Source organism: Podarcis filfolensis (assembly GCF_964270895.1).
Source record: "Podarcis filfolensis genome assembly, chromosome: 2".
Classification (NCBI taxonomy): Eukaryota; Metazoa; Chordata; class Lepidosauria; order Squamata; family Lacertidae; genus Podarcis; species Podarcis filfolensis.
Window position 1 is genome coordinate 103,427,946 of NC_139605.1, and position 63,768 is coordinate 103,491,713.

Genomic DNA, 63,768 nt, shown 5'->3' on the forward strand with positions numbered 1-63,768 from the left:
TGCGCACCATTGTTGTGGGTTCTCCTCCCTCCTGCGTGTGGTGAGTGGGGACCCTGTTGCACCAGTTCCTTTAATAAAGATCAGGCTTACTAGCCGCTTTGCTTCTCAATATACTCTGGTAGGCCTGTTATTTTTCTCCTACCAATAAGGAACCCACTTGAGGACTCTATACAGACTCTGGAATAACCCATAAGAGAAAGGGAGCAGTTTTCTGGAAGCTTAAACCCACCTTTAATCCCAACCTGCACCATGGGGCCCAGTTTACAGAGAGGACTTGCGAAAGCATTTCTCTTTCTTTTTCTCTCTCTTAGAACAGGGAGGCATAAAATACAGCCCCACAAGTCCTCTGTTGGACTCCTACCGCCCATCAGCCAAAGCCAAGATGGCCGACAGTCAGGGATGATGGGAAGTGTGTAACATGAGGGGGCAAGGCCATGTTTCTCACCCGTCCAAAATAAGCCAATACAAAAAAGATCAGGGCTCCCACGCCAGTCACAAACAAGATGACCCCACCCTATGAGATATAACAGAGCCATTCTCCTCTTTTGCACTCGGGTGCTCCCAAAGCCCAGCCCCTATAGACAAAAAGAAAATGGGGCATGAGCAGTGTGTTGGTCTCAACCCACCAGCTAAAATACTAAGGCAGGGGTAGTCATTGTGGAGGCCTCCTGATGTTGTTGGACAACAACTCCCATCAGCCCCAAGCTGATTGACAATTGTCAATCAAGTCTATTGTCAGGGATGATGGGAGCTGACATCCAACAATTTCTCCATGCCAGTTTACAACAACAAGACAAGACTTTTAACTCCAGTACAGAACCATAGTGATAGGTATAGGTAAGATGTTTGCTCTCTTTTAAGGTGTTGTTGTTGTTGTTTTAAATACTAATTTGCAATGGGAGTAGCTAGCTACTTAGCTATAAAGATGCAGAAAAATCACCCTGCCTTATATAATCTGGATTGGCTGTTGTGTGTGACTCAAAACAGTCCTTGCTTTAACTCACTTGCGGTATGACAAACCACAAAATCCAGGGTGCTCATTTGCATGGCAAATGCCTCACCTCCCCATTAAATAATGACCCAATATTCAAATGAACAGGATTACAGAGGCTCAGAAAGGTAATCTGAGGCTCTCTCTATGAAACATTCATTGAGTAACATAAACAAATGCTCAGGAGACACAGCTAGCTGGAAAGTCTTCTCTCTACCGTGTCAGGACAGAAACCACCCTTTTTTTTCAGAGCCTCCCACAACACAAAATAAGGATCCAGAGAGAAGAGGGGAGATAAAAGAGGACTAGGCAATTTATTGCTTACATGGATACGAGCCCCATGGACAGTATAGTACTGAGATCAGACAGTCACTACATGAAGCAACAAAGGCAGGCAGGGGTCACAGGTCTCCATTTCGGTTGGGCCCCTCTGAAGCGGGGCCTGCAATGCCACAATATGTTCCTGCAACAAAATAATTCATTCTCACACAACCCTTCCCCTCCCAATCGAAGTCTGATCTGTGGTAAGGATGCAGGACTTTTGTGTGCGGCCTCCTATGTTCAGCTCCGGCTGTGAAATTTATGGAGATTATGGTTGCCACAATAACAAGAGCACAGCAGTCTGTCGTTCTTCAAAACTGCCCGCAAGGGGCACCCACGTGCCTTGAAGCAAACTTCTGCATTTTCTGCAAACATGGGGCATAGGCAGTTGTGGTCTTGCCCAGCACACATAGATACACACTGCAAAACAACGGTGCCACGAAGACAGGGAGGAAAAAGACACACACACACACACACACAGCAACTCCTACCATAAAACTCAAAAGACACAACTGTAAAATGGCCGCTCCCATCTGGGCCGGTAAATTTGATACCTCTCTACTTTCTGCCCTTTAGGCTCAAACTGGGTAATTGACATAGAGCTTCCACATTAATAGGGAATTAAAATAAGGGATTCAGCTTCCTCATAATTCCTATCCAGCACTGGGTACAGAGTCCTGACAAACTGGAGAACACAGCTTGGCATCCAAACACTAAGAGATGCCCAAATGATGCACTCATAGTAGAGGGGTTAGGGGGCTGTTTCCCATTGCACCATTCTTCCACATTAACCGTGTTCTAACATGCTTCTGCCATTCCCCAGATTTTTAAAAATATTAAATTTTTTTAATATTGAACAGATTCACCTTCCCAGCCACCCACCCAAATAGCAGGAGATCTTCCTACAAGCTGGGAGTATCTAGAGCAGAAGTAGTCAATGTGGTGTCCGTTCTCCAGCTGTTCTTGAACTCCAACTCCCATCAACCCCTGCCAGGGACATAGTTGAGTGGCACCTGAACGACACCACAATGGCTCCCCCTGATCTAAAGCAGCGTTTCCCAAACTTGGGTCTCCAGCTGTTTCAGACTACAGTTCCCATAATCCTTGACCACTGGTCCTGCTAGCTAGGGATGATGGGAGCCGTAGTCCAAAAAACAACTGGAGACCCAAGTTTGGGAAACACTGATAGAGTGTGGGGAGCAAAGCAAGTTATACAGGCCGTGCAGTTTGCCCTTGAAGGGGATTTGATTGCATGAAGCAAGACATGGGGGTCACAGGGCAAGAAAAGAGCTGCATCCGTGTTCTTGAGGTCCGTTCTTAATTTCAGAAAACGTCAAACTCTGCAACCGCCTCTCAATGGTCCAAGAGTCGGAAGGGTGGCCATTGTGGCAAGTTCTTGCTGGGCAAGGGCACTCTGTGGCCTGCTTCCCCTTACACAGTTTCCATTTTGGGGGGAAACGGAGCGGAAACTGATTAGATGTGTCCACCATTACTTTGAGTCGACACCCAGCGTTATGGACAAGGGAAGCTTACATGTTGTGGGGCAAATTTAAAGAACATGAAGAGCAAGCAAGCGCGCGCGCACACACACACACGCAATAGTCTCTCACAGAGATGGCTGCTGAACAGAAAGCCATGGATAAATGGCTCAATAGCGCCAGCTTATATTGCACTTGAGTGAGGTATGTAAACAATGGAACGGAGTTCGATCTACTACACAGAACTGGCTCAGAATTCCTAACTGGAAAGGTTTTCGGCCCTACGGTCTAGTGAGAGGCCAACATGGGCATGAGGTTTAAGACAATGTCAAATGTAAACAAAGAAGAGAGGGAGCTAGAGCAGGAATCTGCAGCACCCCTGCGGGGGCAAGGGACTTTCCCCCCGCAGCCTGTCTCTCCCGCATTGCTCCCTAACAATGCCCCAGGGCCAATTCTACATCAATCTCTCTCTAAGACAGTCCAAGGCCTCTTTCTTCACAACCTCTTCACACCGCCCCAGTTCCGAAGTCACAGTGTGAACTACTGAGATGTTCCCTCAGCTGATAGGAACGGGGACCTCAGAGCAGACAGCGAGGTCGCAAGAGTGGTTCGAGTCTATCGCCCTCCTCGGGCTTCTGGGAAACAGGGAGGCGAGGCTGAAAACGCCACCTTCCCTCCTTTCCAACAAGTCATTGGTCAAAATGAAGGCAGGGCAAAGGCAGCTGTCTGCCCCACCCTCGTCTGCTGCAGTCCGATGGCTCAGAAGACAAGCAACAATCACGACGTCAAGGTAAGGATGTCCCGGCTCACGGGCAAGGTGGGCGGCCTTGCCAGGCTTGGTTGAGGCACCAACACTGATCCTAGCTGAGCTTGCATGGCTGGTGGGATCGAGTCACAGGTAGAGGCAGTTTGTGGAGGCCTGGAGAGAAAGGAGGAGATTATGGATTAAAGGCCAAAGCCTGCAGTCTCTCATCCCGATACCCAGGCAGGAAGAAGACCAACTGAACAAGTTGTTCCATCGTTGCAATTTTATTACACTGGTACTTTGGTTTTCAAACGCCTTGGTTCCCCAAAACCAAAAACCCGGAAGTAAGTGATCCAGTTTTTGAACATTTTTCGGAAGCTGAACATCCAATGTGGCGGTCAGCTATTGTTTCCGGTGCTCCTGCACCAATCAGAAGCTGTGCCTTGGCTTTTGAACATTACGGAAGTCAAACGGACTTCCGGAACGGATTAAGTTTGGCGCTTTTGTTTTTGCTATTCATTTTGCATTTTTGTTTTTGAGGCTTTTTCGGTTCATTTGTTTTTGTGACTGTGTGGAACCCAGTTCAGCTACTGACTGATTGATTGTGCGACTGCAGAAATGGATAAAAGCCCCCCATCCAAACAATGACTATCGTCAGTGCAGGTAACAATTTTTTTTTTTATCATCTACATACTGTCTTCTTTATTTTATAGTACAGTACATTGATTATTGCTTTCATTTTATGGATCCATGGTCTCGTTAGATAGCAAAATTCATGTCAAATTGCTGTTTATGGGGTTGTTTTCAAAAGTCCGGAACGGATTAATCTGTTTTGCATTACTTTCCTTTTTAAAAAAATAACTTTTATGGAATTTTACATATTTTTATCATCGTGACATCACTCACATAACAGAAAACAAAAAGAATGTTTTGCATTACTTTCCATGGGAAAGCGCGCCTTGGTTTTGGAATGGACTTCTGGAACGGATTAAGTTTGAGAACCAAGGTACCACTGTATTGGTTGCAAGCCTTTCCCAGCGTGTGGCTGGAAAGGGGCTGATAAGAATAGTAAATAAAATGAACACGCACAATGAGCCTGACCAGACAGGAAATGAACTGGGGGTGGGGTGAGGTGGGGGTTTCCCCACATGCAAAACGGTTGTTCCATAGGAAGAAAAGTTTTCCGGGCTGTGAACCAACAACCCTAGGTAGGTTCGGAATGCTCCAAGAAACCCCCAGGGCCCACCACACTTCGGCCTGGTTGGTAAATTAGGTAAGCCAAATTACGGCCTAGCATCTTGGCCAAACCAAGGCTGGTAGTTTAGCTGCCCCAGATAAACCACAGGGGAAAACCTTGGTTCCAGCTCAGCTTGGAGAGAGCTGAACTTACCAAGCCGGCTACAGATGATGTGCTAAGCCAAGCCAAAGCACAGCAAAGCAGTATGACTGGACAAGAGCAAGTGGCTCTCCTCTTCTCAAGCCCATGCGTTTGCACCAAGCCATGGTTTAGCTTAGCATGACATGTAAACTAGGTCATAGTCAACCTCCACAGAAGGAAGCCGCAGCCCTAATGGGACCACATCTTATGCTCTTTCCCTTCTACCCAGGACATGGTGGTCCCTTTGTTGCTGATCAGACTACTTAACAGTTCTCTTTCCCAATATCGCTGTAACAAATAGACAGAGGAGAGCTTGAGGGGGGGAGGGGGAAACACCAGCACTTACCAAATGCCCTGATGAGTTCAGCTTGCACAGCCCAGGTGAATTTTTTCACCAGGCAAAGAGTCGTGAGGCCAGCAAAGAGCATGTTGTAGAGAAAGACAATGTAGAAGTTTCCTAGCCAGTTAAACCTCCCAAAGTCACCAAGCAGGTCAAACCTCGTGATTCCTGAGATGGAGAGAAAGAAATAATAATAATAATAATAAAAATGCTGGCCATGCCGCACACACTTGAGTCTTCAAGGTCATCTGCAATATTTTAAAGATCTGTGATTCATTGTACTATCTACTGGTTTATGCTCCTTGCAAGAGTTTTCTGAACATTATACAGAGGGTGACCATTTTGCACGGGGTTTCCATTCCTGGCCCTTGCACACGTCAGTAGATTGAGTATAAGCAGTTCTGCCCTCTTCTGGGTCCAAAAGGAAACACTGTTCTAGTCAATAATGATTCTGCAAATAAACATGAGGGGCAGTACACTACCCTCTTTGAAGCTACATAAACTTTGGAAGGGACAGGCCTTCGACACCCTAATACTTTTTGCCTCCACCCAGAGGATCAGTGGAAGCAAAATAATGCAAATAAAGCAAATGAATACACAAATACAGTGGTACCCTGGTTCTCAAACGCCTTGGAACCCAAACACTGCAAACCCAGAAGTAAGTGTTCCGCTTCCGATTTGAGTGCCACACTTCCATTTTGAGTGTTACGCGAGGTCTGTCTGTTTTTGCTATTTATTTTGCGTTCTTTGTTTTTTGTGGCTTTTTCGTTTCCTTTTTGTGACTGTGTGGAACTCATTTCAGCTACTGATTGGTTGATTGACTGTGTGACTGCAGTACATTGTTAATCGCTTTCATTTTATGGAACAATGGTCTCGTTAAACAGTAAAATTCACGCTAAATTCCCTTTTTAGGGGTTGTTTTTAAAAGTCTGGAATGGATTAATTCATTTTGCATTACTTTGTATGGGAAAGCGTGCCTTGGTTTTGGAACGCTTTGGTTTTGGAACAGACTTCCGGAATGGATGAAGTTTGAGAACCAAGGTACCACTGTATGTGTAGCCCGTATTACTATCAAACTCAAAAAAGAGGGGGGTTTGCTTGAGCTGGGTGTATTTGTTTTGAAAACATATAGCCCTGCCTACACGGGAGTTTTTCAACAGTGAGGCTGAATTTTACTGATGCACTCTGAAAAAGATGAGGAGGACAGAGTGAAGTAAGCAAAACTCACCCAAAGTCCGAGACAAAACTGGGAGGGCAGAGCTCAACACCAACAACGAGACACAGTTCCCGATTATCTGCAAGGAAAAGCATCTTGGAATAAACAAAGACAGAGCAGGCAGAGAGAAGTTCCCAGGTTCAAATCATGGCATCTCCTGGAACCCTGGAGAGCCGTCTGCCAATCGGAGTAGACAATCCTGAGCTCCCAGCATCCATTCCAATGACATAGAAACCCATATGACTTTTGACTGCAGACTAGCAAGGCGGTAGCATCACAGCCACAATTATTCCCCACCCCTCAAAGAGGAGGCTCTGTGCCTTAGCTCTTACGGGTGCGACCTGTAACTCACTCAGCACCCCCACTGCCTCTCTGCAGTTTGCAAGTCCTACTCGCAGTCAGATTAAATCAAATAAACAAGGAATATTCGGTGTTATGCTGGAGGGGATGCCAGGAAACAGGGAATTATGTTCACATGTGGTGGGGGTGTACATATGTACAATTTTCCTGGCAAAGGGTGTTTAAGGAGACAGCAGAAATCACTGGGTGAAAGCTGACCAAAAGTCCAGAGGTAGCGTTATTATCAATTTACAACGGGGTGGGAGGTTTGCAGGCTAAGAAGGACTTGCTCACAAATTTATTGACAGCTGCACGAATTACGATAGCTAGGAAGTGGAAGGGGCAAGCAGAATATAAAATAGAAGAATGGTATAAAGAGGTGTGGGATATAGCTATTAATGATAAATTAACATGTGCCATTAAGGTAAGACAGGGAATATGCAGGGAATATGATTTTGAGGGTGTTTGTAGAATTAGTACTGTTAAAATGGAAAGGGGTCAAACCATCGCAAGAGGTGTTGAAATTTTGGGAGGTTGGGTAGTTACAATGGAATGGTCTCGGTGGTGGGGTGCACATTTTTATTCTTATTTATTTATAATCATTACTTTGTGAAAATAATTTTTTAACAAAATAAAGGCAGAGAACGAACCATTAAAAAAACCCACCAAGTCCTACTCGCTAGCAGCCTCTCTGACTCCCAATTTCTTTGAGATTTCCTGGCCCCACTCCTGCTTTGAGATCAGGAGCTCCCTTTATTAACATGCTGTAAATGACCGCCCAGCAGCTGAGATATAACGGTTTTTGTATTTCTGCTTTTTTCCAGCCGAGCAGCTCAGCCAATGGGTTGGGCCAGGGATGTCCCCAGCGACAGTGGCATTGATTACCACCGGTATGAAATTTACGGCATGTAATGTCCTAAGAGAGAATATTATGAAAATGATATACAGGTGGTACATGACACCAGTCAAGCTCGCAAAAATATATCATTTGCCTGATAATAAATGTTGGAAATGTAAGGAGGTTGAAGGTACATTCTTTCACCTTTGGTGGACGTGCCCAAAGATTAAGGCTTTCTGGGAGATGATTTATAATGAAATGAAAAAGGTATTTAAATATACCTTCTTGAAGAAACCAGAGGCTTTTCTCTTGGGCATAGTCGGCCATTTGGTGTCAAAGAAGGACAGAACTTTTTTTATGTATGCTACAACGGCAGCAAGAATACTTATAGCAAAGCACTGGAAGACGCAAGATCTACCCACTCTGGAAGAATGGCAGATGAAGTTGATTGACTGTATGGGACTGGCAGAAATGACTGGCAGAATCTGCGACCAGGGAGAAGAGTTGGCAGAAGAAGATTGGAAGAAATTTAAGGACTATTTACAGAAACATTGCAAAATTAATGAACTTTGAAAGATGCTGGATTGAATTTGTGTGGTCTCTAGCTGTTATGGTAAAAAGAATCGGTATAAATATTGTTTAAGTTACAAAATTTAAGAAGTTGATTGGAAAATAAGGTGTTAGCTAAATGGAATGTTAAGAGATTAGGATTTGCTGATAAATAATTTGAACTAGAAAACAAGAAGGGGAGGTACGAGGAAGTCAAGGAAATATGTTATTGAAAATTGGTATTGAAATTGATTTGTTTTTAATATTTTTTTTTCTTTTTCCTTTTTGTTTGTATAAAATTGAAAACTCTAATAAATATTTATTTTAAAAAAAGACAGTGGCATTGATTAAAACAAAACAAAACAACCAGATATATACAGTACCTTGGTCATGGCTGTGTCATGTTGCTCAGGCAGCAGTTTGGTAAACAGTGGAGAGCTGTAGAATCCCACCACGGAGGAAATCATTAGGTAGCTAATACAGCAGAGGGTTAAGGAAGAACGATGGAGAAATTGTTATCACTAAGGACAGACTGGGGAAGCAGGACTTCTGAAGAGAAGCATGTGTGCGCACACACAAACCATGCACAGAGAAACTTCTTTTAAACAAACCTTTCGCTTCCCCCCTTTCCACAGAAGTAAGGCTCAGAACAAAAATGCTACCATGATGTTCAAGCAATGAGTCTTCAGGGCAAGGAAGGTCTTGCCCTGCCAGAGTTTGATGATCACGGCAGGCAGTTAAAGTAGTGCTGCTTGACGATGAAGAAGTAGGACAAGCCAGGGCAGATTAACCTCAGGAGAGAGTCAAACATTTTGGCTGACAAGGAGGAGGTTAAGAGAAACCTGCAATGGAAAAGCAACTTTTTTGACCGTGAAACGTGCCTGGCAATCTTCGTATCGCAAAGTAACGGTGCAGAAGGGAAATTCCAAAACAGACAAACTGCAAAGGATACAATATGAGGATCACTTGCATGGCTGCCCCAAAAGAGCCAAAGACAGAGAAAGAAACTTTTCCCAATGGTGCATCCTGGGAAGGGAGAGACAAAAGGAGAAATGTGTGATTAGGTTCCTTTGGGGAGGGAGGAACTGAATAAAGCAATAGGCTTTCTGCAAGTTAGACTTATCTTGGTGCAGTGTACCCATCAGTCTAGACCAGTGTTAGAAAGTGAGATACGAAAACTAGGAGCTAAATGGCACCTTAAGCCGAGGTTATGGGTGAAACAAAGGAATGTCTGGGTGCGTTTTTTTATAACAAGTATACAAAGCTGAAAATGAATGAACTGCAGCTAAAATATTATGTTCATTTTTCACATGGTCTAGTCCTTCCCCTGCCCACCCCCCTAATATCCTTAAGAGGGTCTCTTCTCCAGTCTTCAGAGTAGCTGGAAATGGGGAGGCAGAAAAAGGTCCTTCTGTCCTTCCACTCTGCAGTTTTAATCTGAAATCTCAGGCGCAGTACTGTGCCCAGAGCTCAGAAACTGCTTGTGCTAATGAAATTCCCTGTTGCAAAATGCGCCTGGAACAATGGGAGTTTCGAACACTGGTCTAGACGCATGAAAGGTAGGCATTTCAATGCTTAAGCCTCTTGAACCTTTGAATTTAATCTATGTCTTGCAAGCGAAATAGTAGCTCAGAGAAATTAAGCAACTCAACAGGGTGAGACAAGAAGCCTGAGCCATGAAGCGGCTGGAGAAAGCTCCAGTACAAATGATGGCTTAGGAGACTCTGGGAAAAGGGTCATTTCTCTCACCTGGATCCCTCGAGGCATGGCCGCATCATCCAACAGCAGCTCCAAGACATGAAAACAGACAACCAGAACAGAGATGCCCTGGAAAAGATAGCAGGAAGGGGGAAGATATCAATATAAGGTAAAGGTAAAGGACCCCTGGATGGTAAAGTCCAGCCAAAGGCAACTTTCAGGCCGAGGGAACCGGTGTTTGTCCACAGACAGCTTCCTGGGTCATGTGGCCAGCATAACTAAACTGCTTCTGGTGCAACGGAACACCATGATGGAAACCAGAGTGCACGGAAACGCCGTTTACCTTCCTGTCACAGTGGTACCTATTTATCTACTTGCACTGGTGTGCTCTCGAACTGCTAGGTTGGCAGGAGCAGGGACAGAGCAATGGGAGCTCACATTGTTGCGGGGATTCGAAACTCCGTCCTTCTGATCGGCAAGCCCAAGAGGCTCAATGCTTTAGACCACTGTGTCTCTATCAATATAGCACCAGCATAAGAACCTAAGAAGGGCCTGATGGAGCAGTGGCCCAACTAGTCCAGCATGCTGCTCTCAAACTGGCCAACCAAATACATACAGGGAGCCTGCAAGTAGGACCTGAGTGCAGCAGCACTCTTCCCTCCTGCAGCTTCCAGCAGTAGGTATTCAGAGGCAGACTGAAGCCAGGGAAGCCAGAGCCTAGCCTTCAGAATTGGTAGGCAGCCCTCGTTTGGGCCTTTAAAAAAGGACAGCACAACATACAGAAATGCCCTGGTGCTCCCTTTCACACATCTTTTAACGCATATTGTCTTCCCATAAATACGAGGAAGCCACCAAAAGTACAGGGAAAGGACAGTACCCTTTCTGGGACATACACGTATTTGCCTGCAGAATCAGTAAACGAAAAGCTTGGCTCCCTATAGCAAGAGGCTCTGCTGACAGACACAGACTCCACTCCACCCATTGCCAAGCCGTTAGGGAACGGGTTCGGCCCTTTCACTCACAGACATGAGGGAGCCACCACTGCCTGTTGAGCTACAGGCCTTCTTCCCAGCCTCAGAGACCAAGTGGGATGGCACAGAAATTCCCACCCCAGCTAAACTCTCCAAGAAGAGAGGGGAGAAGACTGGGAGTAGGCCTGGCCAGGCCTGTGTGGAGCTTGACTGAGGCCCGGGGCTGGGAATCTTGTTAGAATAAAGTTATAAACTGAAACAGTGTAAGTCCGACAGGCCCGTAGCAGCGCCCCCTGGCAAGCTTAGCCCTCCGAGGCCCAGGGCAAATGTAACCTCTGCAGGGGCCTGGCTACCATGGACCTGGGGCAATCAGAGCACCTTGGCGGCACAGGACCGCCCAGTGGGACACAATTTCCTTTCCTGGAGAGGTGCAAAGCAGGTGGGCCACCACTTGGGCTGCAGCACCAATCACGCTGCGTCAGGCAATCGCCATTTTGTTGGCTTGGCCCTTCAGGCCAGTCCAAAATGGCAGACTGTTGTTGAATGCGTTCCCAGAATCCTCTGCAACGCGCAAGGGGCTGCTTGGCAGCAAACAAGAGATCGCAAAGCAAAGGCTGCTGCTTTCTGACATTCATTTTTTCTGCCTCAAGAGATAGCGATCGGCTATGATGCTGGCATTTAAAGGCTTTCTTAAAAACAAAAACAAAAACCCAGGCTTGCCAACCCCAATTTCAGACCCGACATTTACCGTTAGAGATAGCAAAGAAAGCATGGCCAGTGGGTATCCCAAGTTCCTTTGCCAAGCAGAGGCTTTGCGGCGTGTTTCTGTGAAAACAAAACACAAAATGGGGAGTTGAATGGCTAGACATTGCCCCAGCCAAATTCTCTGACCCACTTCATACAGGTAATTAAATGCAGAACATCCTAGGGCTGGGATAAAGGTAAAGGTAAAGGGACCCCTGACCATTAGGTCCAGTCGTGACCGACTCTGGGTTTGCGGTGCTCATCAGGCCAGCAGGACTAAGCCGCTTCTGGCGAACCAGAGCAGCGCACAGAAACGCCGTTTACCTTCCCGCCGGAGCGGTACCTATTTATCTACTTGCATTTTGACGTGCTTTCGAACTGCTAGGTTGGCAGGAGCAGGGACCAAGCAACGGGAGCTCACCCCGTCGCGGGAATTCGAACCACCAACCTTCTGATCGGCAAGTCCTAGGCTCTGTGGTTTAACCCACAGCGCCACCCGCATCCCTATTAGGGCTGGGATGGGTAGCTTTAAAGGTATGCTAATGTGGATTTGCTTGATGTGCATAATCAATCCAGCCACCACTTCATTCTTTCTTGGTGCAAAATGGGATTTGTTTTTTTTAAACTGCAAACTACATACAGAGACTGGACGATAGGAATTATGGTGGTAAGTTTAATAATGCGGACAACAATCTAAGGATGCTTGATCCCATATCCCACAACTGTTCAGTGATAAATTAGATACATGGGGCATATTTAAGATACAGAGCTCCTGCCTTTGCCCTGCTTTGCTCTTACCCAGCGTTATCCTGTGCGCGTGAATCGCTAGGAATTGTTGCCTCAGCACTTCCATATCAAAGTTGAGCCAGCAGGAGGTTTTCCCTGTGCAATGCAAAGACAATTAAATATGTATATATATTTAGATAACATCTACACCAATACTCAGAGAAAGAACCACCTCTATCAGCCACCATACCCACATCTAGCAGCCTTACTTTCAGGGCATTAACCAAATCAGGTGCCAAATCAGCCATTTCCAGCCAGCTTTGTACCATCTTGGCTGGACACTTACCAGAGTGGATCTTACGCGAAATGGCAGCTTCCTCAAATCCTGTACAGTTCAGTTGCTCGTCTAAATCCTCCAGCAGCTACAGAGAAAGAGGAAAACGTACGTGAGAGAAATGAGGCAATCAAGAGCACTAACAACCCCACCCGCTGGATGAAAGACATGGGCCTCTTACTCTTTACAGAGCTGGTTTTGCATGGTTCTAGCCATGCAAAAAAAATCTGATTTACACACACACATAATAACAATTAAATAGTTTTAATTTATACCCCGCCCATCTGGCTGGGTTTCTCCAGCCACTTTGGGTGGCTCCCAACAGAATACTAAAAACACGATAAAACATCAGACATTAAAAACTTCCCTAAACAGGGCTGCCTTCAGATGTCTTCTAAAAGTCAGGTAGTTGTTTATTTCCTTGACATCTGATGGGAGGGCGTTCCACAGGGCAGGTGCCACTACCAAGAAGGCCCTCTGCCTGGTTCCCTGTAACCTCACTTCTCACAGTGAGGGAACCACCAGAAGGCCCTCAGAGCTGGACCTCAGTGAGCGATGGGGGTGGAGATGCTCCTTCAGGTATACTGGGCCGAGGCACACACACACACACACACCTGCCACCCAGGCTAGGCAGAGGTGTTAAGGACACGTTCTAGGCAGGTAAAAGCACCTGAGGAGGGGGCAGAGCAGGGTCTGTGAGGGGCATGGCCTGCACAGAGCTCCCTAAGGCTCAGAAGGAGGGCCTGGAGAGCAGCTTTCAGACTCTGGACCCAAGACTCCCCAATTCCTGATCTAAACAGTGTCGTCTATGCTGCTGCTGCTCATTCTGTTTCCCACTCCCAACTAAATACATTTGCTGACAAGCAACCAGGTTGCTTTGTTGATCATTCCCCTCTTCTCTGTTGTACTAAAAGGTAAAGGTAAAAGGTAAAGGAACCCTGGATGGTTAAGTCCAGTCAAAGGCGACTATGGAGTTGCAGCGTTCATCTCGCTTTCAGGCTGAGGGAGCCAGTGTTTGTCCACAGACAGCTTTCCGGGTCATGTAGCCAGCATGACTAAACCGCTTCTGGTGCAACAGAACACTGTGATGGAAACCAGAGCGCACAGAAACGCCATTTACCTTCCCACCGCAGTGGTACCTATTTATCTACTTACACTGGCGTGCTTTCAAACTGCTAGGTTGGCAGAAACTGGGACAGAGCAATGGGAGCTCACCCCTCGCGGGGATTCGAACCGCCGACCTTCTGATCGGCAAGCCTAAGAGGCTCAGTGGTTTAGACCACAGCACCACCCGCGTCCCTTCTACTTTTGTACTAGGCAAGTCCAAAAAGCCTCTCCTGCTCTTACCCTGGGCTTCACCAGCAGTGTCCCTGTGACGGTGAACATCCGTGACAGGCCAAAGGGGGTGCACACTGTGGAGGGAGAGAAAGAAGAAGAAAAAGAGTTGTAAACAGCAGCACCAGCATGTAATTCCATCATGGCCCCTCCTGCCAGGAGGTGGCACCATTCTCCAAGCTCAAGGACTGGCAAGGCTCAAAGAGGGGGGGAAACAGGCCTCCACAGGGTCAGACACACACAGAACATCTCTTGGAAACTGCTGCAACTCTGGGGATCTAGCTGGCCTCAAAAAACCTGTACTTAAAAGTTGCCTCATCCCGCAGTGCAACAAAATCTCTGGTTTGGGGCTCTTTGCAGAGATGCCGTCATCCCTGTCTAACATTTATTAGGTTCTTTGTTTTGTTTTGTTTGGAAACAACGAAGAACAAGCTCCAGGAAGCTTCAAAAACACTCTATGAGCTGCAAGGCACACCCTCCGGCAGAAAGCCAAGGGAGATTATAAGACCCTCTTTGGAATATAGATTCTCCCAGTGCTTTGTTGTTGTTGTTGCAGGTACTCAAGGGTACTCAGTGCCCCGAATGTTAAAAGTGTGGCACTGACTGTAACAACTTCATGGTGAGTAACCAACATTTTTTTCTTCTTGAAGAAAAAAAAAGGAGCACTGTTTTTCCCTGATCAGGACAACACCCAAAGCCAGAGAGCAAGAATTTTGCTCAAGGGAAAATAGTCATTTCCTGCTTCCGCCACAAAGCTATTCGGCAAGCTTTTCTATCCCTCTGTTTCATATGCAGAGAGATACACATGCAAAAAAAGGTAGCCTGGGTCAAGAATTGCCACCTGTGTTCCGACAAAATACAGGACAGGGTGGGCCCGCCAAAAAAATCTGGTGCTGAAATGACTTCAAAGCAATCCGTTACAATCTATTGAAGCCTAACAAGATGCCCCGTCTGGAATTTGTCACACACACACACACACACACACACACATACACATGAATTTGTAGACGTGTCTGTGCTTGACTACCCAGAGCTTAAATATATGACCTTTTACACACCCTTTTTCAAACATATGCATTTGGGGGGAAGCCCTAACTAGGCAGAGAGAGAGAGAGATTGAGAGAGAGAGAGATGATATATAATGAATTGAAAAGGATGTTCAAAATAACTTATTTAAAAAAACCCAGAAGCTTTTCTATTGGAAATTATAGGGACAGAACTAGCTATATTGTATAGAAATTTATTTATGTATGCTACAACATCAGCAAGAATGTTACTTTCCCAAAAGCGGAAAGAAGCAGAAGTCCAAGTAAAGGAAGAATGGATACAAAAACTTATGGAATATGCAGAAATGGCGAAACTTACCGGAAGAATACAAAATCAAGATAACAAACTTTTTATAAATAAAAGAATGGAAATGGTTTATTGACTATTTACAAATAAATTGTAAACAGATAAAAACGTTAGCAGGGTTATTGTAATAACCTGCAGTATATATTTACAGTAGATAATTAAATGAGGTTAAATGAACTTGGATATGCAGAAGGTATTAAAAAATAAATTCAAGGAACTGCAGAAAGAAGGGGAAGGAAGTCAAATTTTGAAATGTTAAATTGATTGTAAAACCAATGAAACATATAAATTTGAAAAGTATAAAAAGAAAGAAAGAGAGAGAGAGAGAGAAAGAACTGAAATACAGGACAAAACTGTATCAATACAAGATGTGCCATTTTACACTGAAATTTGGGACAATCCTGTATTATACAGGACAGGTAGCAACCCTAGGGCTAGGGGATGGCTCTAGGGTTTCAGACAGGTGCTCACCCAGTCTTACCTGGAGATTTTGGGTATTAAACCTGGGATCTTATGCATGCAGCGAAGATAGCTCAGTGGTAGAGCAGCTATCTTCCCTCTCCTTACAAAACATCACATACACCCCCCTTTTTTAAAAAAATGCAAACAAAGCTCAGAATACATTGTTTATCCAAAAGACCCTGTGGAGCTGGCAATTTTTTAAAGAAAATATTTTTATTAGGAATTTTAACAAAACATTTTATCAAAAAACATATCATCCTTAACTCTCTCCCCCCCCCATTTTTCCTCCTCCCTCCTCCCCATGAAGTAACCCGCCCCCCCCCCCCCAGGCTTCCCTCAGCTCCTCTCTCTGGTTTATCAACAAATGTTATTCTCTGCATGTTACAAAATTGTATAGATTTTTAGTTTATCTGACTGGCTATTATCAATAAAAAGTTTGTGAATGTTCATTCAAAACATGCCAAGGAGTCCAGTTCATTTTGTTGTTTCTTTAGATACTTTGTAAAGGGTTCCCATTCTTCCTTAAAATCACAGTTGTCCTTATCACGTAGTTTATATGTCAGTTTCGCCAATTCCGCATAGTCCATCAGTTTCTCTTGCCACAGGGAGCTGGCAATTCAACCCCAGCCATTTAAGACCCCTCTCTAACCTTCCGGATCGGATCTGCGCTCCTGGCACTGAGTTCTCCTTCCTCCCCACAGCATCCCAATAGTAGCAATAATAACGATGCATTAAAAAAAAACACACACCAAACGACTTACACAAGAGCAGCAGCACACCAAACAGGGAGATGCACGAGTAGAGGTAAGGGAGGTAGTATTCCCATAGGTCTGCAGAAAGAAAGGCAGTCAGTGTGTGGTTCGGGCAAATAAAACGGGCCACCTGGGGCAGGGCTGGAATGGGGAGCCTCCAGCTCACAGACAAGGCCATTTGCCCCACCTGCCCAACACCTAACAGCTGGTGAAACTTCAGCCGGTGCAGAATTCAGTGGCCAGGATGCTCACCGGAGCAGTAATTATTATTATTATTATTATTATTATTATTATTAATAATAATAATAATAATAATAATAATTTATTATTTATACCCCGCCCATCTGGCTGGGCTTCCCCAGCCACTCTGGGCGGCTTCCAACAAAATATTAAAATACTGTAATGCATCAAACATTAAAAGCTTCCCTAAACAGGGCTGCCTTCAGATGTCTTCTAAAAGTCTGGTAGTTGATGTTCTCTTTGACATCTGATGGGAGGGTGTTCCACAGGGCGGGTGCCACTACCGAGAAGGCCCTCTGCCTGGTTCCCTGTAACTTGGCTCCTCACAGTGAGGGAACCGCCAGAAGGCCCTCAGTGTCCGGGTGGAATGATGGGGGTGGAGACGCTCTGTCAGAGCAAGACGGTTTGAGCATATTAAACCAATCCTGGTCCGACTGCACTGGCTACCAGTGGGTTTCCGGGCCCAATTCAAAGTGCCGGTTTTGACCTATAAAGCCTTAAATGGCTCAGGACCGCAATACCTCAAGGCCTGCCTCTTTCCATATGAACCTACCCGGACCCTGAGATCATCCTCTGAGGCCCTTCTTTGCGTGCCTCACCCATGTGAGGTCCAGAGGGTGGCAACACGAGAACAGGCCTTCTCTGCAGTGGCCCCCCGTCTGTGGAATGCTCTCCCCAGGGAAGTTCGCCTGCTGCTCTCATTATACACCTTTAGGCGCCAGGCAAAAATGTTCCTTTCCAAGCAGGCCTTGGGTTGATCTGATTTACATGCCCTTTTAAAATGTGGTGGTGTTTTTTTGGGGGGCGGCTATTGGGTTATTGTTTTGTTTTTATTAGTCATTTTGTGGTTTTATATCTTGATTTTACTCTGTGAACCGCCCTGAGACCCCTGGGTATAGGGCAGTACATAAATTCAATCAATCAATCTATCAAAATAACTAAATAACTAACATCAGATGCGGGCAGGGTACAGATGCAGAGGAATGATCGGGAGCCTAACACGGACTTCCTGGTTGTTCCTTGGCAAGTGACCCCCCCCCCCTTTCAAATTTGTCTTCTCGCAGGCACGGCTCCATGGATTCAAAACTGTCCTGCAAGCTGACACACACACACACCCTTTGCAGACAAAAAATGCTGGTGCACAGGGAATTCTTGGGCAGTACCTCTCTCCATCTGCAGGGGGCAACTTTGATAGAAGGCCAGTCCCGCCTGCCTATCAAAGGTTTGATATTTTATTATGTTTTTATATGTGCTGTAAGCCGCCCAGAATGCCTGGGGAAACCCAGCCAGATAGGCAGGGTATAAATAATTATTATTCACTGGGGTGAATATATACTGGACCCCATTAATTTTGTTTTAAAAAAGGGCTATCTAAGCTATCTAACCATTCAAGGTAAAAGTAAAGGGACCCCTGACCATTAGGTCCAGTCGTGGCCGACTCTGGGGTTGCGGCGCTCATCTCGCTTTATTGGCCAAGGGAGCCGGCGTACAGCTTCCAGGTCATGTGGCCAGCATGACTAAGCCGCTTCTGGCAAACCAGAGCAGCGCACGGAAACGCCGTTTACCTTCCCGCCGGAGCGGTACCTATTTATCTACTTGCACTTTGACGTGCTTTCGAACTGCTAGGTTGGCAGGAGCAGGGACCGAGCAACAGGAGCTCACCCTGTCGCAGGGATTCAAACCGCCGACCTTCTGATTGGCAAGTCCTAGGCTCTGTGGTTTAACCCACAGCGCCACCCGCGCCCCATATCTAACCATCAGAGTTGCATTAAAGACAATGCTTCTCTAAAACATATGTTTTTTTCCTTCATTGTCCTATAATGAAAGATTTTTGGCAGAAGGTAACTGAAACCATCAACAGAACTGTACAGAACAACCTTACATTGACAGAGCAATATATCCTCTTGAATTATATACCCAGCACATGGAACCTTACAAAAGGACAAGATGAGTGGAATCTCCGTGCCCTTACCACAGCAAAAAGACTGATCCTGGTGAATTGGAAAAATAAAAATGTGGCTCCCTTCTATGATTGAACTTACACAAACTTGCAACATACGAACAACTTGCATATAAATGAAGACTTGCCATGGACAAGTTCAATGATATTTGGAATCAATTCTTAACAAATATTGTAATAGATTAAGAGGGTGAAGTACAATAACAAAGTAAAAATAAAGAAATTCACTGGGGTGGAAGAGAAAGATCTGGCCCATCTGGTCAAAAAGGCTCCCCCACCCCCAAAATATATATATATACCTGACCATACTGCTTCCAGTTACTGCTGGCAGTATGCAGACCAGGTGGCCAAGAGTTCAATCTGCATATCTAGCAATATTGACTGAGCCTTGCACACAGATTGGGTTCCAGTCTCCCTTCCTTGCTTTTGGACACAAACCCTGGGAAAAGTGGAAAGGGAGCTAAGGGACACAAACTCACCATAGAGACTCTCTCTGCTGGCTGCGTTGTTGTCCAGAATGGCAGATGCGACCCAGACCATTCCCAGCACCAACAGGGTCAGCAGCAGGAGGACCACAAACGTCTCATAGACGCGAGCCATGATCCCCTGGAAAAAGGGGAGGTGACAGGAAAAAAAGGATTAATCGCTGCTTTGAATCTGGGGGAGGAGGAAGGGTGGAGAGCAGAAGGGCAGCTGTTACCTTCTTTGATCCCGCAAAACCTTCGGATTCAGTGAAGAAGTAGGCGAAGGGCATGAGGAAGACGAGGGAAAGGTTGGAGAAGAGGAAGACGAGGTTCCAGAGCCCTGGTGGAACGAGAGAGAAGGCCTGGTTTAAGCAACGGCAAATCTCTATGGATATACAGTTCAAGCTTTCCTTCCTTCTTATCTGACCAGCGGTGGATGCCCCACTCCCAACCCTCAGCCTAACCTACCTCACAAGGTTGTTGTGAGAATATAAATGGGGAGGGGGGGAACTTCCTTGCTGGAAGGGTTGGATACAACTGTATACCTGAAGAAGCATCTCTACCCCCATCGTTTTGCCTGGACACTGAGGTCCAGTGCCGAGGGCCTTCTGGCGGTTCCCTCGCTACGAGAAGCCAAGTTACAGGGAACCAGGCAGAGGGCCTTCTCGGTAGTGGCACCCGCCCTGTGAAACGCCCTCCCACCAGATGTCAAAGAGAACAATAACTACCAGACTTTTAGAAGACATCCGAAGGCAGCCCTATTTAGGGAAGCTTTTAATGTTTAATAGATTATTGTATTTTAATATTCTGTTGAAAGCCGCCCAGACTTGCTGGGGAAACCCAGCCATTATGATTTATTAAGCCATTATTATATTATTAATTATATTATTAATATTATGTTATTATTATTAATATAATTATATTAATGATTATTAACAATAATATTATATTATTAAGCCATTATTATATTATTAATAATATTATTATTATATTATCGGCATTTCCCAAGATTGGGTCTCCAGCTGTGTTTTTTTTGGACAGGCTAGCTAGCATAGCTAGCAAGACCACTGGTCAGGGATGATGGGAATTGTAGTCCAAAGCAGCTGGAGATCGAAATTTGGGAAACCCTGCCAGAAATAAAGAAAAGGTAGCTTGCTTCTTAAAACTTGTCTGAGCTGAACTAAAGCCTCCCCACTGAGGAGTCTCACGGCTGGGGTACTCAGAAACCCAATTAATGCCCCGGAAACCATAGTAGTTTTCAGTGTAATGGGAAGTATTCAGCAAATAATATCCCTGGCTATTGCTGAAGAGGCAATGCCACACAACTGCTCTCTCTACGATACAATAATCTATTGTCATTGTCCCATACAGAACAACAAAATTGAAAATCTACATCAGACATTCAGAAACCAACAAGCCTACTATCCCAGCTATCCCAGCCTGGTTATCCCCCTAAAAACTCTTGATACCCCATAATTAAATACAATATACTCCCATAGGGACTACCTTACACTGCGTTTAAAACCAAAATCGCATTGGAAAAGAAACTGTTTCTCAGGCGGCTAGTCCTAGTCTTTATAACCCTGTACCTTCTTCCAGAAGGCAGAAGCTGAAAGAGATCATTTCCGGGTTGCGCACTATCCTGCGCTATCTCTGCACTTTCTTATGGCACCTGGAAGCATAGATTTGATCCAAGGTGGGAAGAGTGCACCCAATTATTCTCTCCGCAGTCTTTACAACCTCTAACCCCCCTTAGTTGCTCTCTCTTCCCATAGAGCAGCGCACTGAAGACCCAGGCGGTCGAATGTACAAGCCACAGCATGGAGCTCACCATGGATGAGGGACCCATTGAGCCACTGGATGTAGTAGTTTTGCGGGAAGGTAAGCAGAACTTCGTTGCTGATGATGGAGAAGGGAAGCAGGAGCACAGCTCCTAGAGATACTGCCAAGGTGAAGGTACACAGCCAGAGTCTGGGGAGCAGAGCAAAGAAAGGGGGTTTAAAACCTGTGTCTCATGATTGACAGCTTTCCACCCACCCACTGCCCCCTTTCAAGCGAATAACATTTCTTCCGCACCAGGAATGAAGGCGAGCAGCAGGAGGCCCAAGATGCTCCACAGATAGAGAAGCCCCAATGTTTTTTAAAAATACATACTATGGAACTGCTATTGCAAAAGTGTCTATGCATGCATAAAACAAAATAAAATACAGCCCAAGGTGTCTAATGACCACAGAATGGCTGCAGCTTTCCTTGACTACTTTTGGGAGTCTGTTGATGACTGTATATGAGTTTAAGGAGACATGTTAACTTAATTCAACAGTGTAAAGAAGTTTTGATGGATGTAATAATGGAATACTGAATGGTTTAGTTTATGTAAAATATGCAGGGATTTATGTTATCCAAAATGAAGAGAAGAAGGGAAGTCATTGATATTTTAAGGTTGTTTAAATGAGTATTCTAAATTGTTAAACAGAAAATTTAATAAAAATTAGAGAGAGAGAGAGAGAGAGGAGAGAGATATGTTAAGTGCCTTTTTACCCATATAGAAATGTATCTTGTGAATCATCTCCTTAAATGTAGGTGAGACATAGGGCAGAATCTAACTAACGCATTCTGTCAGCACAAGAATTTCCACTTGTACAGTGAAGCTTCTCCCTTCCAACTCCCTGGACCCTCCCCAGATCTGATCTGGAGGGTTGGGGAACCCCTAGTAGAGATTTAGTGGCTGTTTGGGAAGAGAAGTTCTGTTGTGCAAGCAGGAATCCCGGTGCTGACACAACACATCAATTGGATACTGCCCATCTCAGACATTAAAGATACACGTACAGATATGAGAGAACTAAAAAGAACCTGCATTTTAACAATGGTCACAGAAAATGTGTAATTGTCTTATCTGGCTGAGAACGCCTCCAGTACACCCTTTCTTAAAAGTATACCCCCAAAATGCATGAAACTGAAGGATTCTGCTCCATTTTTCAGCCGACAAATTCAACAAGTAATGAGCAGTACAGTCCTTTGCATGTTTCCTCCGAAGTAAGCACGGCTGAATTCAACGGGACTTACTTCCAGGCAGGTGTGGATTGCAGCCTTAACTGTCATTTATAGTCAGCTTCTTGTTCAGCTATTTACAGATTATACATAAAGCATTTTTTAAACATATGTACGGGGGGCAGGGGAGGTAAAGCAGGAGGATGGGAGAGAGGAAAAAAAGGATGCCAGTAATTTTAAGTACCAGGAATGATGAGGAAAAGAACTTACGCAATTCTGTTGACAGCAGCATCTTCATCAACTAAGAAAGAACGAATATCGTTACTTATTACATTCACATCCAACTTTCCTCCTAAGGAGCTCAGGGCGGCAGACACCACTCTCTTCCCTGCCCCTTTTTATCCTGCAAAGTTGATCGCACCCCAAAACGTCGGCAGGCCCAGTTTGTTGCACAGCTGAGTGGGGATGTGAGCTCCAGCCCTGGTCTCATTAATGTTCCTGCTAGAGCAGGTCTTTTATTTCAAAAATCAAGCCTTTGACAGATTGACATCTAATGTACCTCGGACCCCAACGCCTTGTGACTCGACTCGAACGTTTTGGCTCCTGAATGCCGCAAACCCAGAAATGAGTTTGCGAACGTTGTTTGGAACCCGAACATCTGACACGGCTTCCGATTGCGTGCAGGGAGCTCCTGCAGCCAATTGGAAGCTGTGCCTTGGTTGTCGAACGTTTTCGGAAGACAAACAGACTTCCGGTATGGTTTCCATTCGACAACCAAGGTATGACTGTAGTACAGTGGTACCTCGGGTTACATACATTTCAGGTTACATACGCTTCAGGTTACAGACTCCACTAACCCAGAAATAGTGCTTCAGGTTAAGAACTTTGCTTCAGGATGAGAACAGAAATCGTGCTCCGGCGGCACGGCGGCAGCAGGAGGCCCCATTAGCTAAAGTGGTGCTTCAGGTTAAGTACAGTTTCAGGTTAAGTATGGACCTGCGGAACGAATTAAGTACTTAACCCGAGGTACCACTGTACGCCGAAATGGCAAAACTGACCGGGAAACTCAGAGACCAAGAAGACAAGAAATTAGAGAAAGGATGGGAAAATTTTATACAGTAATACCTCTGGATGTGAACGGGATCCGTTCTGGAGCCCTGTTCGCATCCTGAAGCGAACGCAACCCACGTCTGCGCATCTGCGGGTCGTGATTCGCCGCTTCCGCGCATGACGTCATTTTGAGCGTCTGCGCATGCGCGAGCGGCGAAACCAGGAAGTAACGTGTTACTTCCGGGTCGTCGCGGAGCCCAACCCGAAAATGCTCAACCCTAAGCTACTTCAACCCAAGGTATGACTGTAATTTATTTAGGAGACCACTGTAAGCAGATGAAAACATTAGCAGGATTTTAATCTCACTTGTAATGTAACAAATGCTGCGGACAATTTGGATAGATAAAACATGGGCTATGAAACAAGATGCAGTTGGAAATGTTGACAATAGGACCCATGGAAGGTACGGGGGGGGAAGTCTTGAGATTCAACCTCACTTTATGGGTATGTAACTGGTATTGTAATTAATTTATATTTGTAAAATCAAATAAAAATGATTTCAAAAAGAAGATGAATATTTGCACTGCTTGCTTGGCAGGAATGAATTACCATTAATAATACAGGTTTAAAAAAACCAAAAACAAAACCCTACATAGATGCCCCTAACATTCTAGCTGCTTTAATGGAATGGCAACCCCCTTCTCTCCCCATTCTGCGGCCATGTTAAGCCCTTCGGAGCGCAGCTGGTCTCCTTGGTATCCGGAATACAAGGCACACATTGTCTGAAAAGACTTGGCTCCCTATAGAGAAACAGAACTAATCCATTCTTTCCTGGGTCCGGCAGCCTGTAACCCAGATGCATTGTGATGAAGTTTCGCTTAATTGCTGTTTTGGGACTGGCAAAACGCCCAGCAAATAGCAAACTATATTCTGTGGGAACTTGGGGGGGGGAGTTAAGGGAAGGGGGAGAGGGGGCAGGCAATTCTGAAGGCAGGACTTATCTCCATCCTCTGCCAAGCCATTTCTCTCCCCTCCTCAGACACTGTAACACCCATTACTGTTTTATTTTAGCACTTCTAGATCATGTTCTGGCCCCCAAAGATGTTTTACAGTAAGAAAAAACTCTAAATTTTAATTTTATTTATTTATTTATTTATTTATTTAATTTTATTTTATATCCCGCCTTTTCTCCAAGGAGCTCAAAGTGCCATACACATTTCTCTCTCTCCCCCGCCCCCTTCTCCATTTTGTCCCAACACCAACCCTCGGAGGCAGGCTAGGCTAGGCTAGGCTATGAGGCTGTAACTGGCCCAAGGCAGTAAAATGTTCTTATTTTGTTGAGCTTTTAAGTGAGCTTAATGGCAGAGTGGGGCTTTGAACCCTGGCCTCCGAGCTGCTGGTACGACACTCTTGCCGCTACACCAAAATGAAATTAAACAAATTTATAAAGTTATGGAATCATGCAAAAGAAAGATTTAAGAACTAAGACTAAAAACAGGGTTGAAAAAGGTAAAGCTTCCATATTCTAATTCAACACTACTGGAGGCTCAACAAAATAAAAAGGGTTTACTGCCTGCCCCTCCAAAGATAATCAGGGCTGAAGTGCCACCACAAGAAGGCCCTGTCTTGAATTCCTCCTTTATTAACAGCTCCCTTGCCGGCGCATTATGCTCTTTGACACGTGTGTTGTTTTCTCCATATAATCAGGAGCAGCGCTGCTGAAAGCTATGTAAGGAGGAGGCTAGAAACACAAGGGGAACAGCAACTGCTTGATAAAGGGGATTTGAATGCAGGCAATTGGGTGCAGAAATTACTCCAGCGCCTTTAGTTCTATGGGCTAGCAGGACTCCTCTTGACTACTGCTGTGCTGGAACTGAGCATTCTGGGAAATAACCCTTTGGTTGGCATGGAAACCAAGCGCAAAACCTCCGCAACCTGGGGCTGCGCATGGCTTCTTCCTGGTCTCGTAATGGACCCTGTGCCTAGCAAGTCATCTCCAGCATCAGATTGCATAAAATTCAGTTCCAGTGCTCATTTGAAGCGAAAATGAGTTCTTGAATAACCGTACTCCCCATGTTCCCATGTTGCCTAGGCCAACCACTCCCGGGACAACTAGGCTAACCGCAGTGTAAACAACCAAAGCATGAAGGAAAAGGCCTTTTCCACAGGGTTTAGCTGCAAATATATATATATATATATATATATATATATATATATATATATATATATATATATATGAAAGCTGCTGCAAAGATGTCAGACACCGGGGAATAGCCCCTCTCTAGAGTGACCTAGCTGGGGAAGAAGGGACACAATGTCTTCCATAGTTTCACACAAGGTGGATTTGATTTAAATCAATTTGATTTAAACCACGATTTAAATCACTAGTCAGTAAGACTTGATTTAAATCTCTCTCTTTTTACAGAAAGACTCATTCTTGCTGGTATAATCTTCACATTTACAACCAGTTGCAGGTTGGAATAATAAATTTTCAGAGTAGTTTTTACAGTTATGTCAAAAGTTACTGATTTGGTTACACTATTAGAAATACAGAGACGGATAATTATTAAATTATGGTGAGGTTTATAGAATCATAGAACTGTAGTAAGTTAACTTGTTTATCTTTGGACAACTTTAAAACTGGTGATATAGCTAAAAACCAGATATCCCCGAATATATATTGGGAAATGTTTATTATGTATTTGCAAAAGTATTGTAAGCAGGTTAATACATTGGCAGGGTTTTAAGATCACTTGTAATTGTAGAGATAGTGTAGGAAAATTTGGAGGAAAAGAGGCTCAGAGTAATAATGATATGCAGCTGAAAAAGAAAATCTAAGGGAGTAGAGGGAAGTCAAAGGATTCAGAGAATCCTATTTCATGGATTTGATACTGCTTTTGTATACCGTATTTTTCATTCTATAGGACGCACTTTTCCCCCTCCAAAAATGAAGGGGAAATGTGTGTGCGTCCTATGGAGCGAAGGCAGGCTTTCGCTGAAGCCTGGAGAGCGAGAGGGGTCAGTGCGCACCGACCCCTCTCGCTCTCCAGGCTTCAGGAAGCTATCCGCAAGCCTTCGGAGCCCAGCGGGAACTCCCGCCAGGCTCCCAAGGCTTGCAGATAGCAGCCTGCAGCCCAAAGCCCGGGGAGCGCTGCGCTGCGCACCCCGGGCTTCAGGCAGAGCTCTGGCTTCCCCCAGCCCCAGCCCGGCAAGCTCCGGGAGCGAAGGCGAGGTTCCGCGCAACCTTGCCTTCGCTCCCAGACCCGTTCTGGTGGCTGGGGTCGGGGGAAGCTCGGGCTTCCCCCGCCCCAGCCCCGCAGCTAAAAAGGAAGCCATGACAGCTAGCAGGATCCCAGCTGGAGAGGTTGTGTGTGGCTAAAGAGGAAGCCAAGACAGCCAGCGGGATGGATCCCGCTGGCTGTCTTGGCTTCTTTGCTCTTTGGGGCTGCGGGGGGGAAATATTTTTTTTTCTCTTTATTTCCCCTCCAAAAAAATGAGGTGCGCCCTATGGTCCGGTGCGCCCTATAGAGCGAAAAATATGGTGTGTTGTTGTTGTTGATTTTTATTCTTTGTTGTTTGTAGAAAATCTAATAAAAAATATTTTTTTTAAAAAAAAGAAAACCAGGTATCACCAGGCCCTATCAAGCATAAGAACCCTAGAGACACAAAAGCTTGTCCAAAGAGCACTGCTGTAGCAGAGATGTCGTCCCAAACATGCGCAAACATTGGATGCACGTAGGACCACAGTCACACTTAGCTGGGCTGGCATCTCCTGGCAGAGAACAAACGTTGTTTCCCATGCCTCCCTAAGGAATCCAAGCCACCCTTTATTAAAAACCTAAACGTTGAGCAAGACATGAACACAGGGGGTTAGATCCTGTTCACCCAAGTTCCTGCCCCCACCTTACCTGTTGTGAAGTCTGTGTGCCTTTTGAAGCGAGTTAGGATGAAGTAGCACAGGATGTAGAGGCTGGCAAAGAGAAGGGCACAGATCTGCAGGAGGACAAGGAAACGCTGGTGAGATGCTAGTTAGAAGGCTGTGCCTCTGCAACACCCCAAAACACCTCCCTCCACTGTCATCGAATGACACACAGCCCATCTCCCCCAAAGCAACAGCATCTCATGAGTTGGCGCTGCGCTCCCCGGGTTTCAGGCTGCTATCCGCAAGCCTTCGGAGCGCGGGGGGGAACTCCTGCTGTGCTCCAAAGGCTTTCGGATAGCTGCCTGAAGCCTGGAGAGCGAGAGGGGTCGGTGCGCACCGACCCCTCTTGTTCTCCAGGCTTCAGCAAAAGCAACGCGAAGCCTCCGGAGCGCGGAGGGAGCACTCCCTCTGCGCTTCGGCGGCTTCCCATTGCTATCGCTGAAGCCAAGGAGCCTGCATTCGCTCCATAGGACGCACACACACTTCCCCTTCATTTTTGGAGGGAGAAAAGTGCGTCCTATAGAGCGAAAAATACGGTACTCTGGTTGGCCTGTTATTTTTCTCCTACCAATAGGGAACCCACTTAAGGACTCTATACGGGCTCCGGAATACCGTCCTATAGAGCGAAAAATACGGTACTCTGGTTGGCCTGTTATTTTTCTCCTACCAATAGGGAACCCACTTAAGGACTCTATACGGGCTCCGGAATACCTCATAAGGGAAAGGGAACAGTTTTTATCTTATAAATCCCCTCCCCCTCTTTCCTTTTCCTTCTGTGATGGAACCCCTATTTGGGGACTTCCCTGGCTTTTCTGGCCCACGTAGGACCAGTCTGGATAGTTGGCCTTGGTGAAGATTTCTCCCCACAAACAGTTTTTGATCTGGGCTTCCGCTGAAATGAGGCTGCATTTTAAGTAGTATTTTAATCTTGTTTTTATTTTAATCAATTGTTTTTATACCTGATTTTAGCCGCCCTGAGCCCGGTCTTGGCTGGGGAGGGCGGGGTACAAATTAAATTAAATTAAATTCACAATATGTGTGTATTAATGTTGAATTATTTTAATAATAAAAACTTTTAAACAAAAAAAAAAAACATTGCTGGGAAGAAGGAAGGAAGACCTTGATACTTTTGGGGAAGGCTGGCTGCAAGCTGGCTTGGAGAGATGCTTTGGACTCCAAGGCTGCCCTGCTGTGGGATACAGGCCCCTCTTGAAATGACCATGCTGTTGTGCAAACTGAAGGTGAATAAACCATACTTCTTAAAGCTATGACAGTCTCTGCCATGTCTCAGTTCTTTAAAGGAATGCAGACCCTGGACGAGTGCCTGGAGCTCCATAGGCTCCTGCTACGGCTGGGCAGAGAGTGGGGGTAGCACCCAACTTTTGTAAGAATGTTCAACAGCTAAAGCTCAATTAGAAACCCAACAGCGATTAGGCAAAACACAACAGCATTCCTAAAAGGGCTCATCGAACAATACAGTTCAGCGGTACCTTGGGTTACATACGCTTCAGGTTACATACGCTTCAGCTTACAGACTCCGCTAACCCAGAAATATTACCTCGGGTTAAGAACTTTGCTTCAGGATGAGAACAGAAATCATGCTCTGGCAGCGCAGTGGCGGCGGGAGGCCCCATTAGCTAAAGTGGTGCTTCAGGTTAAGAACAGTTTCAGGTTAAGAACGGACCTCCAGAACAAATTAAGTACTTAACCCAAGGTACCACTGTAGTACCTTGGTACTCAAACAGCTTGGCTCCAGAGCAAGTCGGCTCCCGAACGCCACAAACCCGGAAGTAAGTGTTCCGGTTTGCAAACGTTTTTCGGAAACCGAACGTCCAACGCGGCTTAAATTCGAGAACCAAGGTACCACTGTACTATAAAAGGAAAAAAATTCCTACTCCAAACCACTAAAATATGAGCACTGTGTTAGCACCCTTGGTTTCCAATCTCACATCATCGAAAGCAAATATGCGAAGAAGGAAGAGGTGAGGATAGTGTCAGCAGCCACTTCCTTAGCTTCCTGCCCCCACCCCCACCCCCCAGCAGGAACATTACATAGGCAAGGCTGGAGGGGGAGATGTCTGGAACACAGTGGTCTTGCTGCTGAGGGAGAATCACCAGCTAGGGGTGTGAAAGGAAGAGAGGAAAATACAGCCCCCCCCCAAGCTTCAGGAGGTAAGAAGATGCTGTACCAGCCAAAAACTACTGGACAGGGAGAAACAGCTGCAGCTCGGTGCTATAGGAAGGCATAAAGAGAATGGTGGGGGGGAGATAGACTCAAACTTAGAAGCCATCCCATGTGTTAAGGAGATTTAATTCCCATTTGCCTCCCAGGCCAGATGTCAAAGCATCCTTCCCCAACCTGGTGCCCTCCAGATGTTTTGGACAACCATTCTCATCATGCCCGACTATAAACCACACTGGCTATGCAAGCAGACAGGCTCTGGAGCTAAGCTCCAGCCCTCAGAACTGCAGAGATGCAAAAAAAAATATTAATTGGCAGAATTGCAAAGATGCAAAGGGAGGGAGAGAAACAGATCCCTTTTTAATGCATGATTGCAGGAGAGATTTAGGGAAAGGGATTAGTAGTTGTTGGTTTAACCCTATCAGAACATTCGTTTCGATTTAGGTCACAGTTGCTGTTTCTAGAGGAGCTAAGCTCTCGCTAACAGCTATTTTTATCTATTTTAGAAAACATATAGCCTGCTGTGTGAATTCAGCCACACTTGGTTCATAACCAGCTCATTTTATTTGGTCTGCAGACCATAAAGATCAAATACTTTGCAGGGCTTTTAAATCCTTCTTTAGAATATTTTATTGGTTTTATAGCAAGATGGCATTGATCGGCTTCCAGAAAACCTGCAGTACTACTTGCCTACAGCAGTCACATACTAGAAATTTGAGCAGGAACACACTGTCTAATAAATGACTCACTGAATGTCTCACCAAGCTTCTCCATAAGTTAACTGTGAGTGGCTGGAGGTCCGACACTGACATCACTTCTATTTGCACAGCAAAAAGGCAAAGATCAAGTCATGCACAAAAATAGCACCTTTCAAAATGAGTGAACAAGAAAATACACAAGCAATCGGAAATGGTGAAATGGTGAAAGAGAAAATTATAAAGGTTCATAACCAATGTTTCATGCACTATCAAACACCACCAGGACCGGTCCAAGGCGTTTTGACACCTGAGGCGAACAGCATTAGAAATTCACCAGGCGTTTGCACCTAGCTATCGGACACTTGCGACCAAGTGAATATGCCCGTGTGTCAGGTTGGTGTCTGATGTCTCCATCATCGGGAGGGTCATGCCTCGGGATCCTTGGATCTCGCCCGCTTTCACAAACTAGCAACATGTCCTTCAGAATTCTATCTGCGATATTTCATCTGCACAATCAGGAACCAAGGGGTGGTATCGGAAAAAAAGACTTTCGAGCTGTCTGGCTCCAAAATGGCAACCGTAATCTTGGTTGAAGGAGGCATTTGGTGCCTAGCTAATACAGTATACAATGGTATTTTGGTTCTCAAATGCTGAAAACCCGGAAGTGTTCTGGTTTTTGAACGTTTTTTGGAAGCCGAATGTCCGATGCAACTGTCGGCTATTGTTTCTGGGGCACCTGCACCAAACAGAAGCTGCGCCTTGGTTTTCGAACATTTCGGAAGTCAAACGGACTTCCGGAACGGTGTAAGTGTGCCGCTTTTGTTTTTGCTATTTATTTTGCGTTTTTGTTTTTGAGGCTTTTTCAGTACATTTGCTTTTGTGACTGTGGGGAACCCAGTTCAGCTACTGACCGATTGACTGTGTGACTGCAGAAATTAATAAAAGCCCCCCATCCAAACAATGACTATCAACAGTGCAGGTAAGAAAAAATAGTAATTTTCATTTTTATCATCTACAATACTGTCCTATTTATTTATTTTATTATTGTTTTCATTTTATGGATCAATGGTCTCGTTAGATAGTAAAATTCATGTTAAATTGCTGTTTTAGAGGTTGTTTTTAAAAGTCTGGAACTGATTAATCCATTTTGCATTACTTTCTATGGGAAAGCGTGCCTTGGTTTTGGAACGTTTTGGTTTTGGAACAGACTTCTGGAACGGATTATGTTTGAGAACCAAGGTACCACTGTATCTGAGTTTCTATCACTGAACCTTGGGAAGAGTCCACATTCCATGCACTAATGTGGCTATGTAAACAAGCTAGGGCTGGCTCTGAAGAGATTACTGTTCTGTATGTTCCACAAACCCTAGAAAACACCCCACATTAACCTCTTCCTGCCAGGTTTGGGAATGAGCAATAAATCACTAATACAGAGCTGTGCTCTCACAAGTCTAACACACAGAGGTCACATGCAAAGGAGACATTCATGTTTCATCTGGCACATGATGAAGGGCCGGAAGAGGACATTCCGGCTGTGCTGTTCAAATGCATGCCGGGTGTGTTTCAAGTGTCATTTTCTCTGAGGCATACATCTCAAAATCCCATTTCTATAAACACTAAACACTCCATGATGTGGCAACCAAGAGCTACAGGTTCCCAATCCATGAGGAGGGGGCAAGCTGAAGCAGCAACAGGACATTGCACTGCAATGTGATGGATGGCGCATGCACGGACACTAGGAAACAGTGCGCATTAAGAGTGCAGACCATGATCCAAAGAAGCACATGTGTGCACGCAAATAATTAATAATAATAATAATAATAATAATAATAATAATAATAATAGTTTTATTATTTACACCCCGCCCATCTGGCTGGGTTTCCCCAGCCACTCTGGGCAGCTCCCAACAGAATATTAAAAACGCGATAAAACATCAAACTTTAAAAACTATCCTAAACAGGGCTGCGTTCAGACGTCTTTTAAAAGTCAGATAGTTGTTTTTCTCCTTGACATCTGGTGGGAGGGCATTCCACAGGGCGGGTGCCACTACCGAGAAGTCCCTCTGCCTGGTTCCCTGCAACCTCACTCTTAGCAGGGAGGGAACCGCCAGGAGGTGGTAGAATGATGGGGGTGGAGACGCTCCTTCAGGTATACTGGGCCAAAGCTGTTTAGAGCTTTAAAGGTCAGCACCAACACTTTGAATTGTGCTCAGACATACTGGGAGTGTTACTGTTCTTGTACTAGCATGGTGGCAGCTAGTTTTTCCTTATGGGGGGCAGTCCTTCGGGTGCTACACCAGAATGTCCCTCCTGACATTTAGGAGAAGCTAAAAAATTATGGGAATCTATTTACAATGAATTTTTAAAAATCCTCAAATATACCTTTATAAAAAAACCCGAAGCCTTTCTGCTGGGGATAATTGGGGAGGAAATCAAAAAGGAAGACCAAACACTCTTTCAGTATGCGACAGTGGCTGCCAGAACTCTAATAGCGCAGAATTGGAAGACATCAAAAATCCCAACTATAAACGAATGGCAAACCAAACTATTTGATTATTTAGAACTGGCAAAAATGACACAGAAAATAAGAAATCAAAAAGACATAAAGTTTAATAAAGAATGGAATAAATTTATGACATACATGGAAACAGAGGTAAAAAATCTAAAAATCACAGTAGGTGTGACGTAACACTTGTGACGTAAAGAGTCTTTTGAGGAAAAGAAACTGCAGATAAAAAATCATATAATATATTCTGAAACCGAGATGAAGGGAAGTCAATTAATGTTGTGTGTTATTTAGTTATTTAGTTAATGTAAGTTAGTTAGTTGGTGCTTTATGTTAGGTGATGTTTTTTCTTTTGTTTTTTTAATTATTATTTCTTTTATTTATGTACTCCTTTTTTGTATGTATGTGTTATGTATGTTTATTTCTTCACTTGTTTTAATGTTGGATGCAGCAAAATGAATTAAAACCAATAAAAAAAAATTTTTTTTAAAAAAAAGGAGAAGCTTTTGAGAAGGAGTGGAGGGCGTCGAAGAAAGATGAGGAGCCCCTGTTCACACATGGGACTGTGCCCATGACTCTTCAGCTTCATCCCACTTTGGCCTGTATCAGTTCACCAAAACCCAGAGCAGGGCTGCTTTAAGGCCAATACAGATCCCTAGTCCTGGAGCATTTGGTCATGTAATGTATGTTACCAGAACAAAGACAGGATGTCCTCATCTCCTGGAAAAGGGAGCCTTCCTTTCTCTTTATTCCAAAGAGTGGGGAGCGGCAGAGAAAAGCAGGAAGCAAAAACATTGGGACGAAATGCTAAGCAAACCTTCTTATGTGGTACTTCCCTCAAGGAGCAAAAGTCAAGGATGTTTTCCTGAATGTTCAAAGAGGGCGTAAAACACCACTCAAACAAGGCCCTCGAGCAGAGGTAGCCAAACTGCAGATTATATTGGACTACGACTCCCATCACCCCCAACCACTGACCATGCCAGCTGGGGCTGATGGGAGTTGTAGTACAAAACAACTGGCAAGGAGAGCACTGTATTGGTTACTTCTGCTCCAGAGAAAGACACGGTTTTCTGAGAATGAGGCTTGCAGTTCCACATTTTAGATTCTGTTTTGGGGCTTTGGTCAGGAAGAACAATGTCAACCCAAGGCTGATATTTCCAGAACCTTACCCCTAATAAGTGAGAGCTGGACCATAAAGAAGGCTGATCGTCGAAGAATTGATGCTTTTGAATTATGGTGCTGGAGGAGACTCTTGAGAGTCCCTTGGACTGCAAGAAGATCAAACCTATCCATTCTTAAGGAAATAAGCCCTGAGTGCTCACTGGAAGGACAGATCGTGAAGCTGAGGCTCCAATACTTTGGCCACCTCATGAGAAGAGAAGACTCCCTGGAAAAGACCCTGATGTTGGGAAAGATGGAGGGCACAAGGAGAAGGGGACGACAGAGGACGAGATGGTTGGACAGTGTTCTCGAAGCTACAAATATGAGTCTGACTAAACTGCGGGAGGCAGTGGAAGACAGAAGTGCCTGGCGTGCTCTGGTCCATGGGGTCACGAAGAGTCGGACACGACTAAACGACTAAACAACAACAACCCCTAATAAGAGAGCTTGGGCTGCAAAGGAGTGCATGTTCACACCCTGCTTTTTAATCCCAAATTGGCTCCCCAAATTATGACCCACAAAAATACACAATACTGAATTTGCGTCACGCTTCACAGCAGCGAGAAATTTCAAGGGCAGGGCTGGGTTTGGCCTCTTATAGAGGGGAAGATTACTAGAAAAAGATCTATAAAAACATTGCAAAATGCCATAGGAGGTCACTGCCACTTGCCTCCACCTAATAATAATAATAATTTTATTATTTATACCCTGCCCATCTGGCTGGCAATAAACCCACTACCTCAAACCAGGTTCCCAGACAGAGTCACCTTGTACCCCTACCAATTGTGGAGCAACATATATACTAAAACAGAAACAATTCTTTGAGTGCCACTTCTTATGTAGCCAAAAAGCGGGGAGGGGGGGCACTTCAAGGTTTACAGAAGTACAGTGGTACCTTGGTTCTCAAACAACATGGTTCCCAAACACCAAAAACCTGGAAGTGTTTCAAACATTTTTTGGAAGCTGAACATCCGATGCGGCTGTCGGCTATTGTTTCCAGGGCATCTGCACCAATCAGAAGCTGTGCCTTGGTTTTCGAACATTTCGGAAGTCAAACAGACATCCAGAATGGATTAAGTTTGCCTCTTTTGTTTTTGCTATTTATTTTGCGGTTGGTTTTTTTTTTTGAGGCCTTTTCGGTTAATTTGTTTTTGTGACTGTGGGGAACACAGTTCAGCTACTGATTGATTGATTGTGTGACTGCGGAAATAGATAAAAGCCCCCCTCATCCAAACAACGACTATCATCAGTGCAAGTAAGAAAAAATAATAATTTTAATTTTCATCATCTACATCTTTATTTTATAGTACAATACATTGATTATTGTTTTCATTTTATGGCTCAATGGTCTTGTTAGATAGTAAAATTCATGTTAAATTGCTGTTTAAGGTGTTTTTTCTCAAAGTCTGGAACAGATTAATCCATTTTGCATTACTTTCTATGGGAAAGCGCGCCTTGGTTTTGGAACGCTTTGGTTTTGGAAGGGACTTCCGGAACAGATTAAATTTGAGAACCAAGGTTCCACTGTATTAAAAAGTCTTGTGAAAAAGCCGGCAGGGGTGTGTGACAGAAAACATCCCACTGTGTGTGCTGAATAGACATGGGATACTAATTGTTGTTGGGGTGGGAGTAGGAAAATGGAACAGCATGGCTGGAAACCTGAACAGGAGCAATTCCACACTGCAACTTTTTGTTGCAGACCCCACTCACCAACACACACACACACACAGCACCTCTCCAAATGCCTTTGGGAAACCCAACGTCCCATACCAATAAGCCTATCAACTGAAAGCTGTAACCCTCGCAGCAAAACAAAACAAAACAAAATAAATTCTCTAGACTTGCATCAGACCCCCGGAGGACTGAAATAATAAAGCACAGAGGGAGCAACTTCAAAGAACTCAAGTGTGGCAGCTCAGCTTGCTTTGTAGGGTTATAAAGAAGAAAACGTAAAAGCCATGTTTCTAGCCCTCAGTGTTTCAGGAGCTGGGAATCATTTGGACAATGAAAGCTTGGGTGGGGTAGTGTTAGCAGAGACCAAAATGTTGTGTTTAAGAGTTTGGTCTCTCCCGGGGCTTATGCTTTTAAAAGGAAGTGCCAAACAGTCAACTCACACCATAAAGGCATCTTTGAGCTTTGATAATTATTATTATATTATAAGGGTAGACTGTCCTGCCTGGGAAGTGGCACACCTGAGAGCTATGCAGCAGAACAGGTTGGAGTGGTTTTGTTTAGAATCTTCTAAAAGATGCCCTGAAGTTAACGTTTCCAAAGGCAATACTGCTACTACTTCTACTAATAATAATACAGTGGTACCTCGGGTTAAGAACTTAATTCGTTCTGGAGGTCCGTTCTTAACCTGAAACTGTTCTTAACCTGAGGTATCACTTTAGCTAATGGGGCCTCCCGCTACCACTGCGCCTCCAGAGCACGATTTCTGTTCTCACCCTGAAGCAAAGTTCTTAACCTGAGGTACTGTTTCTGGGTTAGCGGAGTCTGTAACCTGAAGCGTCTGTAACCCGATGTACCACTGTAATAATAATTTATTATTTGAACCCCGCCCATCTGGCTGGGTTTCCCCAGCCACTCTGGGCGGCATCCAACAAAGATTAAAAATACACTAAAATGTCACACATCAAAAACTTTCCTAAACAGGGCTGCCTTCAGATGTCTTCTAAATGTCAGGTAGTTGTTTATCTCTTTGACATCGGATGGGAGGGCGTTCCATGGGGCAGGTGCCACTACAGAGAAGGCCCTCTGCCTGGTTCCCTGTAGCTTTACTTCTCGTAGCGAGGGAACCGCCAGAAGGCCCTCGGCGCTGGACCTCAGTGTCCGGGCTGAACGATGGGGGTGGAGACGCTCCTTCAGGTATACTGGACCAAGGCCATTCAGGGATTTAAAGGTCAGCACCAACACTCTGAATTGTGCTCGGAAACGTACAGTGGTACCAAGAAACCAGAGGCCTTTCTTCTGGGCATAGTTGACCAAACGGTGTTAAAGAAGGATAGAACTTTCTTTATGTATGCCACAACAGCAGCAAGAATACTTATTGCAAAATACTGGAAGACACAAGATCTACCCACTTTGGAAGAATGGCAGATGAAGGTGATGGACTATATGGAATTGGCGGAAATGACCGGCAGGATCCGAGATCAGGGGGAAGAGTCAGTGGAAGAAGATTGGAAGAAATTTAAAGATTATTTACAGAGCTATTGTAAAATTAATGAACTTTAGAATAATGTTGGATTAAAATTAAGAGGTTTCTAGCTGTAATGGGTTAAAAGAATATGAAAAAAATGGGTTTATAAAAGTAAAATTTCAAGATCACAATAATTTAAGAATAAAGATTTGGGTAGAATAAAGAGGGAAACAAATTGCTGAGCTAATAAATTGAACTGGAATACAAAAAAGAGAGGTACGAGGAGGTCCAAGAAACAAGTAAATGAAAAATAATGTGATGGAAAGACGTTTTCTTTCTTTCTTCTTTTTCTGTTTGGTTTTATTTTTTGTAATGTAAAAATCTTAATAAAAATCTTATAAAAAAAAAAGGAAACGTACAGTGGTACCTCAGGTTACATGCGCTTCAGGTTACAGACTCCGCTAACCCAGAAATAGTACCGCGGGTTTCTAATGTTTTAATCCAACACTCCCCCCCCCCTTAAAAAAATTGTATGCAACGTGCTAGCCAATGACTATCGGAAGACTGTTAAAGAGCCTGCCCACAGGGGTAGGGAACCTTTGTGGCTCCCCAAAGCTTCTCAGACTCCAATTCCCATCAGCTCCAGTTGTCACGGCCAATGGTAAAGGATGATGGGAACTGTAGTTGAGAAAAACAAAAATCTGGAGAGCCCCAGATTTCTACTCCTGTATTTGATGGAGAGGTTGGGAACAAGACACAGACCAGAGTCTAGATAATAAGAGGATCTCTACATTATTAGGGTTGCCATATTTCAAAAAATGGAAATCCGGATACAGTTGCTGAACTGTTTTTGAGGTATTTTAAAGGAAATTTGCCAAGAAAACTACATGGGTTGCCATACACCTGGGTTTTCCCAGACATTTTTTCTGATTTTTAGAAATTTCACCAAATGCTGTTTCCGAAGGATGGATCCCAGGTGCATCCGGAAAATTCTGGACGTAGGGAAGCCCTAGTTACATTAACCTATTCAGTGGCGTAGCGTGGGTTGTCAGCACCCAGGGCAAGGCAAGTAATTTGCGCCCCCTAACCCGTGGATTTGCGCCCCCTAACCCGTGGATTTGCGCCCCCTAACCCGTGGATTTGCCCTAACCCCAGATGTTGCGCCCGGTGCGGCCGGCCCCCCCTGCACCCCCCACGCTACGCCACTGAACCTATTAGAGGGTTGATTTCCCCACTGAATTGCTGAGGTGGAGCTGACTCGGAAGGAAGACAAGAAGCACAGAAGACCTGAAAGACTTGATTTGGTAAAGCAACCAAAGGCCAGCCGGCCAGCCAGCATTGCTTACACACATACACACAGACAAGAGTTCAAGCCAGCCAGGAACATGCTATGCCTGGAACACTAAACCTTCCAATAAACTTGCCTATCAACATTGATCTCTGGCATGAGATTTCTGAACTTCTTTCAGAACCACTGGAGATTATCTTGGCATGCAAATTTTTTTTTATTGCTCTGCATATTTGTATGCAGTAAGGTGTTCGCTGACGCAAGAACACGCAAGTAATCAGAAGCTGAAAGTTCAGGTTTGGAGTTCCACGCTGTCTCTGCTGAAGCAAGGAGTTTGGCTCAGGAGATATGGCCTGTTGTGGATAGGTGGAGGGAGCAGTGAAGATTAAAAAAAAAACAAAAAAAAAACAGGACAACTGTTCAGAATCTGAGTGTGGGAGGGAAAAACAGGTCTTAGCAACCAACTGCCTCTCCTGGTTTCTCAGGTGATACCCAAATACCTGTGCTCTCCCTCAAATGGAGACTATTGCTTCAGATGGTATTTGCACAAAACTAAATGCAGAATTGGGACGCGGGTGGCGCTGTGGTCTAAACCACTGATGGGAAATTCGGCGGTTTGAATCCGAGACAGGGTGAGCTCCTGTTGCTCGGTCCCTGCTCCTGCCAACCTAGCAGTTCAAAAGCACGTCAAAGTGCAAGTAGAAAAATAGGTACCGCTCCGGCGGGACGGTAAATGGCGTTTCCGTGCGCTGCTCTGGTTTCTTCAGAAGCGGCTTAGTCATGGTGGCCACATGACCCAGAAAAACTGTCTGCAGACAAAGGTCAGCTCCCTCGGCCAGTAAAGCAAGATGAGCGCCGCAACCCCAGAGTCATTCACAACTGCACTTAACTGTCAGGCGTCCTTTACCTTTACCTCTTTTAAATGCATAATTACTCTTTCAGATGCCTGAAAGCTGGAAGGGGAAAATGTGAATGCTTTATAATCGGAGATATTTGGGAAGACCATGCTGGTCTCAATTGTTCTTTGTCTCTTCAAAATGCACCTTGATCATCAGGAAAAAGGTTTATTGTCTTCACAGAAGCACTAAAAAGCAAAATGCACGTGCATGACTCCAGCTCAGCACCCCACATGCATTCCAAGACTATCAGGCATTTTCTAAACCAGCTTGTACAGCAATAATAATAATAATAATAATAATAATATTTATTTATACCCCACCCTCCCCTGCCAAGGCCGGGCTCAGAGCGGCTTACAAGCAATAATAAAAACAAGTTGAATGATTACAACTTAAAAACAAAATTAAAATACAACATTAAAATATTGAAACATTAAAATATTAAAATGTAGCCTCCTCGCAGGAGGAGAAGGAAAAGAAAAAAGAAAGAGAGGGAGGGAATCAAATTGGCTCCAAGCCAAAGGCCAGGCGGAACAACTCTGTCTTACAGGCCCTGCAGAAAGAAATCAGATCCTGCAGGGCCCTGGTCTCATGAGGCAGAGCGTTCCACCAGGCCGGAGCCAGAGTTGAAAAGGCCCTGGCTCTGGTTGAAGCCAATCTAACTTCCTTAGACCACTAGGGTGTTGCTATTTATGGACCTTGAGGCTCTCCATGGGGCATACCGTGGGGCATACCGGGAGAGGCGGTCCCATAGGTAGAAGAGGCTAGGTAGAAGCTTGCTTTTAACAAGAGAGAGAGAGATTAAAATTAAGAGCAGAGATGGTTTAAGATGCCGATCTCTGCAACCCAGAAAACAAATTGTCACCATTAACAAACAGGGTGCCATTGTGGAATTGTAGATTTCACACAGCCCTGTTTTGAGCCTGAGACATGCAATGACATTACACATTTCAAACCATGAAGGCGGCAGGTTACCGGCTTCTCTCAATAAGTAGAGCAGAACACACACCGGTGACTCAAGCAAGGTGCTGCGAGGGTTGAGAATGAGTGCCTGGCAAAGAGGCAGTGTGAAGAATTCAACACTAGGAAGAAAAGCTATCAAGGCTGTCCTTGATAGGAGTAACAAAGGAATAACACTTTGGCTTTTGAAGCTCTGGATGAATATGGTATTTAACAGGAAGTGAGTTTTCCTGTTATCAGTTCCATTCCCCCACAAACACTGCCAAGTTGGGGGATAAAGTGCATAGCCTGCCCATTTGCCCATCCTTCAAGTCGGCTGCCACATCCAACTATTCCGGCAGAAGGACTCCATGTGCAGCATTTATTTGGGAGCGGCGGCGGCAGCCAGAGCATCTGCCAAGTCAGCTTTTCTGCGAGCCACAAACTGCTTGTACTCTCAAAAGGCCCGTTCCAAAGTGCAAAACCAACTATGCTGGGAATCTCAACACAGGCTATGCCTATTGCACAGATCTCACCACAGAGCATTTTAATAATATCAGTGAGCCCAGGTGCCCGGCATTGATGACTGCAAATGCTGATCTATTTTGCTAGGGGAGAAATGTGCTATGCAGCAGCAAGCCCACAAAGGTTAACCTCAGAGCGCAGGAAGGCCTGGAGTTCAGTTCCAGATGGCAAAAAGGATAACACAATTCTTTGCGTCAGGGACCAATGCTGTGTGAGTGTTTGGAGCATGGGTAGGCAAACTATCGCCTTCTCAATCCAGCCCGCAGATGGTCCAGGAATCAGCGTGTTTTTACATGAGTAGAATGTGTCCTTTCATTTTAAATGCATCTCTGGGTTACTTGTGGGGCCTGCCTGGTGTTTTGACATGAGTAGAATGTGTGCTTTTATTTAAAATGCATCTCTGGGTTATTTGTGGGGCATAGGAATGTGTTCATTTTCCCCCCCAAAATATAGTCCAGCCCCCCACAAGGTCTGAGGGACAGCGGACCCCCCGCTGAAAAAGTTTGCTGACCCCCTGGTCTGGAGGCAGTGTTAGAAACTGGAATAGAAAAGCTTGGAGCCAAATGGCTTCTGGGACTTGGGTTTTGGGAGCCAAAACAGAATGTCTAGTCGCCACGGCGGCGGGCCAGCAACACTTTTTATTATTTTGAACTAATACGCAATTCACATAAGTGACACATTGTTAATACCACATGTTTAGCAGAAAATATCAATACATGTTTAATTTGGTGTTTACAATAAAAATATTGGTATCTATTCAGTTTTCAAAACGCTCTATACTTTATTAGTAAACTCCTTGATGTGATTGTCTATCCTCAACATATACTTTGAGGCTTCAAAGCAAATTCAATGGTACCTCGGGTTTACTTAATTTGTTCCGGAGGTCCGTTCTTAACTTGAAACTGTTCTTAACCTGAAGCACCACTTTAGCTAATGGGGCCTCCTGCTGCCTCTGCGCTGCCGGAGCCCGATTTCTGTTCTTATCCTGAAGTAAAGTTCTTAACCCGAGGTACTATTTCTGGGTTAGCAGAGTGTGTAACCTGAAGCGTATGTAACCCGAGGTACCACTGTACATTTCAGTAATCCTTCAGTGTCAGCCAGGTGCAAAAAAAATGGCACCCAGACTTTCTGAGGTGCTTGCAAATGGAGAATCTTCAGGTGCAAAATGCGCCTGGCGCCCTGCTAATTTCCAACCCTGTCTGGAGGCGGTTGGAGGATGGGTGGCAGCTAATGGATTGAGATTTGAGTTCTGACAAGGTAGAAGTATTCTTTCTGGGGGACAGAGGGTGGGCAGGTGTGGGGGACTCCCTGGTCCTGAATGGAGTAACTGCGTCCCATTGTTCCACCCTGTGGAACGCCCTCCCATCAGACGTCAAGGAGATGAGTAACTATATAACCTTTAGAAGATATCTGAAGGCAGCCCTGTAGAGGGAAGATTTTTAATGTGTAATGTTTTATTATGTTTTTACATGTGTTGGAAGCTGCCCTGAGTGGCTGGGGCAACCCAGTCAGATGGGTGGGGTATAAATAGTAAAATCATCATTATGGAATGGGATGTCCCTATTTTCACCAGAGAAATGTTGGAGGGTATGTGAATGGCATAAATGGGCATGGCTTTGGTATACAGTAACTACTGAAAGACACCCCAGGGGTACGTTAACTTGAGCCCTCTAGAGAATGGATCGTTTTTTAGAGCTCTGCGGGGTGAGCAATAGATTGACAATTGGAAGAATGGAGGCCTATGAAACAGGATTATATCAGCTATAAAATGCTTGGGACACCCTTGAACTGACTGTCCTAAGGCAGAGGTTTCTGGTTTTTGCTTGTTAAAAGGCTTACTGGAATCTGCTGTCAAAATCCATCATTTAAAATCAATGTTGGAGGCTGCCTTGTACAAACACCAAATTCCATGGTCCATTAAAAAAATTACTCTTCGCTGTTCTTACAAAAGGTTCCATCTGCTGCTGAATCTGGAATCTGCTACTGAAAGGATTAACCAGGGCTGTAGGAGAAAAGGCGCACAATTTGTGCTCATCAAAAGGATGGGGGGAAGGTTTCACAATGTTATGTCTCCCCTATTTTTTGGGTTAACCCAGGGGGAGCGGAGCAGAGAAAAGATAGCATTCAACTAACTTTTACTTAGAGTAGACCCATGACAATTAATGTGCCTAACAACAATTTAAATGGGTCTACTCTATGAAATTAGAGGAAATTCCTACCAATAGTACATAAAGTATTCTTTCGGTAGTACAGTCGTACCTCAGAAGTCGAACAGAATCCACTGGGGAAGTCCGCTTGACTTCCGAAATGTTCGACTTCCAAAGCACGGCTTCTGATTGGCTGCAGGAAGCTCCTGCAGCCAATAGGAAGCCGCGGGAGCCCAGTCAGACGTTCGGCTTCCAAAAGAACATTTGAAAACCGGAAGACTCACTTCCGGTTTTCAATCGTTCGGGAGCCAAAACATTTGACTCCCAAGGCGTTTGGAAGCCGAGGTACGACTATACTTTTATGAACTGACTTTACATTTTACATCAGCTGGAGCCTGCAACTCCATCTATATATCATGACCAGCCACCATTAACTAATCTCTGGACGGACATCCCTCAGGAAATTGTGCACATGTATTCTTGCTTAGGGGGACGCAGGTGGTGCTGTGGGTTAAACCGCAGAGCCTAGGACTTGCCGATCAGAAGGTCGGTGGTTCGAATCCCCGTGACGGGGTGAACTCCCATTGCTTCGACCCTGCTCCTGCCAATCTAGTAGTTCAAAAGCACGTCAAAGTGCAAGTAGATAAATAGGTATCGCTCCAGCAGGAAGGTAAAGGGCGTTTCCGTGCACTGCTCTGGTTCGCCAGAAGCAGCTTAGTCATGCTGGCCACGTGACCCGGAAGCTGTACACCGGTTCCCTCGGCCTACAGAGCGAGATGAGCGCCGCAACCCCAGAGTCGGTCACGACTGGACCTAATGGTCAGGGGTCCCTTTACCTATTCTTGCTTAACAACCGCTATAAAACTAAAGTTGTTTTTATCCCTGGGAACCATTTCCAGAGGGGGCAACTGCATTGGTCGTTTTAGCTCTAACACAGACCACCAAGAGCCTTGTGGCACTTCAAAGACTTTACTTGCACTTACTACGCATCAGTTTTTACAGACTTGAGTCCATTGCACCAGTGCAGGCTTTGGGCAACACACAGAAAGGGGCCAAAAAGTTGTCTTTGCTTTTCAGATAGTATCCTTGAAGCAAGGGCAGCCAACCTGGGAGTCTCTAGATCAGACATAGGCAAACTCTGGCCCTCCCGATGTTGGGGACCACAATTCCCATCATCCCTAGCTAATGGGACCAATGGTCAGGGATGATGGGAATTGTAGTCCCAAACATCTGGAGGGCCGGAGTTTGCTTATGCCTGCTCTTGATCCTCTTGCACTACAACTCCCATCATCCCTGGCTGTAGGAATATGCTAGGCTGGAACGGATAGGAACTGAAATCCAAAACATCTAGAGAGCACCAGGTTGGCTTCCCCACTGTTGAGACTATGGGCTGGCTCACTGATGTATATGAGAATGAAGGAGCGATGTTGCACGGCAAATTTCTTTCATTGTATACAGTGGTACCTCGGGTTACATACGCTTCAGGTTACATACTCCGCTAACCCAGAAATAGTACCTTGGGTTAAGAACTTTGCTTCAGGATGAGAACAGAAATCGTGCGGCGGCAGCAGGAGGCCCCATTAGCTAAAGTGGTGCTTCAGGTTAAGTACAGTTTCAGGTTAAGAATGAACCTCCGGAACTAATTAAGTACTTAACCCGAGGTACCACTGTATAAGCTAGGCGCCAAATGGCTCCTTGAAACAAGGTTGCAGTCACCAAAACAGACTGTCTAGTTGCCATTTGGGGGCAAGACGCCCCTAAAGACTTATTTTTCAAATGATGGGCTGACTGTGATCAATTCTCAGTCAAGCATCTGGATAGTTCAGATGACAACCTTGAGCTAGGTTAAGAGCTCTGAGAACATAAAGAAGAAAAGTCACTTGATCCAGGGACAGTCCACATATATACTGGCCTATTCCAACCTCTTTTTCTTAATGGGGTCTGCTCCTGCTCAGGCTGCACACACACACAAAAGCAATTTGGTTCCAGAAATTCATTCCAGTTGTGCAGATAACATGTAAGTGACAGAATTCTACAGGATGGGGTATTAGAGTGTGAAAACAGTCCAGAACCAATAATCCCCAGGCATGCAGAGATGGCAGAGATGTCAAACGCCATCCCAGGCATCTTCACTTGGTCACAAGTGGTCAAAAGCCAGGTGCAAAATGCGCCTGGCTAATTTCGAACACTACTGAGAACACGAGACGGCAGCAATGCAGGAAGCGTCCTAATAAATCCTTATGACAAAGACGTTTTCAGGTCAACAGTTCTACCTGGGGGGGAATTCTGGAAGCATGCCTGCAGCAGCCGATGAAACACAACCACTGAGCCTAAGCTGGCTCAAAGATTACCGTATTTTTCGCTCGATAACACGCACCTGACCATAACACGCACATCGTTTTTAGAGGAGGAAAACAAGGGAAAAAACATTCTGAATGAAACAGTGGATGTATCATTTTTGTGCTTCATGCTGTGGCCACAGACATGTGATCTGATGGTGAATTTGGGGTGACCCAATGCAAAAATCCTGAGAATCCCTGTGGATCCATGCTTTGTAACCACGTTTTTGCACCATTGCAGCCCCAGGCAACAGTGGGTGTGTGATTTTGGGGGGGGCAGGCTGTAGTCATGGACATGCTATGTGCTCTGATGGTGAATTTGGGGTGACCCAATGCAAAGATCCTGAGGATCCATGTTTTGTAACCACGTTTTTGCACCATTGCAGCCCCAGGCAACAGTGGGTGCGTGATTTGGGGGGGGCAGGCTGTAGCCATGGACATGCTATGTGATCTGATGGTGAATTTGGGGTGACCCAATGCAAAGATCCTGAGGATCCATGTTTTGTAACCACGTTTTTGCACCATTGCAGCCCCAGGCAACAGTGGGTGCGTGATTTGGGGGGGCAGGCTGTAGCCATGGACATGCTATGTGATCTGATGGTGAATTTGGGGTGACCCAATGCAAAGATCCTGAGGATCCATGTGGATCCATGCTTTTTAACCACATTTTTGCACCATTGCAGCCCCAGGCAACAGTGCGTGTGCGATTTTTGGGGGGCAGGCTGTAGCCATGGACATGCTATGTGATCTGATGGTGAATTTGGGGTGACCCAATGCAAAGATCCTGAGGATCCATGTGGATCCATGCTTTTTAACCACATTTTAAGTGGGGAAGGAAGGAAAAATACAGAATGGACAAGGAGCACGAGAGGGGTGTGCAGAGAAGCAGCTGGCTAAGAATGCAGGAGAGGGGTATAACGGGAGGGAGGAAAGGAAGGCAAAAGTTTTCCCTCACCTACCCACCCAAGCCAGCCAGCCAGCTCTCTCTCTCTCTCTCTCTCTCTCTCTCTCTCTCTCTCTCTCCCTCCCTCCCTCCCTCCCTCCTGCATGTTTTCAGCAGCACCGGAGCACAGAGACGACACTCTGCTTTCCCTGGAGGGGAGGGGCTTTCCCTGCTCTTTGTTCCGTTTCAGCAAACACAGCAAGGAAACAGAGGAGGGTGGGCAGTAAGACCCTGAGGCAGAATGCAGGAAAGCAGCCACTTCCTCTTTTCAGGTTTCCCTTCTCCGAGACGCGCGATTTGATTTTTGCCTGATTTTTTTTGCCATTTGGCTCCAGGGACCACACATTCGCTCAATAACACGCACAGACATTTCCCCTTCCTTTTTAGGAGAAAAAATCTGCGTGTTATAGAGGGAAAAATACGGTACTACAGTATCTGGATGGCTCAAGGGGATGAATTATGCATGCCTCTCGTGTTTGAATGTTTGCTGGATCTTTAGAAGTGCAAAGAGTAGCATTATGGCACACAAGCAAACATGGGGATGCAAGCAACCTTCAGTTCAACACACACCCCATATCTGATCGCCTGTCGAAGCCTATTCTTACTCCTCAGTTTTAAAAATGACATAAATTAAAGGGAGATTGGTCTATCGCCTCCAATTAGACAGGAATGGCTAGCTGGCTAGAAGCTCTGGGTTCAGAATAAATAGGACACTGAACGCCAGTTACCTTAAACCACCGGTGAGCTACAGCCCTGATGCCCGGCTTCTGAGCTTCTCAGATGCATGTGGATGGTCACTTCTTTGAACAGACTATACAGTGGTACCTCGGGTTACAGATGCTTTGGGTTACAGACTCCATAACCCCAGATATCATACCTCGGGTTAAGACCTTTGCTGTAGGACGAGAACAGAAATCGTGCGGCGGCAGCAGGAGGCCCCATTAGCTAAAGTGGTGCTTCAGGTTAAGAACAGTTTCAGGTTAAGAACAGACCTCCAGAACGAATTAAGTGGTACCCGAGGTACCACTGTAGAGATGCAGGACAATGTGTTTGGCCTGATTCAGGAGAACTCTTCTTATGTTTTCAACATGGTGCCCTTCATATGCTCAGTGCTAAAAACTCATTACAGTAGTACCTCAGGTTACATACACTTCAGGTTACATACGCTTCGGGTTACAGACTCCGCTAACCCAGAAATAGTACCTCGGGTTAAGAACTTTGCTTCAGGATGAGAACAGAAATCGCGTGGGGGCGGCATGGCAGCAGCACGAGGCCCCATTAGCTAAAGTGGTGCTTCAGGTTAAGAACAGTTTCAGGTTGAGAACAGACCTCCGGAACGAATTAAGTACGTAACCAGAGGAACCACTGTATGTGGTAAGCACCAAATGCCTCCTTAAACCAGGGTTGCACTCCCCAAATCAGAATGCCTAGTTGCCATTTTGGAGCCAGGTGACTCAAAAGTCCTTTTCCCCGCAATACGACTGTTTGGTTCCCGAAATTCATTCTGATTGTGCAGATGTAATATAACAGGTAGAGTTCTGCAGGATATGTTGCTAGTGTGTGAAAACAGTTCAGATCCAATGATTCCCAGGCCTGCAGCTCCAGCTGGTGGAAAAGTCAGGAGCCATCCTGGCCTGGCCCCTGGGCATCTTCACTTGGTCGCAAGCGGCCAATAGCCAGGTACAAAATCTGCCTGTCGCCTGGCAAATTTAAAAACACTGATGTTGCTCAACTACAATTCCCATCAGATCCAGGAATTATGGGAGTTGTAGTCCAGCAAGAAAGGAAAGGGCATTATGTTACCTAACCCTGGACTAAATTCCTTGGACATGCTTGTCAACACATCCCAGTGGCTCAACACCGGCTCCTCCCAAGTGAAAACACACACGTTTAAAGGTCGCTTCTTCTGCCAACATGGCCCTCTAGAGCAGGGGTCAGCAAACTTTTTCAGCAGGGGGCCGGTCCACTGTCCCTCAGACCTTGTGGGAGGGGCCGGACTATATTTTGGGGGAAAATAAAAATGAACGAATTCCTATGCCCCACAAATAACCCAGAGATGCATTTTAAATAAAAGCACACATTCTACTCATGTAAAAACACCAGGCAGGCCTCACAAATAACCCAGAGATGCATTTTAAATAAAAGGACACATTCTACTCATGTAAAAACACGCTGATTCCTGGACCGTCAGATTGAGAAGGCGATTGGGCCGGATCCGGCCCCCGGACCTTAGTTTGCCTACCCATGTTCTAGAGCTATACACTCGTATTACGCAACTCCCCAGTATTATCCCGGCTAAGCAGATTACTGAAGCCGTTACAGAACTCCAAATCCCTGCTAGTGCTCCAGAGTCCGCAGATGGGACTTCGGACTAACCTTTAGCACACAAAGCCACGTTGGGAAGCTGAACTCGCTGCACCAGAGAGGGAGGGATGCCAGGAATCTCTCGGCTTGCCAACCTCCTCATATCATGCATAAGTTGCATGTGGAGCTGTCTCTGGGCAGAGACAGGGCCACAAATAGAGATGCAACTCTTGCTAATGCTGCCATCCAGAAAAAAAACAACATCCCACCCAGCAGTCTGAAACTGAGCTGCTTGTGCATCAGGTGCCAAAATGGAACTCTTAGCAAGCATTCCAGAAGCTTCACCTCAGAAGTTCCTGTGTGACACAGCAGAGTCTTGACTTAAATCTGGGAAGGGCGGGGGACAAAGAGAGAGAAAGGCCAGTACCTTAAAAACCATTGTAAACAGTGAAAATCGTCAGTAGGATTTGAATAACACTTGCAGTTTAACGGTGAATTTTGGATATAATGGAGATGTATACGATTTGGATTATAGTGGAACCTTGGTCCTCAAACAAAATCCCTTCCGTAAGCCTGTTTAGCTTCTGAAACATTCAGAAACTGAGGCGCGGCTTCCCGTTGGCTGCAAGAGCTTCTTGCACCCAGCAGAAGCCACGTCGCACATTCGGGTTCGAAAAAACGTTTGAAACAGGAAGGATTCACTTCCAGGTTTTCGGCGTTCTGGAACCGAGGTTCCACTGTATTATAAAAGATGCAAGAGGAAAGGACTACCGTATTTTTCGCCCTATAGGGCGCACCGGCCCATAGGGCACACCTAGGTTTTTTTGGGGGGGGGGATAAAGAAAAAAATTATTTCCCCCCCCCAGCCACGGGGTTGGGGCGGGGGAAGGCCGAGCTTCCCCTGACCCCAGCCCCCAGAACAGGCTGCTGTCCGCAAGCCTTGGGAGCCCAGCAGGAAATCCCGCCGGGCTCCCAAGGCTTGTGGACATCTGCCTGAAGCCCAGGGTGTGCTGCGGAGTGCACCCCGGGCTTCAGGCTTCGGGCTGCTGTCCGCAAGCCTTGGGAGCCCGGCGGGAACTCCTGCCAGGCTCCCAGGGCTTGCGGATAGCTTCCTGAAGCCTGGAGAGCGAGAGGGGTCGGTGCGCACCAACCCCTCTCGCTCTCCAGGCTTCAGCGAAAGCCTGCATCCGCCCCATAGGACGCACACACATTTCCCCTTCATTTTTGGAGGGGAAAAAGTGCGTCCTATAGGGCGAAAAATACGGTAATAGTAGGACCCAAAAGGGGAGAAGGGAAGTCCGGGAGATTCTTTGGAATCTTGTCCTTATGTTGTATGTTTGTGATTGTAAAATTTTTAATTTGAAAACCAAATAAATAATTGAGAGAGAGAGAGAGAGAGAGAAAGTCCAGGAGAGTTTCTAATGGAGGTCTAACACAGGCTACTCCCTGTGGTGAAAGCAGAATAGCTTTAGGGAAAGTTCTGCTCCATGTAGAGCTAGAAAAGATTCAGGAAAGGGGAATCCACAAGTTGAAGGGGTTGGTGCAAGTCTCCTATGAGGAAGGCTTGCAAGACTGGCAGCTTCTAAGTAAAGGGGGGAAGGCATGATGAGAGGTGTGTATCATGACTCTGGAGGGAAGACATCAGATTTGGTACAATTTAAAAGAGAACTGCATAAAAATGCTTTACAGGTGGCATTTGACACCGGTTAAGTTAGCTAAAATATTTAGATCCAGGACAAGCGTATGTTAGAAATGCAGGGAGGCTGCACATGGATTCACATGTGGTGGAACTGTAAGAAGATTAGACAGTTTTGGGAAATGATTTACAATGAGCTTAAGAAAATGTTTAAATGCTCTTTCCCTAAAAAACCTGAAGCCTTCCTGCTGGGAATTATGGGTCATGAAATTCCAAAAAAGTTCAGGAGACTCTTTATGTAAGCCACTGTAGCAGCCAGAATTTTAATTGCAAAAGATGGGGAAGGATAGGATATACCATCTAAACTAGATTGGCAAAACCAATTAAGGGAATACGCTGAACTGGTGAGACTATCAGGTTAAGAGACGCTGCAGATGAAAAATTTATCAGAGAATGGGACATATACAGAGTTTATGTAAAAGAACACTGTCAAATTACTAATCCATTGGCAGATTTTTTACAGCTGTATCTTGCCCTTCTTTCTGGACACTGAGAGTAGTGTGCATGGCGTTCCCAAATGGTCTTTCATTCAGATCCTGATCTTCTGAACTTCAGAAATACACCAAGACAACAAACGCTCATTCGAATGTACAGCTCACAGAAAAGAGAAAGATCCTGAAAGCAAGTGTCAGTATGGCTGAGAACAGTTCTGAACACCTTTGAGGCTTGTTTAGCTAAGCAACCTTTGCCTCCCAAACATACAACTTAACAGCAAAACAGGGACACGTATGCCAGTCCTTCACAAACACAGATAGCCATCTGCATGCATTTCTTAGAGGTTGGCATGCTGGCCAGGTCACACCCTAGAGTTTCTCCCACACACCTTTAAAATGGCATCTGAATTGGGACATTATGTTAAAGACAGTTTCTCCTCTCTCTTCCTCCTTCCTCCCCTGTTAGGAAACACTCTAAGGAGGTCACACAGTATGTGGAAGAGGAAGACAGGCATTAGGAGGGGAAGTGAGGAGACACAAAAACATGGCTGTTACCTCTTCCAATTCTGTTTTTAAAAGGTACAGTGAGAAGTACCCAGCCTGCGATCTGGAAATGCCAACTTTATTTGCACAAAGGCCAAGCCACCAGTTCACCAAAGGACAACACAGGCAAGATGTTTGCTGTCACATGCTCTATTGTGAAGCAAGCCACGATTATTCCAATTTCCAGAAAAGCTTGAAGGTGTGACTAAGATGCCTCAAGGTTACCCAGTCAGAGAAGATGCTGTTTGAACATGGAGGCACAAGCAGTTAATATAATTTTGAAGCCTCAAGCCCAGAGATGGGGAAACAGCAGCCTTTCATTTTATGGAACTACAGCTCCCATCGTCGCTGGCTAGGGCTGATTGGAATGGGAATAGTTTCTTTATTCCTGCACTAGACCACCTGCTGTATCATCACCAAGGGCAAATCAAATGCACACACACATTAATCCTCCAGAAATGAACACAAACATGCAACCTTCTGCTTTCATGAAACAGCTTGGAATAAGTACAGTGGTACCTCGGGTTACATACGCTTCAGGTTACAGACTCCACTAACCCAGAAATAGTGCTTCAGGTTGAGAACTTTGCTTCAGCATGAGAACAGAAATCGTGCTCCGGCGGCGCAGCAGCAGCAGGAGGCCCCATTAGCTAAAGTGGTACTTCAGGTTAAGAACAGTTTCAGGTTAAGAACGGACCTCCGGAACAAATTAAGTACTTAACCCGAGGTACCACTGTATTTGAACATTACAGATGGTCTGGCCTGCCCGGCCCTGACTCAGCCAGCCCATGACACCAGACTTCTCTTGGTCAGGAAGACTCACAGTCATGAATGCTTCTTATTTCAGCTATCTAGGCACACACATACACCCCACAACTCACCAGCGCCAAACATGCTGTTGGAGAATGCAAAACAAAAGCAGTCCGCAGCTTAGACCAGGGGTCAGCAAACTTTTACAGCAGGGGGCTGGTCCCTCAGGCCAGACTATATTTTGAAAAAAATAATGAACGAATTCCTATGCCCCACAAATAACCCAGAGATGCATTTTAAATAAAAGGACACATTCTACTCATTTAAAAACACGCTGATTCCCGGACTGTCCGCGGGCCGGATTTGGCCCCCGGGCCGTAGTTTGCCTACCCATGAGCTAGACTCTAGGCTTCTCAAAGCAGAGTCCAGCCTGTTTTTGCTCACCAGAAAAGCACAGTGTACACCAATGGTTCTAGAGAAATACTATATGGGACCTGGGCAAGAAGACTAGGGCTCCAATATCCACTGGGTTGTGAAGCTCGCTGGGTTACCTTGGTCAGGTCAGGTCAGTATTTAATGATTAGCCATTGTTATATTTATATCCCATCTTTCCTCCAAGCAGCAAAAGGTGGTATACAACGCATCTCCCCTTCTCCTTTTTATCCTCACAACAACCCTGTAAGGTAGGTTAGGCTGAGAGGTAGTCACTGGGCCAAGGTCACTCAGTGGGCTTCAGCAGACTCCATCAGTAGAGCATGGGCAAAATATTTTTGCATTGCAGGGGGCTGACCTAGATCACCCTTGTGGTCCCTTTCAACTGCACAATTCTGTTATTCTATATACAGCAGTTGTCCCAAGAACTCCTGTTATCAGGGCAGCTCTATAAATGGCGGGGGCCACACACAAATAAGTCACTCAAATAAAACGAACAACTTTGTGCAACGACATTAATTTAAAGTCTTTCAATTACTGCATAATTACAGTTACAGATAGGTAGCCGTGTTGGTCTGCCATAGTCAAAACACACAAAAAATTTTTCCTTCCAGTAGCACCTTAAAGACCAACTAAGTTAGTTCTTGGTATGAGCTTTCGTGTGCATGCACACTTCTTCAGATACACACTTCTGAAGGTGTGCATGCACACGAAAGCTCATACCAAGAACTAACTTAGTTGGTCTTTAAGGTGCTACTGGAAGGAAAAATTTTTTTTTCTGTTTTGCATAATTACAGATTATGTCGTTGCGATGTTAAGAACTCCACGAGAAACATAGATAAAAACAAACGGGGGGGGGGGGGAGAAGATCTCAGTTGTCTCAGCCGCCCTAAATAAGTTGACTCACTGCTTATTCTCTCACTAAGCGAGCAAAACTCTGCAAGTGACATGCTCGACCTCAATTTCTCAACCCGCCTTCTCAACTACCAGGTTATGACAGCACAATCCTCTGTGTTGGAGAGACGTTTCACCGCAGAGGAGGCCTGGCGGGACTTGTTGCTCTCTCCTACCTGAAAATTGTGGGCTTTTCCGCCTCGCCAGCCGATGCCCCCTTCACAGCCTGCGTGTCAGGCAGCCTACGGTACCATCCCAACTGGGTCTACACGGGAAGTAAGCGCTGCTCACCCCCCACCCCTCCAGGTCTAGGCTTCCCATATTTCAAAGGCTGAAAATCGGCGGGCGGAAAAGTTGTCGAGCTATTTATTTACGCCAAAGTTCTAGCTATTTAAAGCGGAAATCGACACCGCCGACGTCAGTGGCCATGCGTCCGGATTCCCCCGGACATGTATGTGTCCGGGAAATTCCGGACGCGCGGCCACCCGGGGGGCAGGGTGCAGGCGGGGGGGGGGGAGCAAGTCGCTTCCTCTTCTGTGACCCAAAGCCAACTCCCCCCAGCCCGCCTTTGCTGTCCCGGGAACATCCCCGCACCGGCGGCCGTCTACTCACGAGGCACTCCCGGACCCGCTCGTGGAAGAGCTGCTCCCGCGTCGACAGCACATCGCCTTCCGCGGAGTCCATGCTCTGGTCAGCATGGCTGAAGGCGAGAAGGGCTGGCTCGGGAGCCGGGGGAAGCAGCGCGCGGGAATCCCAGAGGCGCCCCAGGGCGGGAGCCACAATGGAGAAGGGAGAGAGCTCCGTCCGCTTTCCTCCTCCTCCTCCTCCTCCGGCTTCGCAGGCGCCTCTTATTTGGGGGGTGGGGGGGTCCCTTTCGACGTCACAATGGCGCGGCGACGTCACAATGTACCCTCGGCCACAGCCCGCGGAGCTCCGCGTTCCATTCTTAAAGAGACACGGCCCCCCACACGCCAGCCGACGACGCCACTCTCGCAGCAAAGGAAAGAGACAGTCTGACGACGCCAGCTCCCCTTCGACGGAAACGCGCCGATTGGCTGGAGAAGGGCTCGTTTTCATTGGCTGCCTCCGCAGGCAGCGGCTCAACCTGGTAGGCCGAGCGGAGCGTCCATTATTCCGCAGGTAGCCACGCCCACCCCCGCCTGTGAGCGCCGCAACCTCCAGAGTCGTCCGCGACTGGACCTAAAGGTCAGGGGTCCCTTTGCCTTTACATTTATTTCTTCCTTTTTCTGCCCCGGTGCGGCACCCTCGTTGAGACGGGGGGGCTCTTTTGAAGTTCGAGGGAAAGTTTCTAGAAGATCATGGACCCTGAGGATCATCTGTGGGAAATAATTGCGTACAGCTGAAAACGCTGGCAGCATTAAGATAGATTCAACAGTGTAAACAAGTTTTGATGGATGCAATAATGGTATAGTTTTTGTAAAATGTGCTGGGATTTATGATACGTGAAATGAACCATGGAAGGAGAAGAAGGGAAGTCATTGATATCTTAAGGATGTAAAATGAGTATTTTAAAATAGAAAAATTAATAAAAATTATATATATATAAAGGATAATATAGTCCAAACTAGATGCAGGAATATGTAGCTGTCCCATATGGGGATAGAACCTGCAACCTTTGGTGTTATCAGCACCGTGCTGTACCCAAAATCTGCTGGGAGCTCAGATGCTGCAGCTGCTAGATTTAATCTGGAGCATTTAGTCCATCTGCTAAAGATCTGGGTCAGTGCGCTTGATAAAGTTTATTTGTGCTCTCTGGAGCTGTGGAACTGCTGGTTGGAAAAGCACTAAATGTTATCCCATGCAGCTCGCACAGTTCTGTTCTCAGTGTGACTCTCCCTGTCCGAGAACTAGAGTAACAAGACACAGTTTGGTGCACACAACAACAACAACAACAACAACAACATCTGGCAGGGTTTCCCCAGCGTCTCAGTGGCTCTCAACAGAATACAGTATTAAAAACACGATAAAACATCAAACATTAAAAACTTCCCTAAACTGGGCTGCCTTCAGATGTCTTCTAAAAGTCAGACAGTTGTTAATTTCCTTGACATCTGATGGGAGGGTGTTCCACAGGGCGGGCGCCACTACCAAGAAGGCCCTTTGCCTGGTTCCCTGTAACCTCGCTTCTCGCAGTGAGGGAACCACCAGAAGGCCCTCGGAGCTGGACCTCAGTGTCCGGGCTGAACGATGGGGGTGGAGATGCACGCACCCCACACATGTTTACACATACACATGCACAAACACACAACATTAACACGCACACCCCTCCATACATTTGTTCTTAAAGGGTATAAAACGTCCAACATAACTTAGACTCACAGAATTGTAGAGTTGGAAGGTACCCTGAGAGTCATCTAGTCCAACCCCTTCGATGACAATGGAAGAGTGCGCCATTGGGAGGGAAGTCAAACCATTGGAGAGTTGCAGCGCCTGTTGTGGCTATAGAGACTGGTACCAGAGAGACATGTTTGTTTCCTTGCTGGTTGGTGCAGATGCTGGGACAATGTCCTGCTTGAGGCACAGCCCTCCCACTGAAAATGTCAAGCATTTTTTTTTAATCTGAAAATCTCAAAACCACATATAAAGATTGAAATATTTGAAGTGGGATCATGCGCAATTGTGATTATGCAATAAAAGGCACCTGGAAGTGCCATTAAACTCTCAACACCTCCCTACGGTGCGTTTCACAGTGTGGACAGCTGGGTGTAGCATATAGCCATGTGGCAGAGTCAGGACCAGCATCCAAGGTAGGCATTTTGGGCTCATGTGGATCCATGGGGCTGCCAACTCCAGAGCCATGGCCTTCCCTCGATGTCCTCTGAAAAGACAAGCAGTAACAAGAGTGAGGAGTCCGGTCTCCCACCAGTCAGATGTAAACATTGGGTTGATAGTGTTGCAGGAATTTATGTATAGGTTGGGGGGGGGTTGACCCTCCAGCAGATGTCATGCACATGCAGCCCACTACCAAAATCAGCACAAATCGCTTTTGTGACTTTTGTGATTTGTCCCCACAAAACACTTCATCACAGTTTCTTCCTGTCTATTCAAAGGGCCTCTTTGCTGCACAATACCAAATGTAAGAATTCACTGATAAATGTATCTGTGTACTGGCTCACAGGGAAAACTCCAGAAATTCATATAGACATGTGAGCTCAGCTACTGAGCAGCCCCTCTGCCTGAGTGATAATCCCTGACATCCTGATACCTGAGTGCCAGACAGGTAGCCATTCCAGAAATAGCAAACCCAGCTGGAGACAAAAGGGTGTGATTAGCTTGCCTGGGAAATAGGGAAATGTAAATATCTCTTTTGTTACACTTGATGGGTGTTTGGTGGAGGGCAAGGAGAACCATGGGTCAGGGTCCAGGATGCTCAGATTACTGCCACCAGACCTCCCTTTTCATGATGTAACCACAATGTAGTTTGGGGGGGTGTAACATGGGGATTAGCAGCTAATAAAAGTTTGGGGCCTCTTTTGTTTGGAGCTTCCATCTTGTTCCACCTTGTGGCAGGTGGGAGTCCTGTCTTGACAGTCTTCAATAAAGACCAAGCCTACTGGCTGCTGTTTTGCTCTGGCATTCCTGGCGGGTGTCCTTGTTTTTTGTCCAAGGGAGCCCTCAGATATCTCCGTTCACAATAGGCAATGAGGAAGAGAAGAGCCTACTAAGGGGCTCTTGCTCAGCCCCCCTCCAAAAAACCTGGACCCAACAGTGGATGAGACAAACATTGCCTTATGTCTCTCTGCACAGAGTAATTGAGGCACCTGATTCACTGCCAGGCGCTTAGCCTGAGACGCCACATCATATAATCAAAACCACTAAATAAGGGTTTGCATCACAATTAAGATTCTGTGCTTTATTACACTGTCGAGGGTTCACTGCCCAGCGTGACCTATAAAAACATGCAGCATCCCGGTTTATTGTTCTCATGACAGCTACTCATTGTGACCAATTCCCCAATTTTACCATGCATTAAGTTCAGACCTGCTCTCATGCGCACCCCGGAAATAACCATATGCATATAGCGCCATCTAGAGGCCTTGCAAGAATTAGAAAAACAACCAGGGAGGTTATCTTCTGAGAAGGTGCACGACATGGTATCCCTCTCAAAAGACATCTATGCCACATTGGCACCATCTATTTGAAGCAAAACGGTACCACTCTAAACAGTCACGGCACACAAATGCCCAATAATTATGACAGCTGTGGTTTGTTAAGAGTGCTGACCATTGTTAGGGAGGCCGCTATTGACCTCACAAAGCTACAATTCTCAGAATGGCTTAACAATACCTCTTCATGGGGAAAGATAGGAATTGAGTGCTTGTGCGCTCATGTCCTGCTTTCAGCAAGTTTTTCTTCTTCTGTTCTTCTGTTCATTAAGTTCCATAACTCTCCCAGAGCTGGCTTGTAGTTCCTTTACTGCCAATTAATCCAGAATGCGGCAGCTAGACTGGTGAGTGGGAATGGCCGCCGAGACCATAGTACACTGGCCCTGAAAGACCTACACTGGCTCCCAGTATGTTTCCGAGCACAATTCAAAGTGTTGGTGCTGACCTGTAAATCCCTAAACGGCCTCAGTCCAGTATACCTGAAGGAGGTGTCTCCACCCCCATTGCTCACTGAGGTCCAGCTCCGAGGGCCTTCTGGCGGTTCCCTCCCTGCGAGAAGTGAGGTAACAGGGAACCAGACAGAGGGCCTTCTTGGTAGTGGCGCCCGCCCTGTGGAACGCCCTCCCGTCAGATGTCAAGGAAATTAACAACTATCTGACTTCTAGAAGATGTCTGAAGGCAGCCCTGTTTAGGGAAGTTTTAATGTTTGATGTTATATTGTGTTTTTAATATTCTGTTGGGAGCTGCCAGAGTGGCCAGATCTGCTGGGTAGATATAATAAATTATTATTATATCATTATTATTTATCCCTTCCAGTGCCAGCTCTCCTGCATAGGCAAACACACATCTTCCTCAATCTCTTTCAACATCTTTGTGTGTCCAGCAGGCTGCCAGTCTTCCCCTCAATGCCTGGGCTAGCAAGTCCCATTTTGCCACTTGAGGCAGTGGCAGAGATACAGGGGCAGGCAGGGCATCCATAAGTTTCCCTGTTATACATGAGAGACACATTTGGGCCTGCTGCAGGTTTAAGTAGCTCCTCAGCCAAGTGCCCTCCGGTGGTCTTCCATTGCCCACAGTGACGTGAGGCGACCCACACCAGCATAACTCTGGGGCACATTAAGTCCACAGCTGGGGATGAGGATAGGTGTTAGTGCCCAATGGGATCCAGCAGGACTGCTGAGCCCTGGCAACTGTCGGTGTGTAAGGTAAAAGGTAAAGAACCCCTGGACAGTTAAGTCCAGTCAAAGGCGACTATGGGGTTGCAGCGCTCGTCTTGCTTTCAGGCCGAGGGAGCCGGCGTTTGTCCACAGACAGCTTTCTGGGTCATGTGGCCAGCAGGACTAAACCGCTTCTGGCACAACGGAACACCGTGACAGAAACCAGAGCACATGGAAATGCTATTTACCTTCCCGCTACAGCAGTACCTATTTATCTAATTGTGCTGGTGTGCTTTCGAACTGCTAGGTTGGAAGGAGCTGGGACAGAGCAACCGGTGCTCACCCCATCATGGGGATTTGAACCACCGACCTGATCGGCAAGCCCCAAGAGGCTCAGTGGTTTAGACCACAGTGCCACCCACTGTTGAAGGGCACCAGGTGCCGACAGTGTGTCTGAGCCATATCCGCTCCCACAATACAGAGGAAGACGTGCAATCGCATGTATGCAATTAACACTTCGCCGAGATTATGCAGTTCGGTGGTAAAATGTTTATGTGCTTGCTGTTGCAGAATGTATTGGTAATAAAATATTATGTGTGTGCTACTGTTTCTGTGCTGCTCTGGTTTGCCAGAAGCAGCTTAGTCATGCTGGCTACATGACCCAGAAGCTGTACGCCGGCTCCCTCGGCCAATAAAGCGAGATGAGTGCTGCAAACCCAGAGTCAGCCACGACTGGACCTAATGGTCAGGGGTCCCTTTACCTTTACTGTAGGTTTTAGTACATCTGCCTAGGCACCACTATGCGCAGCACAAAATGGAAGGCGACCTGAGAGGCGTAGCCAAAACCATGGTTTTGTAGGCGAACTTGCAAAAACCCATCCTAATGCAACTAACTGGAAATGGAGGGCAGTACAGTGGTACCTTGGGTTAAAGACGCTTCAGGTTACAGACGCTTCAGGTTACAGACTCAGCTAACCCATAAGTAATAATAATAATAATAATAATAATAATAATAATAATAATAATAATTTATTATTTGTACCCCGCCCATCTGGCTGGGTTTCCCCAGCCACTCTGGGCGGCTTCCATAGAAAACCAAAAATACACTAAAATATCACAGATTAAAAACTTCCCTGAACAGGGCTGCCTTAAGATGTCTTCTGAATGTCAGGTAGTTATTTATCGCATTGACATCCGATGGGAGGGCGTTCCACAGGGCAGGCGCCACTACCGAGAAGGCCCTCTGCCTGGTTCCCTGTAGCTTTGCTTCTCACAATGAGGGAACCGCCAGAAGGCCCTCGGCGCTGGACCTCAGCATCCGGGCAGAACGATGGGGGTGGAGACGCTCCTTCAGGTATACTGGGCCGAGGCCGTTTAGGGCTTTAAAGGTCAACACCAGCACTTTGAATTGTGCTCGGAAACGTACTGGGAGCCTCGTGTTAAGACCTTTGCTTCAGGATGAGAACAGAAATCGCGCGGCGGCAGGGGGAGGCCCCATTAGCTAAAGTAGTACCTCAGGTTAAGAACAGTATCAGGTTAAGAACAGACTTCCAGAACGAATTAAGTTCTTAACCCGAGGTACCACTGTACAATCAGACGACAGACAGGCTGAGTTTAAGACAGCTAATGATAAAAAAAGCCTCCCACAATAGTTTTCAGTCATTTATCACAAGAGAAGAGTACACTAGTGAAAAGTGAGCCTTGCCATGGGGCAAGTTTCATGCACATTACAGCTGGGCACTCAATAAAATAGTAATCTGATTGCTCCTTTAGGTGGCCAGATTTATTTTTTATCCCCTCAATGCACAAAGGAGCTTTGTTGCATCAACTGTAATGTACGCTGACTGTGCTGTCGCCAGGGCCCCTTTGCGCCAGCTCCAAAAGAGCAGCATGCAAGCAGTGGCGTAGCGTGGGTTGTCAGCACCCGGGGCAAGGCAAGTAATTTGTGCCCCCTAACCCGTGGATTTGCGCCCCCTAACCCGTGGATTTGCGCCCCCTAACCCTAACCCCCAGATGTTGCGCCCGGTGCGGCCGGCCCCCCCTGCACCCCCCACGCTACGCCACTGCATGCAAGCCCCCATCTATCAGCCCAATGCATCATCATAATCATCCCCATCTAGTATTTACACTGCACCTCAAGCTGATGTAAAAGTAAAGCAGCACAGGTTGAGAGTATCAGTGGACAAAGAAAAATCAGGCTGTGTGGGCCAACATGCTTTTAATAAAGCTCCAGCAATACAACCAAGAATATCATTTTTTACGGGAGCGACGGATGGATAAGTAAATCTTCTGATGAGTCACCACCAGGAGACTGTCTGTTTGGAACAAAGGGGGGGTGGAGGAAAAACCCTTTTTTTTCTTTGTACGATGTGATAATAATAACCCTCCACCCCAGAAAGAAACAAGATCGTCGCGTTTTTAATAATCATAAGCAGGATTTTAAGAACTATGTGGGGATGGATTACAACAGGAGAGAAGGTTGGTGAACGGTAAGAAAGTGGAAATTTTTTATGACGCAGTTAAAAAATGGCGTCTCGCCAAGACAGACTTGCCAGAGAAAGAAGGACAGGGGGGAGGAGAATCAGGATTGTTCGAAAGAGAAGGAGTGTTGGAATTGAAAGTTTGACCTGACAGAGCCCCCTGATCTATTCGATTTATTTGGCTAGCCTGGAAAAAATAAAAGACAGACCGAAGATTAATTTTGTTTATGGAAGCGTTGAACAGAGGCCGTCCCGGAGTGATATAGCTTTTGAAGAGTGCAAAACCCACACAGAGACGCCAGCTTTCGGTCTGCTTGTGAGAATCATCAGAGATCGCAAAGAAAGGAATATATGACTACAACAAGATGAGAAAGAAAGTAATAAAGGACTATCCGGATCGAACTGGATAGAACTGACTAATTAATGCAGTAAAATGAGTGATGTCTGGAGTTATCCGGAATTTTGGACTCGTGCGGAGCTTGATGTATGGGTACCCTCAAAAAAATTTAAAATTTGGCTGTATAATTTGGAACTAATGTGATTTGAATAATGTGATGTGATTGGCCTGTTAAAAAAAATTATTAAAAAAAAGAATATCATTTTTTAAAGTGGCATTATCAGTCACCAGGACATTATTATTCATTATTATTATTATTATTATTATTATTATTATTATTAATACCCCAGCCACTCTGGGCAGCTTCCAACAAAATATAAAAAATACAGTGAAACATCTGACATTAAAAACTTCCCGATACAGGGTTGCCTTCAAAAAGTCAGATAGTTGATTATTTCCTTCACATCTGAAGGGAGGGTGTTCCACAGGGAGGGCGCCACTACAGAGAAGGCCCTCTGCCTGGTTTCCCGTAACTTCGCTTCTCGCAGTGAGGGAACCGCCAGTGAGGGAATTATCTGTTTGCTATGCATTTGGATATCATAACAAATTTTGCATGATGAGATCAAGGAGTAGGTTTTCTTGTCTGTGTTTGGATACAAGTGGACACCATTTTAACCAAGACGGCAGACTACATCCTTCAGCAATTTTAACCAGATTTAAAAACTGCAATTTTTTTTGGAAGCTTAGAATTCCCAAGTGTTTCCAGGTACAAGACTGCTAGTTATTACTTAGCTACAACAGAAAAGTTGGCCACACTCCTCCTACTGCTTTCAGTGGGAGGTTGTGATGGCGTATTTGCACTTACTCGAGATAAATTAAAATTGCAGAGCTTTGAAAAACTAAAAAACAAAGTGCGAGATTGGCTTCATTATTATTGTCAGGGAATCAGGAGCAGGAGCACTGGGGAGAGAGGAATTGGAGAGCGAAGGGGAAGAATCCGAGGGCAGCGTAGGGGAGTATGACAGTGGCCCGAGAGATTCCATGAGCTTCTCCAGCGAATCAGAAGATTCCCAGAAGGGGGCTCCGATGGTCAGGGCAAGGGGGGTCCCAGGGGGAACGCACCAGAAACAAGGAGCCAGAGGGGAACCCCAAAGCAGCAGTGGAGGATCGGGACCAGTTTCCCCACCAGAGCGTAGTGGGGGGGAAGAGTCACATGTGTCAGGGCCAGCGTCCCCTCCAGCGGGAAGAGGAGGTGAGTCAGGGCTGACCACGCCTCCATCGGAGAGTGGGGGAATGGAGGGGAGGTCAGTTGCAGCTAGCCCCCCCGAAGGGGAAGCAGTGACAGCCGCAGTGAAACGGTTAGGAGGAAAACGGCTGGCTGGGCGCGCGCGCCAAGTTCAAATGTACAGGCGCGCGGGACAGCAGGAGACCCGGATGGGGAACCAGCTCCTAAAGCCCGCCGGAGGGAGGGAGAAGGCTCAGGGGAATCAGCATCAGAGGAGGCTAGGAAGGGCGAGACCCCGGCGGGCAGGCGGACCCAGAGGAGGAAGGAGCAGCGGAAAAGGTGGAGCAAGGCTAGGGTCTTAAATTGGTGTACAGGGGGAGGAGATTCAGAAGGGTCATCAGCGGTCTGACAGTTGAGACGTGGGGCTGCGCGCTGCGGCTCTGGAAGTGAAACTGAACTTCAATAAAGACTTTTGTATTTAATTAGAAAGCAGCGTTGGTCCTTTGTGAGCTGAGACCTTGGGCAGCCTTGACAATTATCAAATAATGGAGTCATACAATTTGGACAAGAAAATTGGCTTCCAGGTGGAAAAATCAAAATTGGAAACAGAACTGTTAGATCCCAAAACTAAGATTCTGTCAAGAATGTATAACTTGCTGTTGAAATGGAATACTCAGGATGAAACGGTGAAATCTGCTATGATTAAATGGGCTCAAGATGTTGGACATAACATTATGTTGGCTGACTGGGAACAGTTATGGACCACAGGTATGAAGTTCACGGCATGTAATGCCTTAAGAGAGAATATTATGAAAATGATGTACAGGTGGTACACGACACCAGTCAAGCTTGCAAAAATCTATCATTTGCCCGATAATAAATGTTGGAAATGTAAAATGACTAAAGGTACATTCTTTCACCTTTGGTGGACGTGCCCAAAGATTAAGGCTTTCTGGGAGATGATCTATAATGAAATGAAAAAGGTATTTAAATATACCTTCCTGAAGAAACCAGAGGCCTTTCTCCTGGGCATGGTTGGCCAATTGGGGCCAAAGAAGGATAGAACTTTTTTTATGTATGCAACAACAGCAGCAAGAATACATATAGCGAAGTATTGGAAGACACAAGATCTACCCACCCGGGAAGAATGGCAGATGAAAGTGATGGACTATATGGAACTGGCGGAAATGACTGGCAGAATCCGAGACCAGGGAGAAGAGTCGGTAGAAGAAGATTGGAAGAAATTTAAAGACTATCTACAGAAACACTGTAAAATTAAGGAATGCTAAAAGGATGTTGGAATGAAGTAATGTGGTTTTTGCAGTAATGTTATATAGGGTTAAGGAAGAATGGATTGTCAACAGGTCAGAATGTAAAGTTACAATATATTAAGATAAATTAATAAGATAAATACAAGAATGGACAGGACTTGC

General features: G+C 45.8%; 1 protein-coding gene across 3 annotated transcripts; it reads right to left on the reverse strand.

Moving 5' to 3' along the window:
• Positions 1-1,286: 1,286 nt before the first annotated feature.
• LMBR1L (limb development membrane protein 1 like) lies at positions 1,287-54,101 on the reverse strand. Of its 3 annotated transcripts, none has more exons than XR_014544420.1 (18): positions 53,622-54,101; positions 27,181-27,265; positions 22,493-22,523; positions 21,066-21,205; positions 19,471-19,574; positions 19,250-19,376; positions 16,580-16,648; positions 14,016-14,080; positions 12,681-12,756; positions 12,407-12,490; positions 11,613-11,689; positions 9,945-10,022; positions 9,148-9,221; positions 8,579-8,669; positions 6,482-6,548; positions 5,260-5,421; positions 2,986-3,709; positions 1,287-2,375 (listed from the first exon to the last, which is right to left on the reverse strand). XR_014544420.1 is itself a non-coding variant. In XM_083598746.1 (17 exons), exons 1-17 carry the CDS (start codon positions 54,084-54,086, stop codon positions 3,651-3,653), a joined length of 1,854 nt encoding a protein of 617 aa, XP_083454872.1. In that variant the 5' UTR covers positions 54,087-54,101; the 3' UTR covers positions 1,287-3,650. The 3 variants fall into 3 exon arrangements, 1 of the variants encoding a protein (XP_083454872.1); XR_014544421.1 differs by having other exon boundaries at positions 2,479-3,709; XM_083598746.1 differs by having other exon boundaries at positions 1,287-3,709.
• Positions 54,102-63,768: the final 9,667 nt, after the last annotated feature.

What these genes read in the sequence shown, in the direction of transcription:
- LMBR1L (XM_083598746.1), bottom strand. Translation starts at nt 54,086, where the DNA reads ATGAAAACGAGCCCTTCTCCAGCCAATCGGCGCGTTTCCGTCGAAGGG. An exon ending in CACTGCTGGTGAAGCCCAGG is followed by an intron (nt 12,757 to 14,015) that starts GTAAGAGCAGGA and finishes CTTTCTCTGTAG; the next exon opens with CTGCTGGAGGATTTAGACGA. An exon ending in ATGACACAGCCATGACCAAG is followed by an intron (nt 6,549 to 8,578) that starts GTACTGTATATA and finishes TTTTCCTTGCAG; the next exon opens with ATAATCGGGAACTGTGTCTC.